The sequence below is a fragment of the Lepisma saccharinum genome, chromosome 15 (assembly GCF_977018435.1).
Source record: "Lepisma saccharinum chromosome 15, izLepSacc3.1, whole genome shotgun sequence".
Taxonomy (NCBI): domain Eukaryota; kingdom Metazoa; phylum Arthropoda; class Insecta; order Zygentoma; family Lepismatidae; genus Lepisma; species Lepisma saccharinum.
Genome location: NC_139243.1, coordinates 65,252,067 through 65,324,155, shown reverse-complemented (window position 1 = coordinate 65,324,155; position 72,089 = coordinate 65,252,067). Strand labels below are relative to the sequence as shown.

General features: G+C 35.9%; 1 protein-coding gene across 1 annotated transcript; it reads right to left on the bottom strand.

The window, feature by feature from the left end:
* Positions 1 to 14,048: 14,048 nt before the first annotated feature.
* On the bottom strand, positions 14,049 to 51,977 carry LOC145999305 (uncharacterized). Its single transcript, XM_083136245.1, has 4 exons — positions 51,820 to 51,977; positions 40,076 to 40,830; positions 21,865 to 22,202; positions 14,049 to 14,092 (listed from the first exon to the last, which is right to left on the bottom strand). The coding sequence occupies exons 1-4, from the start codon at positions 51,898 to 51,900 to the stop codon at positions 14,049 to 14,051; spliced, it is 1,218 nt and encodes a 405-aa protein (XP_082992371.1). The 5' UTR covers positions 51,901 to 51,977.
* Between the last annotated feature and the right edge of the window lie 20,112 nt (positions 51,978 to 72,089).

Sequence of the window (72,089 nt, the reverse complement as noted above, 5' to 3'; positions counted from 1 at the left end):
AAGTGTACACCTCCAGACAAAACATCTTAGCAAATTCAACAACGGAAAAGCTTCTCTGCACTGTGAATGTTCACATGCACATTAAGTCGATCCTTAGGACCAAAACCTTTGTTGAAAATTCAACAATTAAAACGCTACCCTTTTCGTGAACATTTATATGTATACACTAAGATCTCTTCCACTTGCAAAATATTTATTGAAAATTGAACAATTGGTAATTGGTAATTTTTTTTTCTTAAGCTCCTCTCGCTTGTTCGTCGTTTTTGTGATGGCTGAAAAGTTTGAATAACACTACTTTGAAATTCTGTTTTCTGTTAGGGAAAACATTTCTAATACTTAAAACAGCTTTCAAGGAAGCTGCTGTGGGTAAAAACACAAATTTACAAGTGGTTTTGCTGCTTCAGGAATGGTGATTTGTCACTTGCAGACCAAAGTCGCTCATGACCACCCTAGACCTCCCGAATGGATGAAGTCATCTTGGAAGACCATCGCAGAACAATCAATGAACTTGTTGATTTGTCGGAAACGTTTGCATGACACGGTGAAATGAAAACGCCCCGAGTTGTGGCAAAGTGGGGAGTCCTGGTGCCAGCACACAAAGCCTCGAGTGCGAAACAATTTTTAACCAAAAACAGCATGACCCAGTTTATCCACCCACCATATTCACCTGATCTCGCTCTGTGAGACTTCTTTTTATTCCCCTGAATGAAAAAAGGCTCAAAGGAAAAAGTTTTGCAGACGTGGAAGAAGTGAAGAAAAAAACGACGGAGGCATTACTTTTAAGATTGCTTTGAAAAGTGAAAATCCCATATAGACCAGTGCATTGCATCAAATAGACAGTACTTTGAAGGAGATTAAATTTGTAACACCTTAAAATAAATACACAGTTTTTTTATTACAAAATTCCAGTTTCTTGTGGGTTCCCTCCTCGTAGTATGGGTATGGCCTTAGCCAACCCTCACTCCCCCGATGGCAAGCAAGCAAGCATATGCTTACTCTGATCCCAAGACCTCAGAAAGTAACAATAAATCATCAATTAATGTTAGATAAAATTAGCAACACCCTTTCTTCTCTCCTCACCATAAAATCTAAAGCTGACAATAAGTCTTTGATTAAGGTAACAAGGGTCAGTTATGATTTATTGAGCCTGTGGGTAAGACCCATGATTGATTGATTGATTTAGTTTATTTTACTTCGCGTTTTGTGCCTCTTAGCTAATTTGCAAAGATGGGGATGAGTGATGAAATGATGAAATTGATGAATGGACAATCACAAACAACCAAGCCCGACCGGGATTCGAACGCGGGACCCTTGGCATCGCAGCGCGATGTGATAACCACTCGGCCACAGGGTCGGGCGTGGGTAAGACCCAGTTGGCTTCATACAAGTGGAATGTCTGTGTCGTGGAAGTGAAACTTATTTGGACCCTTAGATTGCAAGGCAGAGAGATTTTACATCAAAGCGATGAGTGTCACTTTACCACAAGTGCATACACTTAAATAAAGCACTTTTCCCTTCAGACTATAAACGCTATCTGATCAAAAGTATCCTCAAACTAAAGTCAAACTTTCCCTGTGACATAATTCCCAGTACAGTGATTGCCATTAACAGGGCAGAGATAGTTATGCATATTGCATGAATCATATATATGAAAAACTTGCATATTTTAGAGCAAACAACAACTACTAAAATTGTATTTTACGTCTGTGCGTTGGACATATTGTCTTCTTAATAAAAATACTTCTTCCTACTTCCTTTTGTCACTGCTACTTATTCTCCTCTTTCTTTCACAAACCAAGGAGATAAAACTTTTGTTATTCTCGAGGGAACACAGAACAACTATTCTTTTGAGAACGCAATGGACAGTCTATATATGATCTTGAACTTGACATGTTGGATACTATTGCCTTAAAATATTGTCCAGTTGTATCTTGTGAAGTCAAACTTCTTTGGTGCCTCTTTGGACACACTGTACAAAGATTTCGTGCATTACCCAAACCCACCATTATGCAAGTTTTGAAAATTTTTCAAGGCTGTCTAATTTGTTTGTGTTTGTCTTGTGTAGTAGTTGTGGTGTGTAGTGTGTTTGTGTTTATATTGTGTAATAGTTGTGGTGTGTTTGCGTTTATATTGTGTTATAGTTATGGTGCGTTTGCAGATTGGTCGATACGGGGAACTGCGTATGTTTACACATCTTTTTTATGGGGAACCAAATCGTTTCTGGGAAACTGACTGCGGTTCCCCGCAAAAAAAAAAATGGCCCAAAAACCATTGCAAAATGACGTTATAATACCCTGGGAGGAGTTTTACATGAATATTTGATGTTCCCCAGAAAATCGATTTTCAGTAAGTTACCTGTGTTAACCGTGTGTAACTTTTAGTTCATATTCTGCTATCCAGAGGTCTCTGGAAATGCTGCTTGCCATGTGTCTCGGTATCAGAAGTGTTTCGCTCCGCAGCACGGCCAGCTCCGTGTTAGCAGACGATGGATAGAGGGAATTTCCCTTGATGGAGGGATTTTTTTCCGGACGGAAGAAAACTTGAAGGGGCAATGAAACAGTGCGAAAGGAAGTAATATTCCTCAAAATTCTGCTCTGCAACATCTGAGATGTTGATTTCGCTTCGTTACAGCTTTATCTGCAAATGTTCTGGCAATCCAGATGATTTTAAAATGCTTCAAATTGAGGGATTTTTTCGAATTTTGTGTGGGATTTCGTGGTTGCCACTTCGTCTGCTCATGCCACGTAGTTAATCAGCTAAAAATGGACACGAGATCGAAGAAAAGAAGAATAAAAGAAGGTAAGTTTTCTTTATTAATTTAGGTTTGTTCTAATTAACATTTGGTCACCTGTGTCTTTACATGTTTAGTGCAGCTGAACTTGAGTTGTTCGACAAGACTGAAAGCAAGTAAAAAATATTGACAAACGTTACTAAATTTGTGTATGCCGTGCACATGTGTTGGAAGGAATATTCAATTTTAATAATATGGGTTTAACATTCACAGATGGCACATTTTTTACAGCTGATGTTGATTTAGAGAAAGACACTTTCTCTTCAGCAATACAGATTACAAGGTAACTTAAACAAATAACGTGTTCGTGGATGAAAATTCCAGTAAAATTATTTGCTTTCTCAATATTGTAAGCAAACGCATGATGTGAACATTGGATAAGAGACAAAATTTCTTGGGGAAACTTTACGGATATTATATAGAGTAGAAGGGCAATTAATATTTTAAAATAAAAACATAGTTAAATCATCAGGGCCGTTTACCCACCGTACTCCCTCGAGAATTATGTTGAAATTTGTATTAATCGACAGATTTTTATGTTTTATGTAATATAAAATGAGTTCCAGCATGTGGACAACACAAATAAAGGAGATATTCGATCAAAAAGTATGACCCGCGTAAGCAAAAACCTACCATTTCGGAGTGCTTTCACCGCTTTTTATTATTAAAACCCTTTGTATGCACACTCAAATAGCGAAAGAACACGTCGATAATAAGTAAATAACTATTGGCACCAAACTAAACAATCCTAAGTTAACTATGTAAAATTATAAATGCTGTTTTGAAATGTTGTTTTGGTTGCTAGATTCACTTGCACGAAACCTTCGAGCTGTTCTTCACGGTAAAGTAACACGCTAAGGTAACAGACGCACTTTGATTCACCATAACACATTTCCGCGAGCTAAAATCAAACTAAAACGTTCATAAACAACAAAATCTTCATATAGCTACCATGCGAAATATCACTTTCTCTATGGGATACAGAGGGTCAAGGGCACCAAATCATCTTTCACTTTTGCTTATAATTACTGGTAACTATGTATGTTTATGAAGTTCAGAAAGCCAATAGACGATATACATACAGTTGTTTGCTAGTTGTTACAATGGATATAATCATAACTGAAAAATTGCTTAAAAATGATTTTCGAGTTTCTTTCTAAATAGCTTCTGGCACTGGGTTGCTGTTACAGAGGTTAGAAGGAAATTTCTTACATGATTTTTTGCCGCGTTACATGTTGATGCCGGCTTGAGTTTGTGTTCAGTGTCTCAAGAAGATATCGAACCAGCATAAAGTTGCTTGCTGGTTAGTACTTTATGTGGCACAAGTTCCAATTGTTTAATTCCGAATTTATCATGGTGACAGGTTTGTTTACACTGTTTGATTTCTAATTATGTCTGCTACCATATACTTGAGTGCCTTGCTTATAACTTACTGTGTGTTTTCTGGAGAATGGCCTTTTTTTTTCTTCCGCATGTGATTGTGAGCAACCATTCATTTACTGCCATTCAATTCATGTGTTTGTGGTGCTTTCCTTGTTAGGTTAGGAGGATCAGGTTTAAGGCTCTTAGCATTAAAATAATGCATCTAAATGCTTTGAACACCTGATAATGTAATATCTAGTCTGGAACACAAAAGCCCTTTAAGCCTCCTATGAAAAAAGAAAAAAAAAACTTGTTTGACTCGACCAGAAACCAAGAACTCCTGCTCGCACAAGCTACATTTCAATCATAATTTATCCAGCAAATAATACTTAGCAAAGCTTTTAACTTTGCTAATTAATTTGCCTAAGCTTCAAACTTGCTCCCACAATCATTTCTAGTATTCTAAAGCACTTCATAATGCTCCTATAAAAATTGCAAAAAGATCATTAGGCATCTGGAACTGTTACTCTGGTAACTGTTCCGATTATTTTATGATTTCTCCTAGCACAAAGACTAATTATCATAGAATTTTGAAAATCATTGTCACACGAAATTTGAACTTTCCGTAAAGTAATGAGCGCTGTTTGGACTCGAAAAAAGTTATTTATGTTGAAAAAAACAACTTGAAAATTACCTAACGCACTTCTCATGGACAAGATATTCTCCATCGACAAGCGACAGTAAATATCGTAGAAGCGTGGGAATGAATGTAGAAATAAATCAGAACCTTAGTAGAATGCATTTGAGGGACTTTATTTTAATGCTAAGGAAACCAAACCTAACCTGCCTAACTTAACCACGATAGCATATATTGAACAAAATATTAAGTGATCGCTAAAACTCCGCAGTATGTGTTAACAGACATAAATCGAAATTGAATCATGTAAAAATTGCATTTGTAGCATGATAAAATCGCAATAAAACAAAAGGAACTTGGGCCGCTATTTGTTTCGATGTGTGCTGTGTTTGATTGTTACGATCAGTCTTCCTTCGCAAATACTATACTTACGATTATTCCTTATGTCTGGCAAGCACTGGAATGCATGTATTCCATTAAAACTGATAGATTTCACTGAATTCTATTACAGATTTTGTTGTGTTGTGGAACATATTCAAATATATGATGTTACATAAAGACTTGTTCAGAGCGGTGTATCTGTCATGTGTCTATTCTTACATTCACACATTCAAAATCCTTTTAAGGAGACACTTGCAACTAGCACCCTGCATGAGCAAGCTTCAATCTGTTCATACCAGGAGATAAATATGTTCACTCTCCAATATGCTAGCTTTGAAAAGCAGAGTTTCTGCCCCCACAATGAAAAATGCTCAATCAGTTATGATTGTTACATTTATATTATCATGTGATGTATTAACAAATATTAAATAAATTTAAAAAGTGGTATTGTTTTTGAAGGAAGAATTTAAGTATATCACACAGAATATGGGCATTTACAATATTTTTGCACAAACATTGTTAATGTTTTCTATTATCAGTAGGATTTTGTGATCTTTTATTCACCATCAATGATAGCACACTTACTTATTTTTTATTAATTTTTAGAAGAGTGCATTTTCTTTCATTCTAAATGCAATACAAAATGCTTAGTATGAAAGTTTTTATTCACAATACTAAGCACATTTATTTGCTTTTGGTTGAGGATTGCAACATCATGTTGTTACATCCCACTTGATTCTGTATAGCAGGAAACACTTCGTATTACTTTGCCATCTTACTCAGGAAGGTCATACACCTCCATAAATAAGGAAATAAGTGCCAATATTTGGCAAATTGAACATTTCTTTGACCACCCTGCCATATTATATGTTGGATGTGCATGTGAATCATGAATCATTTAAAAAGCAGACTGTCTTATTTTGATATGAAATTACATTTTTATCTTACAGATTGCTGGACTCTAGTCCAGTACATGGAAGATAACATTTTACAAATGTGTCCCATAGACTTGGAAAAAGACTGTATAGATGAATATAAACCAGGATTAACAAAATTGATAAAATGGCGAGACGGAAGAAAATATCCAGCAAAGATTTTAATGGTTGGATGTAAGTAACTTGATGATAAGCAATTTTAAAACATCCTGCAGTAGGAATAAATATGGTATATATTTAATATCCATTAAGAAGATCACAATGGAAATTGCCATCTTGTACATGTTGTATAAGTTTATGTGCCTAGTCATGTTGTTTAGAACAATGTTTATAATTTTTGTAGATATTATCATTTCCATTATTATCAAATGACCATTTACATTGACTTAAAAAAACATTTCAGTGCTAGACTTTTGTGAAATCTCCTGATATAAGTATGCTTTCCTCATAGGTACCTACATAAATTTGATTTAGCACACAAATGATCTGTACATGCATGGGTGTCCGGAATGGGGGGGGGCAAGGGGGGCCGTGGCTCCCCCGTGGAAAAAAAAGTCAACCAAAAATTACATATAATTTAATTTCAGCCACAATAATGTGTGTTAATTATTGCACGAACATGATAAATTCAAATTCAATCAATGTTTATTGAGAGATGAACACTATTATTGGGGAAAACATGCCATATTAGCCCCCCTGGAAAAAAAATACCTTTCTTGCCCCTCCCTGGAGAAAATCCTGCGGACGTCCATGTGTACATGCACATGAAAGCTGTATATGTCACTACCTAGGTGCAATGTTCTCGGTAATGAATGAAATGAAACTGGAGAAATAAAAAGAAATGTTCACATTTATTAAAGGATTTGGAACTAAAAATTCTTCCATCATAGTTCAGTGTGGTAACCACTGAATCATGATACCAGCAAGCAGCACTTGACATTGATTTATTGAGTCCTGCATCTAACGGGGGGGATTCTTCTAAGGTTTAACATGGTGACAGTCTGGGTTATGCTTTGTGAACATTTTGTTAGCTGAGGAGATAACATCCCCACCTCCACATACCCTCTCACTTTGAGCAATGCAGCAAGAAGAACATAGAAGAGCATACTTGGTCTCAGTGGATGTGTTTTAAGAAATTGCTTACAGTTGGGTAGAATTATATTTTTCGTGGAAAATTAGTCCGAGAGACATAACTCTTTCTAATAGAGGAATGAGAAGTTTTTGAAAACATCCTCCGCAACCACATTCTTTACCATATATACAGACTGTGTAATTATTACCATGCTCCAGTTTACTTTATCACTTAGGACAGTGGTTCCCAAAGTGTGTGCTTCTGTGCCCTGGTGGCTGAGGCTAGCTTACAATGGCACCATTCCAAAATGTTCCAATATTTTCACTGAAATGATATATGATTGTTCCAAATATGTGCTTAATTACTGTAGTACTTTTTACACATAAAATCTTTCTGACTTTAAAATATATGTTTATTTCTTAACTTAAGTCAAGTGTTAGATGGGGCTACATTTTGACTTTGGCACGGTGGAAATATTCTGAAACACTAAGGGCACCATGAAGCAAAGGAGTTTGAGAACCCCTGCCTTAGGATTAAACTTCATGCACTGGAATAATTTTGGTATTTATCATAATCAGCCATTAGTAGAAACAACTATTCCTTATTATGTGAATGCCAAATTCCATCATGTGTGAATAATCACAAAAATTATAAATGATTCTACAACATTAAATGCATTAATTTAAGAATAGTTTTAAATTGTAATTAGAATTTTCTAAAACATAAATCTTGAATCCATGCCATTTGAGCAATAATCCCAATATTAATTTAGTTGCAAATTTTTGCTTGTTAACATTTTTCACATGGTAATAAACGTCTTTTATTATTTACATATATATATATATATTTTTATATTGCAGCTAAGGAAGAAGTGGATCTTGCTGCAGGGAACCCAAACATAAAGGGACACACTTGACCAGAAAGAAAATGGTAACGTTTCAGGTGACTGTGCAAAGAGTAAAAGTACTCCTAGTGATAACAATGTGAGAAAAGTTATCGCAGAAAATTCTTGCCAGAGTGAACTTTCTGCTTCAGAATTTGCATCTACTGGAGAGCAAGTAGAAGAGAATCCATCCAAGTTCAAAGAGAAAGAAAATGGTTTTGTTCCGAGTGACTGTTCAAACACAAAATATACTCCTAGTAGTTTAGTGTTAGTAAATGATAGCAAGGTGAGTGAAGGTAACACAGGAAATTCTTGTCGGAATGGACTTTCTGCTTCAGAATTTGCATCTACTGGAGAGCAGGTAGAAGAGAATCCATCCAAGTTCAAAGAGGAAGAAAATATTGTTTTGTTCCGAGTGACTGTTCAAACACAAAATATACTCCTAGTAGTTTAGTGTTAGTAAATGATAGCAAGGTGAGTGAAGGTAACACAGGAAATTCTTGTCGGAATGGACTTTCTGCTTCAGAATTTGCATCTACTGGAGAGCAGGTAGAAGAGAATCCATCCAAGTTCAAAGAGAAAGAAAATGGTTTTGTTCCGAGTGACTGTTCAAACACAAAATATACTCCTAGTAGTTTAGTGTTAGTAAATGATAGCAAGGTGAGTGAAGGTAACACAGGAAATTCTTGTCGGAATGGACTTTCTGCTTCAGAATTTGCATCTACTGGAGAGCAGGTAGAAGAGAATCCATCCAAGTTCAAAGAGGAAGAAAATGGTTTTGTTCCAAGTGACTGTTCAAACACCAAAATTACTCCTACTGGTTTAACCTGCGATCGCTCGCGCTATTAGATAAAATCTAACAATTGCAAAACTTTTGTTATTTCTAGATTGTTACTGGAGGTAACAATGCGTTAAGGCTAAAATGCCTCCTTCCATGTCTCTACTTGTCAACACTGTAGCAAATGTTATTGAAATTGAAAGCAAAACATTCTACTAGTGGCTTTGATCCTAGCCGAGTGCATTGTTAGATTTTTTCTAACATGCGAGTTATCGCGTCACATTTCCAGAGAATGATTGTACAACAGTTTTCCTTTGGGAAATACTGCTTTCATTTATTATTCCGTCTGTGTACAGTGTAGTGGAAAGCTGCATTGGTTCTTCCAATCTGATGATTGTTGTTTTTGGCATTGTGTTATTGAAGAGAATAGCAGTAAAATGTCTCACAAACAAACTAAACAGTACATGATGTGGCTGGAAGAAGAAGACACAGATGAAGTGGACATTGGACCTCAAGACACAGGTTGGGAAACCGATACAGACGGTACATCAGAACATGAGGAAGTGCATACCGAGACAGAACAGTCAGTTAGTGATTCTGATGATTCTGTGACAGTTTCAAGACATGTGAATCGTGATACTTATCGAGGCAAAGATGGTTCAACAATATGGTTCAAGCAAAAAGCCCCACCAAGTAAAATCGCCAGAGAGAATATTGTCACACAGTTACCAGGTGTGATAGGTGGGGCCGAGAATTTGAAGTCAATTCTAGACTGTTGGAAACTGTTCTTTCCGGATTCTCTAATCACATGTATTGTCCAATACACAAACGTAAAGCTCAAGGAAATGGCACCTTCCTACTCACGTAATACACGGCACTGCCTCTAACTGATTTTGAAGAAATTTCAGCATTCCTAGGAGTACTATATCTTGCTGGAGTAAAGAAGTCACAGCACATAAATACAGATGAGTTGTGGGCCACAGATGGAACTGCACCAGACTTTTTCATCGCGTCAATGAGCAAACGAAGATTTCACACTCTTCTCCAAGCTGTTAGGTTTCATGATATCACTACACGAGCACAAAGGAAGCAAGAAGACAACCTATCTCCAATTAGAGAAATATTCGATGACTTTGTTAGTGTCTGCATGAATAGTTACAGGCCAAGTGCTTACACTACCATTGATGAGATGTTAGAAGCATTCAAAGGACGATGCAAGTTCAGACAATACATTGCAAATAAACCTGCAAAATATGGCATAAAAATATATGCACTCTGTGATGCTAGAACATTCTACACTCTAAATATGGAAATTTATGCAGGAAAACAACCATCTGGGCCTTACCAAGTTCCCAATGATGCACAAAACGTGGTCTTGCGATTAATACGTCCAATTGACAACAGCGGAAGGAATGTGACCATGGACAATTATTTTACCTCCATACCTCTAGCTAATGAACGGTACACCAACCACAGGTTGACACTAGTAGAAACTCTTCGATTAAATAAAATAGAAATTCCACCGGAATTTTTATCTGTCAAGGAAAGGCTTGGAAACAGCAGCATGTTTGCGTTTGGAGAGAAACCATCTAATAATTGTCTCCTCTGCTCTTATGTGCCAAAGAAGAAACAGAAAAAAAATGTTATGATGATTTCCACCATGCATAATGATGACGGCATTGATCCTGACTTTGGAGAGGCAAAAAAGCCAGAAGTGATTACTTTCTACAATCTCACAAAAGGAGGAATGGATGTTGTAGATCATATGAAATCTGAATATTCTGTTTCAAGAATAAGCAATTGCTGGCCTCTCACAATATTTTTCAGCCTTCTCAACATTGGAGTAATAAATGCTCAGATAATTTACAAAACAAATACAGGCGACTTGTTGGCTCATAGAAAATTTGTTACGCAACTTAGTATGATGCTTACAAAACCACATATGATGAGACGGATGTCAGTTCCAAATGTATCACTTCGTCTGAAGGAGAAAATAAAAAGTATTGCAAGCATTGAAAGTCTGCCGAAAACTGAGAGAACTCTTGAATCAGAGGAAAAGTCCCGATGTGCCTATTGTCCCAAAAGAAAGAATCGATTCACATATCATTCATGTAGTAAGTGTTCCTCCCCAATATGTAAAGAACATACAGAAACAACTGTTTATGTTTGCCGTGAATGTGATGCAAAAGAATTTGACTCTGATTCTGATTAGAAACATCTTCAATTATAAAACATTTTGAATTTGAATTTATATCAATAATAAATTGTATTTTAATGTGCTTATTTGCATTAATGTTTTAAATATTCATAAAGAAGAATGCTGTAACAATGTAAAATGATTTCAATGTTTAATAAAACATGTTTGATAAAATATATTTTGCTAATATTAAGTGATAACTGAAAAAAAAAACTTGTTAGAAAAAATCTAACACGGGAGTTATCGCATGACAAATGAAGGTGCGAGCGATCGCAGGTTAATGTTAGTAAATGATAACAATCAGGATCCAGTGTATGTATTGCGTTTTCCTCAGAATTGTTTTCCAACTTCTGAAATTATGTATCGTACTGAAAATGCATCAGAATTGGGGTATAATTTTTCTCAAAATGAAGAGAGTCAAGTTTTAGTATTGAATTCTCTTCAGAATACACATCCAGTTTCAATAATGACAACATTAGTACATGATATGAACATTCCTGAACCTAAATGTAAGGAAGAACAAAAGTCAAATTTTAATTTTAATGAGGATCAAACAAATGCTTCAATTTTAAAATCTGTAGACTCAAATGAAAATAAGAATCTGTTAAAATGCTACCAAACTTTACCAGAAATGTTTTCAGCAAAGGTAAATTTACCAAGAAATAACACATTCCCTTCTGATGTTAGCACTAAAACAAAAATCCAGAATTCAACAAACACTGCATATGTCCAATCAATGGAATTTGATAGTGATGCTTCAGAAGATATGTCTGATTCTGTACTTGACCCGGATTACAAACCATCAGAAACTGACAGTTCCATCAGTGATGTAGACATGGGTGATTTGGATATTGTAGCAGGCAGTCAAATCAATTGTGTTACAGATGTTGTTCCTTGTTCTTCATGTTCAGACTCGGATCATGGATGAGAAGTATTTGATCTCAGGGAAACTGCTTTAAAATATGTATCTAATGAAGGGCCCAATTGCATAGCTGTTGCAACATCAAGTAACACATTGGACAAAAGAAAATATGACAGAAAAGCAGCCTGCTTTTATTGCTCAAAGTTGGTTTCTAAGCTAAGCAAACATCTCATAGATGTGCATGGCACAGAATCAGAAGTAGTGGAAATTTTATCATTTGACAAAGGCTCAAAGAAGAGAAGAGAGGCACTTCAAAATCTTAGAAATGCAGGCAATTTTCAACATAATCAGTTAGCTCTTGAAAATAATAAAGGAACAATTATACCTAGCAGACGCTCTGCAAAACCTGTTTCACCAACAAAATATGTTCCATGTGAAAAGTGTCTAGGTTTTTTTTTAGGAGATCTCACATTTGGTTGCATGTTAAGAAATGTTTAGGAACAAAGAAACTAGGAAGAACACATGTAAGGAGAGTGGCAGCTGCAGATATGTTAATGAATCCTTCGCGTAACAGCACAGGTTTAAAGGAAAAAGTTTTACAAAATATGAAAAAGGACATCATATCCCTTGTTAAAAACGATAAACTAATTTTAGCATATGGTTCATGGCTATTTCAAAAACATGGTTCTGAATCTCATTTAAATACATACATAAGCCAAAAAATGAGAGAACTAGGATGGCTGGTTTGGAGATGAGGGAGATAGATAGTAAAGTTGTTACTTTAAATGACTGTTTATCAGTTGATTACTTTCCAACCATAGTTAATGCTGTAAGAATAATATGTGATTATGAGGAGGAAACACAGACATACAAAAAACCTAGTTTGGCTTTAAAAATTGGTCATTCCATTAAAAGTTGTGCTATAATAATGAAAGCAAATGTATTAAAATCAAGAGATTCACAATTACGGATGCAAGCAGAGGAATTTGTGGAGCTCTTTACTATGGAATGGACTAATGAGATTTCTTCTCATGCATTAAAAACGTTAGACCGAAAAAAATGGAATAGACCTGAGCTGTTACCAATTGCAGAAGATTTGCTGAAACTGAAGAAATATTTATCCAATGAAATGTTGAATGCTACCAAATCTTTGACGATGGCTGCTAATAGGAAGGATTGGGGAAAAAACTTTCTCAAGCCACTTTAGCTACAATAATACTCTTTAACAGAAGGAGAAGTGGCGAAGCTCAGAGACTGGAATTAGCAAGCTTTTCACAAAGGCAAAATTGTACTCAAAATACTGAGATTCTACAAATGCTTTCAAGTTTTGAAAAGCATTTAATACAATCTCTGACAATTTTGCACATAAGAGGAAAGAAGGGCAAAAAAGTACCCATATTACTCACTGATGACATGAAACAAACAATTGAGTTACTCATAGGAACAAGAGACAAAATAGGAGTATCACCAACAAATAAATACATTTTTGCAAGAACTCAATATGGTTCAGAGGATTGTGTACGAGGAAGTGACGTACTTCATAAATATGCACGAGACTCTGGTGCAAACTATCCACAATATATAACACCTACAAAGCTTCGTAAACACATTGCAACAATGGCACAGTGTGAAATGCAAAAGATTGCCTCTTTTTTGGGACATGATCTCGATGTGCATAGAGAATTCTACAGACTTCCCGATTCAGCTCTAACAGTAGCCAAAACAAACAAATTATTTTTGGCTGCAGATAAGGGGACCTTACAAAAGTATTATGGAAAATCACTTAATGATACTGAAGACCTCTCTGTTGAGGAAGACACTGATGGTGAAGAAGTGGACAAAGAATCCATGATTGAAGCAGTTCCCGGAACAAGTTTTGACAATGAAGAAGATAATTCTGGCGAATTATCTAACAAAATAACTCAGGTTAGGAAGGCTAGGAAATTAAATGCATGAAGTAGGATGCAGTGGTCTGATCTGGAGAAGGAAACAGTGAAACGATTTTTCTCTAAATTTTTGTTGTTGAAAAAAGTTCCAGGGAAAACTGATTGTTTGGATTGCATTAAGGTGTCAGGTGATATACTAAAGGAACGATCTTGGAAACAGGTCAAAGATCTTGTCTATAATATTGTGAAGAAGAACAGACATTCTTAAGTTACCTTTCCATCCTTCATAAAATCACCATTTACAAAGGCTGTACATGAGTGAGTGTATTGATTCACATGAACCATCTATATTAGGTTATTATTTCGCATAACTGATTTTAGGTATCAATATTTGTGAAAAAACAAAGATTGAATCTTATTGGTTCAAAGTGTATTGTTATTACATTTTAGTGCTCTCGTCTCCATAATTCAACCTGAATTGTGTTAAAAACTTTCATTCTTGAGTGAATTTACACAAAATCAACATTTTCAATTTGTTTTCTTACCCTTTTTGTGCTTTAATGCCATTTTTCCTATAATTTCATATGTTAATCACTTTATATCAATGCTGAAGGTTCAAGGTTTCACACAGAAAGTAACTTATTTCAAACTACCAATGTTTGCTCAATAATGTTAAAAGTACAATTTTTATAATACGAAATTTAAATGGCCTAAATACTTTACTTTTGTACTTTGAATGTTCCATTTTTTCTTAATTTTATATATTTGATCCACTGTGAAATTTAGTAATACAGATTTTAACTTTTCTGACACTGTACTAACATATATGTGTTCCCATATTGTTCTTCCACTTTTGCATGCATCTATCTTATTGTACACATATATGATGTACCGGAAAGTACTGATTTCTTTAAGATTTCACCAAAAATATCCGTATTTTCTAATTGTATTTTGGCGCAATCGCAACACTACTGATATTTATTATTTCAGATGAAAATTAGAAATGGAACAGAATTTGTATGTTCGGAAGCAGTAGGAGCGATTTTCATGCACATAACCTGCATTGTCATAACATTCAAAATAATAATTAGTACACTTTTTATTCATATCCAAAAATCATATCAGATATATAAATACAGGATCCCTGAGAATGAAAGGTCATTTTTGTGATTTAGAATGAAATATCGTTACACAGTGTACATTGTTTTATTAGGTTCGGCAACACAAACAGTTTCTATAGTAAGTAAGAACTGAAACTAATTTTGCATTAACTGAAACACATGCTGGACTTTTCGCTATGAGCTTTCAATATGCACACCACACAAAACACAACAGATCGTAACAAAACTCACTAGTTAGTCTGATGTCCTTGGTCTACCTGATGATTTTATTTTCTCCACACTATCCATCTTCCATAACTGTGCGAACCATCAATCGATACTGTTCTTGTGCAGTGAACGCATTTGAAATTTGTGTCTAAATTACCTCTGCACTAGCTACAGATTACAAGCATTTTTCTCTTGCATGATGTACATTGCTTTACAACCCACTAATTTATACTGCAAGTTCTTCCCTGATAGTGCACAAAGCAAATTGCAGTTCTTGCAGTTTTGATTCCTCATTCTCCAAACTTCAGCATGGTGAATATCACGATTTTGTGTTATGTTATTGTGTTAGCTGAGTTCAGGTGTTTCAGTGTATGAAGAAGACATTCAGTGAATGTGCAATTAAAATTTACTCTCTGTATTGAGATCTTTAAAGGACTGAGTTTGTAAATCATTTTATCTAGCAAAGTATGAAACTATTATTTACATTATCACAATTTTCATGTTTTCATCTTCTGATCATGATGCTTTTTGTTTTTAATAAAACTTGTAAAATTATTACCAACTTACTGGAATAAAAAATGTTTCTTAATGTAGAATTTGATTTGAACTTACAGGTAATCCATTTAATAATATTTAGCATACATGAGGTAAATTAATAATAATATTTGTTGGAATGTGCGTGTATTGTATATGCACATTACTAAGAGTTGACTGGTTCGTAATTAAATGAACATTTCTGGTACCATTAGGTTAACCGAGACACTTGAGATCATGATTGAAGGAATTGTACAAATAAGTGTACATGGCTATCATTAAAAGTTTTCCAGCATTTTGTCTCTGTTAACTGACGAAAACATTGGTAAAATCTCATGTAGACGCTTCAAACCGATTTTGACTTCCAACTTCCCAAATGTAAGTTCAAGTGAGATCTTAACCTATAAGACTAAAGGATGAGCAAGAAGAAATTTGAACCAAGGAAGAGCTCATAAATTTCTCAATGCTCAAATGTGTGATGAATTTTTTGACAAATATACAACAAACTCAAATTGACCGATTTTTCATCATATTAATGACAATCGACATATGTTCTTTATGGTTTGGGAGACTTGATCATCATTGTAGATTATGTTTCCTTCAAACATAAGTATCACTGACAACAATTGGAATATTACGTAAACTACTTTTGTTTATTCAACAAATCCTGTACCATTAAAATGACTGTTTAGTCGTTGAACAGCTAAAAAATTCTGAAAACTTCAGCTTGAGTACAGATGGGTAGCATTTTGTCTCTTTCATCATGCTATGCACTCTCCTTTACCTAAATTATCTAGTGTTAACAGTGATGCATATGTAAAAGTAAACAACATTCTACTTGTAACTTACTTAATTTCTTCTAGTATTTCAGTTGTAATAGACTAGTACTCTGAACTAGTGTTAGGTGAATACAAGGAAACAATTTGGATCAAATGATTCGCGGGGTACTGTTGCACCTTCCAAAAATTTAGAATTATACAGTAGACCCCTGTTCCTGCGTCACGGCTGGCATATCTAAATGCACATTTATCTATATTGTATATGTTTATCTCTGAAGAAAAAAAAATTTAGCTCCAGAATCTTGTGGTTTCATTGCCACATTGATGTAAATGCTTTTTTCACTTATGGCAAAACCCTAACGCAAATAACTCAAGAATGCTGCTATCATAATATGACATACATATTCCCCACTTAGCTGTTTGACTTAGCTCACACAAGAGTTCAAAATCCACCTGTTAATGTAGTGTAAGCACATTGGATATACTCATGGGCATCCGGAAGGGGGACAAGGGGGGGGGGGGCTATTGTCTCCCCTCTGGAAAATGAAATTCGACCAAAAATTTTGTATCTCACACACATAATTGTATTCTAGCCACAATAATATATGTTAATTATTGCATGAACACCATAAATTCAAAATTAAGCAATGTTTTTTTAGGGGACAACACTATTTTTGGGGAAAATGTGCCTTGTTTGCCCCCCCCCCTTGGAAAAAAATACCTTCCTTGCCCCTCCCTGGAAAAAATCCTGTGGACGTCCAAGGATATACTTATTAAATAACAAAAAGTTCCCCAATTAAAATGTTTGTCACACAGTTCCCCACATAAGAAGAAGTTCCCCGGTTAATGGATTCTCACCACATTGAATACACATATGAAAATCACACAAATTCCCCAGTTGGACTTCAAAAGTTCCCCACTTTAAATGTTTACAAAGACACAGTTCCCCGTTTGACAGAAAGTTCCCCTCTTGGTGGAAATGAACCTCATTAATTACACTCATCATCATAGTTCCCCATTGGATAGGTTTTAAGCTTGTAAGTTCTCCAGTACACTGGTTTAAAAACAGTTCTTGATTTCTCGTGAAAATGACATTTTTCATTCATATTTTAAAATTTGAAGTATCAATTTGACCTCAAGAATGTCAAATATCATAGTAAGATATCAATATTTGATGGTCCCCACAACGAGGTTTTCCAATAGCTTCCCCACATTGACCTCCCTGCAAACCGTGATGTGTTTGTGTGTGTCTTGTGTAGTAGTTGTGCTGTCTAATGTGTTTCTGTTTGTCTTGTGTAGTAGTTCCTCCATTCATATTGGGGGTTAGGCGTAGAGCTGACAACTCTGCACTGTAAAAAGACATGTCAAGAAACAGCAATATAAGGCCATGGATCCTCCCAAGGTAAAATATTCCGGAGGTAAAATAGTCCCCCATTCGGATCTCCAGGTGGGTACTACTTTGGGAGGTCCCTGGACTAAGGATAAGATCTACATTAGGAATAGGGATATTAAATTAGGCACCTGGAATGTTCTGAGCCTTTACCAGCCTGGGGCATTTCAGTGTACAGTTAATGAGATAGTTAAGTATAAATTAGATGGAGTAGCTGTCCAGGAAGTTAGGTGGCCAGGAGAAGGGAATTGTAAAACTAAAAATTATACTTTTTTCTATGGTGGTACTGAAAATCATAATTTTGGAACAGGCTTTTTCATAAATAATATAATTATCTCGGCTCTTAAAACAGTAGAATTTATTAATGATAGGATATCATATGCAGTTTTACAGGGTAGGTGGTGTAAAATTACTTTAATAAACATACATGCACCAACGGAAGATAAAGATGATAATACTAAAGATGACTTTTATACAGAGTTAGAAAAGGTATTTGATAAATTTTCTCAGTATGATATGAAAATTCTGTTAGGTGACTGTAATGCACAGATTGGCAAAGAGACATTTAAACCCACGATTGGTAAAGAAAGTCTTCATGAATTAAGTAATGATAATAGTATAAGATTGATTGCTTTTGCAACCTCAAAGAATTTAATTGTGAAAAGTACAACTTTTAAACATAAAGATATCCATAAATATACCTGTTCTTCTCCAGATGGTAAAAGTCATAATCAGATAGATCATATTCTCATTGATAAGATAAGGCATACTAGTATAATTGACGTTCATTCGCATAGAGGTGCTGACTGTGCCAGTGACCACTATTTAGTAATTGCTAAATTAAGAGAAAGACTCTGTGATAAATCATAAGCAACCATATCTAGAAGTTATAAAATTTGATAGAGGAAAGTTTGCTGATGAAAGAATTAAGAAAGATTGCCAAATTAAACTGTCAAATAGATTTCATGTTTTGCAGGATTTAAATGATGATGAAAATATAAATGAGACAGACGTAAATAAGAATTGGGAGCACATACGTAATGCAATAGAATCAGCAGCTAAAGAAAGTATAGGATACCATAAACCAAGAAAAAGTAAGCCATGGTTTGATATTGAATGTCATAATCTAATAGAAATAAGAAATCAGGCTAGACTTAGGTGGTTAAATAATTCTGATGATACAAATCTAAGCAAATATAATAGAATAAAGTGAGAAGTTAACTTACTTTTAGAAGTAAAAAGAGAGATTACTTGAAAAGCAAAATTAACGAAATTGAAACAAACAGCAAAAATAAAAATATCAGAGATTTATATAAAGGTGTAAATGAATTTAGAAAGGGGTAGCAACCTAAAGTAAACTTGATAAAAGATAAAGACTGTGATTTTCTAGCTAAATAGATGGAAGAACTACTTTAATGACCTTTTAAATGTCAATGTAGGACATAAACCAGAAGTAAATGAAGTACACACAGCAGAACCTTTAGTTCCAGAACTTAACTTGACTGAAGTTAAAGATGCTATTAAAAGGCTAAAGAATAACAAAGCACCTGGTATTGATTTAATACCAGCTGAGTTAATTAAATATGGTGGAAATTCATTTATATGTCAAATTCATAAATTAATTTATTTAATATGGAATAAAGAAGAAATCCCTCAACAGTGGAAAGAATCCATAATTGTTCCTGTGTTTAAAAAAGGTGATAAAATGAACTGCAATAATTACTGTGGAATTTCTCTACTCTCAACAACATACAAAATATTGTCTAACATTCTTTTAACAAGCCTAACCACATATGCTAATGAAATTATAGGTGATTATCAATGTGGATTTAAACGTAACAGATCAAATTTTTCACATCAGACAGATACTTGAAAAAAAGTGGGAATATAATCAAAATGTCCATCAGCTATTCATTGATTTCAAAAAAAGCATATGATTCGGTCAAAAGAGATCAATTATATAATTTATTAGTAGAGTTTGGAATACCTAAGAAGCTTGTTAGTATGATAAAAGTATGCACCAGTGAAACAGAAAGTAAATTTCGTGTGGGTATTAATGTGTCTGACAAATTTACAATTCATGATGGGTTAAAACAAGGAGATGCATTATCTCCATTGTTCTTTAATTTTGCCTTAGAATATGCTGTTAGGAAGGTAAAAGAAACTAAAGAAGGACTAACATTAAATGGTATGTACACTAAGATGATCTTTACGGGCAAAACCTTTGTTTCAAATTCAACAATTGAAAGGTTTCTCTTTTGAGTGAATATTCATATGTACACTAAGATCTCTTTTACGGACAAAATTTTTATTGCAAATTGAACAATTGAAAGGCTTCTCTCCAGTGTGAAGCCTCACATGCTCAGTAAGATGAGACTTATATGCAAAATCTTTCTTGCAAATTGAACAATTGAAAGACTTCTCTCCAGTGTGAAGCCTCACATGCATATTAAGATAAACTTTACGGGCAAAATCTTTGTTGCAAATTGAACAATTGAAAGGCTTCTCTCCAGTGTGAAGCCTCACATGTGCATTAAGATTAACTTTACGGGCAAAACCTTTGTTGCAAATTGAACAATTGAAAGGTTTCTCTTTTGAGTGAACATTCATATGTACACGAAGATATTTCTTACAGACAAAATTTTTATTGCAAATTGAACAATTGAAAGGCTTCTCTCCAGTGTGACCTCCCACATGCTCCCTAAGATTAACCTTAGAGGCAAAACCTTTGTGGCAAATTGAACAATTCAAAGATTTCTCTTTCAAGTGAACATTCATATGTAAACTAAGATGGCTTTTAAGGACAAAATTTTTATTGCAAATTGAACAATTGAAAGGCTTCTCTCGAGTGTGACCCCTCAAATGCTCCCTAAGATTAACCTTAGAGACAAAACCTTCGTTGCAAATTGAACAATTGAAAGGCTTCTCTCCAGTGTGAACCCTCACATGCTCAGTAAGATGATACTTATATGCAAAATCTTTGTTGCAAATTGAACAATTGTAAGGCTTCTCTCCAGTGTGAAGCCTCATATGCACATTAAGATATCCTTTACAGGCAAAATCTTTGTTGCAAATTGAACAATTGAAAGGCTTCTCTCCAGTGTGAAGCCTCACATGTTCATTAAGATTAACTTTACGGGCAAAACCTTTGTTGCAAATTGAACAATTGAAAGGTTTCTCTTTTGAGTGAACATTCATATGTACACGAAGACATTTCTTACGGACAAAATTTTTATTGCAAATTGAACAACTGAATAGCTTATCTTCAGTGTGACATCTCACATGCTCATTAAAATTACCTTTACGGGCAAAATCCTTGTTGCAAATTGAACAATTGAAAGGCTTCTCTTTAGTGTGGACTCTCAAATGTTCATTAAGACGATCTTCACGGGAAAAATATTTATTGCAAATTGAACAATTAAAAGGATTCTCTTTTGAGTGAACTTCCATATGTCTCCGAAGTTCTCCTTTACGGGCAAAATATTTATTGCAAATTGAACAATTGAAAGGCTTTTCTCCAGTGTGACCCCTCAAATGCATACTAAGATAAACTTTAAGGGTAAAATTTTTGTTGCAAATTGAACAATTGAAAGGCTTCTCTCCAGTGTGACCCCTCACATGCACAGTAAGATTAACTTTAGAGGCAAAACCTTTGTTGCAAATTGAACAATTGAAAGGCTTCTCTTTAGTGTGGACAGTCATATGTACACTAAGTCCTCCTCTACGGGCAAATTTTTTATTGCAAATTGAACAATTGAAAGGCTTCTCTTTAGTGTGGACTCTCACATGCTCATTAAGATGACCTTCACAGGAAAAATATTTATTGCAAATTGAACAATTAAAAGGATTCTCTTTTGAGTGAACTTTCATATGTTTCCGAATATCTCCTTTACGGGCAAAATATTTATCGCAAATTGAACAATTGAAAGGCTTCTCTTTCGTGTGAATTCTCACATGCTCATTAAGATAAATTTCGTGGGCAAAATCCTTGTTGCAAATTGAACAACTAAAATGTCTCTCTTGTGTGGGAACACTCATAAATGTATTACGCTCAGCTTCATGGTCAAAAGTTTTCTTCGAAACTGGACAATTAAAAAGCATCTGGGGTTCATGGGCTATCAAATCTCCTTTGTCAGGGAAAGTGTTTTTGGAAATGGGTGCTATACATTCCTTTCTCCTGTTATTAGGCTTAGAGCCATCAAGATGTGCCTTGCTTGCAAGGGTTTTTGTTGCAGGTTCAGCCTCGAATTTTTCTTCTCTACTGATACATTCTGTAATTTCTTTTGACTGCTCTTGTTCTCTCAAGTTTCCTGCGGACACTGGCAAATGTAGAACTGACCTTGGGACATCTTGTGCCTGTTCTTCCACACAGTTCTCGATCAGGTAGCTGAAAAAAAATATGATAGTAACGTAGTTTCACACTCTAAGTAAATAATGAGAATGACTTACATGTACAAATGAATGAAAAGAAAGGGGAGAAGAATACACTGTTGACTGGGATGTACTCATGAAAATGTTCATACATGTATATTATTATGTAGAATGTTCAGCGAAAAATGTATCCTCAACCAGGACTCGAACCCACGTCTCTGGCGTTCCATGCCATTGCTCTACCACTGAGCTACCGAGCTGGCCTGACTTCGCCTGGTTATTTGCATCCACTGTTTTATCTGTGTGGAATCCTGTCGACGCTGCATTTTTTACTTAAAGTTCTACATAGTACATCTCCTATGTGTGCCTAATTTAATGTGTACTATTCCTGCAAGAATGAATACATAATATTTTTTTACCATTTACTCAAAAAGTATTCATATTTTTGATGTAATTTTCATTAGGCTGGCCATAAAACTTGGTGCAGATCAAAAGTGTGACAATATATTGTCATTGCCTCTCAAAAAGGTAAAGGTAAAGTGTTCCCCTGTGCATAGCACCACGCCATGAAGGCGTATAGGGGGTGTGGGGGTAACGCCCCACACTTTCTTGATCTGATCGTAAGTGGGGGTGATGTGATCAGCATCACGCCCCTGACTGCCTTTACCCCCCAGGGTTTCCCCAAGGTACCCATGTTATTCGACGCTGGGTGGGCGCCGGGGCCGCTTCCACCGTTAGAAAAGTTCTCGGATTTGAACCGGCCGGGGATCGAACCCGGGACCTTGAGCATGGTAGTCAGACGCATTACCGACTGAGCCACCGTGGCCACTAAGTCAGGGAAAGTGTCATTGCCTCTCACATTTACATTCAGTCATTATTTTTTTTTCTGTTCCAGGGTAAACAAGAGTTACTACATCCAAATCTACTTTTGACCAGAGATGCCCATTTGACTAAAGTCTGCCACTGCACAGTGTTAAAGCTCAAGTTCAACCTCCAGCCTCACATGGCCTCAGCCTCTGAGGCCTCACCTTCACTCTCAGTGCTCAAGGTCGACTCCCGGTCTTACATGACCTCACACTCATAAGTCTCTTGCAGGCTGGGAACCAGTCTGGGGGTTGAACATTTGGAAGAGTCATTCATTCACAGTAGTCGGAAATGCCTCAAATAATTCAGAAAATAATTAAGGTGCTTTATTTGCCTCACATTTTCAGCCACACTATGTCCATTGATTGAATTGCTATTTTAAGTCCACTTTATGCACAGTAAGGCTACTTGGGACTGGACGTACAGTTTAAAGTGGGATCTGAACCACTATGTGCCTCCAGCGGGTACCGAACCTGGGACACCTTGATTACAAGGCAAGGACGCAACCACTGCGCCATCGGGGAGGCCCACACTATGTTCACTCCAATAAAAATTATTAGGCACAAACACATGTTTATGTCTCTTTCGTTACAATGCTTTCAAGATTGTAATTCCTTGTAAAGATGAATTTAATGTGTATAAATATTCTCTACATATGTGGATTAAGACATAAGTCATGGGAATTATTATTTTTTTATTTTTTTCGTGAACTGGGGACAACACAAAAAATCTAAGATATACGTTTGAAAGTGTATGGAATGTACTTTTGAAGAAGCCACCAGATGAAGTCTGGATGCAGGAGACTCTTGTAGGGAAGAGGCAGAACACATGACTTTGGACAACAGTGTTTTATTTAGGCAGTTAACACTCTGCTCCATATGAAGGCCTCCACCAACCTCACCACTGTTTGATAGGGCACAACATGAACACCCAGTGCTTCCTGTAGCTCTGTATGGCATTCCCGTAAATTTCTATCATGGAGAACTGCTATTTTAACATACGAATGTTGCTCCTGCTTCATGTGACGTTTTTCCTACGCTTTGCGTTCAAGAAAGTATTACGTAATAATTCCGCATGGAATAACGTCACACTTCCTCATTCTTCGTACACCTTGCGTCTCGTTTGTCTTTGGTTGATTATACTAGTCCCCGCTAGAGGCCTCCACTGACCTCTCGCTCGGCGCTCGCTTCTCGAGCAGACACAAAAAACGGCAGTATCAGTTCCGACTTGGAAGACCATCGCGAAACTTCAGCGTGACTTGGGTCACGGGAGGAAGGCAGGCAGAGAGTATGGTGCTGCTTTAAGTGTGCAAGTCGTCTCGCGGGCGAGACTTAAACTTTTTTCTGGTTGTGTTTGCACGCTATGTTACTGCTACTCTCTCTGAAATTCGGCACGTCAACGCGAGACACAACCATCTTTTTTGGACGGACCTTATACGCTTGCAAGGAAGTTGCATTTGATTGGAGTGAGAACTTTAACGACGTCCTATTAGATTTCGTCAGTTTCCAGCAACGCGGACCTGTATCCAGAGTTATAGCTGAGGGACGAATTTCATGGACGTTTCCAGGCATTACCCCATGTTCTGAGACCAGAACGAGAAGGAAGACAGATTTCCGTTTGACTGACCGGCCTTTGCAGTGTCGAATTGGAGGTTGGAACATTATGGATGAGTTTAATGGAGGTATGTACAGTGACGATACGTTCTTTTAGCTCTGCGAAGTCCAAGTCGTGAACTGTGTTAGAATCCCGTGTCTTTATCACGATTGAGTCAAAACTTAAATGAGTAAAAGAAGGAAGAACGGGCGACGAAAGTTTAAATTATTCTAAATTGCAACTAGCACACTCTGGCTAATTAATGTGACACGATTTGTTGAATATATTGTGATACGACAATGAAAATGATGGAACTTGCGACGTTCGCGAAACATTGAAATTTAGTGAGGCGTACGCGTGACAATTCCCATCCATTGCCGCGAATTCTTAAATGTTGAAGTAATTAATATTAGGGTGGCACATATATCAAATTAACGTAGTGGGAGCATGAAATGTAAAAAAAAAAAAAAAAAAAAAAAAGGGAGAATTGTAAAATTTATTGTGACAAAAGGATAACAGACTAAAGCGAGTCATTTGTTAATTAATGGTAAATCTTCGGTTTGATGCCCAAGTGGATTTTACAATGCGTACAAGTGAATGGATTTAATTGTGATTGTAATTCATGTTGCTGTTAACATTTAAATTTATAATACATATTCCTGATACGTCAAATGACGGGTGGTAGATCGAAAGCAAGATTTGTTAAAGTTACAATTGGAGAGATTTTCTAATGCAATTAAACTGGGTTTGTTCATGATGAAATGTTTCTCGTGTTGTTGATAATTGAGATATTGATCGTTTCTTGTTCGAGATTGAATCTAATAAATTTTTGACTCAAGTCTTTAAAATCTGCATACTGTTCTATACATTTTGTTCACGAACCTTCCACATAAGAGAGTGAAGCTGCGAAGTTGCTATTGGTAAGAAAGGAAGTTATGAACTTCATTGAGTAGTATTGACCCTGCGGATTTTTGTGAATAGTTAGTGTGTATTTTTTTGGTATTGCAGGATACTTTAAAGGATTGCCAAACCTGAGTGAAATTTTCCACGATATTTTGTGAATGCCGTTGCCTCTAAATTTATTTTGATTGATTTAAAGGTGAGGCTTGAACGGAGGGTTATATTTTTCCTTGTTCTTTGGACACAGTCCTATCATTGGTTCTCCTTTGAGACTGAGGTGGCGGTGTAAACACTGGCCAATAACCTCAACAATTTGCGACTTGTAACTGTTGGTTGATGCTTAATTTAAAGCGCGTACATTAATTGATCCCGGACCTGTTTCTTCACGCTTCCCATAAGGCTTTATTGCCCCTTTTTCTAGTACGCGACCAACACGTTACAAAGTTCCTGGTACCAGAGCAGGTTTTATTCCTGGTACCAGAGCAGGTTTTATTAATTTATATACAAGAAATATCACAATTTTTTTTCCCTTCCTCACACTACTATTTTTTTTGGTAGTATTGGTGATACCAACATTCCGATTTATAACTTTTTCTTGTGCAATAAATTCCCTTGTGGCCATACATTGTTGGTGCTTAACAATTTTTTTTGTTAACTTTGGAGCCCCCTTTTTTTAGAGACATTCCCATGCAATTTTTTTTTGTACAGATTAATACATAAGAACTTTTGTTTATTGATTCAAATTATTTTACAGTATATCTTGATGTTGCATTATTGCAATTGCCTTGTATTTTGGATATCGTTGGTCTTTTTTTTGTTTTGGCTATTTTTTTTTTTTGCACATTTTGGATATCCTCGTCGAGGAACAAATATAATGTCGCTTCCCTTTCAAGGCCATTTGCCACGGGTTGGGTCGACCTCTTTTCCCTTCCCACCCGTTAATATACAACCTTCACCTTTTTACAGACCCCAAACTTACACACACCCAGAGACCTTTTGTTGCCTCCCGATTATTCATATATCACAAATTATATTAGATATACAACTGTTCTCGATCTTTTACAGGTATTACAACCGACCGATGGTTCGGATTCCGACCAGTTGTTCTATTTTTTGTTGAACCTTCATAAAATTTTCAAGCTAAACCTAATAGATTTAGAATCTTTACTGTTGATGGCATTTGTGTCCACACAAGGACCTCTCCGAGACACTTGGTATGATGCTCTTCACGAGAAATTCCCATGGCCAATGTTTATACGTGTTATGTGGTATCGCTTCGTTCCTTATTCCACAATGCAAATGTTGCTAGATAAATAACTCCTTCGTCCTCAGCGAAGTGGGGAATTTCTCTCTACTTATTTGAATGAAATTTATGAGGCTTATCACGTGTTACCTACAAATCGGCCTGAATCTAGCCTATTGGAATTTGACTCAGGTTTGGACTTTTCATTGTATATTTTGTATTAGAATTTTAAGAATTATTGAAGAAGTATTTATCATGTAAAATTAATTGATGTGTACAAGTTTTTCAATGAGTACTTTATACACATGCTTAATATTACGTATATTTTTTTTTTGTGTAATATTTTTGGGCCTTTTTGCCTCTCGTTTCATATCAAGTTGAATCATCAATTCTTTGACAATAATGTGTTACAGTATATCATCTCCTGTACTATTTTGCTATATATATATATGACGGATGTTTGCCTAAATCTTTAACAATTCAATATTGTAATTGATGCTCCTAATTCTTATATTCCCCTCCCTTAGGTTTCCTCGCCTCTTTCCTATCCCTTTTTTTTATCTTCCTTTTCTTCTTCTCTTCTAATTCTCTTTTTTTTGTTTATTTTTCATGTTTCTCGAGGGAACTTATGTGTTGAGTGTGTCACCTTGGAAATCATCGTTTTGTGCGTCAACCAATGCCAAAATAAATAAAGCCAACATATTGTTATTTAGGACTACCCATTGGATAGTGCATCGTTTCTGGTATTATTTCTCAGAATTCTTTCGCCACACAATTTTATATGGACATCTCTTATGTATCTGGTATCTTTACTGTCACTGTATGATCAAACTAGTATTCGAATTTATGTAAATGTTCCCCCCCTTTTTTTTTCTTCCACATAATGTTTATACCCATTGTACGAGGGTAATCAAAATTGTCATATTAACATTTTACCTCATGGAGTCATTTCGATTGCAATCAATTCTTTTCATGATTATCACGGTATCATATTTACTATGTACATTAATTGGTGTGTGTATGATTTTGGTTACTACCACCATCATTAACTCTACTATTGTCAGGAAGAGTTGTAGAAAGTGGTGCAGGAACTGGATGAACAGGATATCCCCCCCTATCTGCAGGAATTGCACATGCCGGGGCCTCCGTAGACTTATCAATTTTTTCATTACATTTAGTGGGAGTCTCCTCTATTCTAGGAGCAGTAAACTTTATTACAACAGTAATTAATATACGAACTATAGGAATATCTATAGAACGAGTGCCATTATTTGTATGATCAGTAGTAATTACTGCAGTTCTCCTGTTATTATCACTACCAGTTCTAGCAGGAGCAATCACCATTTTATTAACAGATCGAAATTTAAACACCTCATTTTTTGACCCATCTGGTGGTGGAGACCCTATCTTATATCAACATTTATTTTGATTCTTTGGACACCCAGAAGTATATATTCTAATTTTACCAGGATTTGGAATAATTTCACACATTGTAAGTCAAGAAAGAGGTAAAAAAGAAACGTTTGGAGTTCTTGGAATAATTTATGCAATAATGGCAATTGGATTTCTAGGATTTATTGTATGGGCACATCATATATTTACTATAGGAATAGATGTCGATACACGAGCATACTTTACTGCAGCTACAATAATTATTGCCGTACCAACAGGAATTAAAGTATTTAGATGAATTGCTACACTCCACGGAACACAAATTAACTACTCTCCATCAATATTATGAGCATTAGGATTTATCTTCTTATTTACAATAGGGGGATTAACAGGGTTAGTACTAGCAAACTCATCATTAGATATTGTATTGCATGATACATATTATGTTGTAGCACATTCTCATTATGTGGTGTTTAAATTTCGATCTGTTAATAAAATGGTGATTGCTCCTGCTAGAACTGGTAGTGATAATAACAGGAGAACTGCAGTAATTACTACTGATCATACAAATAATGGCACTCGTTCTATAGATATTCCTATAGTTTGTATATTAATTACTGTTGTAATAAAGTTTACTGCTCCTAGAATAGAGGAGACTCCCGCTAAATGTAATGAAAATATTGATAAGTCTACGGAGGCCCCGGCATGTGCAATTCCTGCAGATAGGGGGGGATATACTGTTCATCCAGTTCCTGCACCACTTTCTACAACTCTTCCTGACAATAGTAGAGTTAATGATGGTGGTAGTAACCAAAATTTTATGTTATTTAATCGTGGGAAGGCTATGTCGGGGGCTCCAATTATTAGAGGCACTAATCAATTTCCAAACCCCCCAATTATAATAGGTATTACTATAAAAAAAATCATAATAAATGCATGTGCAGTTACAATTACATTGTAGATTTGATCATCTCCAATCAAACTTCCTGGTTGACCTAATTCTATACAGATTAAGATACTTAATGATGTTCCAACTATTCCTGATCATACCCCAAAAATTAAATATATTGTACCAATATCTTTATGGTTAGTAGAAAATAATCGTCGTTGCAAGAATGAGATGACTGAAGTCATAGGTGATAAACTGTAAATTTATTTATGAGTTTTAAACTCTTATAGTTAAGAATATAATTTTGAACTGCAATTTCAAGGTGATACATTGTAGTATTAAGGCCTAAAAGAATATCCTTTATTTATGACTTTGAAGGTCATTAGTTTAAAATTAACTTAAGACCTTATAAAGATATATAAATTGGTTGAATCATAGGCATTCCACAAATTGATATAAAAATTGTAATTACTGATAATACTTGTTCTTTTAAATTTAATGGTTTATTATTAATAATACTTCATATATTAGTTTTATAATTTATTAAAATTGATGTGAGGGAGGTTTGTAAGTAATAGTATAGAGTTAATAGTGATATACTAATTAGGATTATAATTATGATTAATTGCTTAAAGTTGGTTATTTCGATAATAACTATTCATTTTGGTAGAAATCCTAGTAGTGGCGGGAGACCTCCGAGAGATAATATTGATATAAATAAGGACATTTTTTTAATAGGAGCAAGTTTTAATATAAACAGTTGATGGACGTAATATGTCTTGTTTATTGAAAATAGTAAAATGGTGGAGGCGGTTATAAGAATGTATAGTAATAAGTATATTAGCCAAGTATTATCTTCTGATGTTATTCTTAGAATAATTCATGATATGTGGTTAATTGATGAAAAGGCTATAATTTTTCGTAATGAGGTTTGATTTAGCCCTCCAATTGCTCCAATAATTGCTGATGTTCTGATGCTTACAATTAGAATTATTCTTAAATTGTTGGTTACATATCTAAGTAATGTTGATGGAGCGACTTTTTGAATAGTTGTTATTATTAGACAGTTAATTCATGTTATTCCTTCTATAACTTTGGGTATTCAGATATGGAATGGGGCTGCTCCTATTTTTATTAATAAAGCTATGGTTAGAAGATGGGTGTGTATATTTAAATTTACTGAATTAATTATAATTAATGCTGCAGTCAAAATTATTGATGATGCTAGCGCTTGAATTAAGAAGTACTTAAGTGATGCTTCTGTATTTCATTGATTATTTGGTGTAGAAATTAATGGAATAAAAGATATTAAATTAATTTCTAAGCCCATTCAGGCTCCATATCATGAGGTGGAAGAAATAGAAAGTAGGGTTCCTATTGTGAGGGTCAATAGGAATATTATTTTTTGGGGGGCTGTGAGCATTAAAAAGGGAAGGATTAATTATAAAACTTCATATGTGGGGTATGAGCCCTCTAGCTTAATTAGCTTACCTTTTTATTATATTTTGGTGTATGACGCACTATGGGGTTTGATACCATTAGAGAAAGTTTAATTCTTTCAACTATAAAAATAATTTTATTACAAATAATAAGAACATGTTAAATTTCATGTATACTTTACCCTATCATGGTAATCCTTTTTCAGACATCTTATTTATAAATAAATTATAATAGTGGGCTAATAAAATTATTAATCAGATTTTTATTTTTATGATTAATAAGTAGAACCCATTTATTAAATAATATAAAATACTTCAGTATTGTTTTTAATTTTATTTAATGTTTTTAAGTTTTTGTATCTAACTTAAAGTAATTGACTTACTTAATATGTCATTTCAATACTTATCGAATCTAGAGAAAGAAGAAGTTAATATATCTATATAGAACACAATTTTGAGGGGAAAAAAATTGTGTTCTATATAGCATGGGAAAGTGAGTATAATTAAAAATGGGGGAAATTTTCGTGAGATAATTCCTAATTATAGTTTAATTTAATATAATACATATTATATAATAACAAGAACCTCACTTTATATTTTAAAATAAAAGTTTTATTCTGGCTTAAATCTCCTTAATTAAATTTCACATATGTATTTGTTAAAGACAGGTAACTTCCGCCAATTTTTTATGGGTTGAGACGGCATGTTTGAGTTTGATGGTTCGCAGTGTGTGGGTTTGTTTAGTTTTAATGTAAATTAGATCACAGGATTTTAAATTTTAATGTTTATTTGTCCGGCTAAATTCGTGCCAGCTGATACACTATTATTATCATTGTAAATTTGGTCTGAGTAATATTAGTTATGATCTTGAAACTCAAAGAATTTGGCGGTGCTTTATTCTATTTAGAGGAACCTGTTCCGTGATCGATATTCCGCGTTTTATTTGACCTATTATTGTAAATTGTCAGTTTGTATACCGCCGTAATTTGAATATTTAAATATATATGTTCTTTTTTTCTATTAAGATATATTTCAGGTCAAGGTGCAGCTTATTAGTAGGTGGAGATGGGTTACACTATATTGTATTGATTTGGATAATATGGTAAAGGTAAAAAGGTAAAGTGTTCCCCTGTGCATAGCACCACGCCATGAAGGCGTATAGGGGGTGTGGGGGTAACGCCCCACACTTTCTTGATCCGGTCATGAGTGGGGGTGATGTGATCAGCATCACGCCCCTGACCGCCTTTACCCCCCAGGGTTTCCCCAGGTACCCATGTTATTCGACGCTGGGTAGGCGCCGGGGCCGCTTCCACCGTTAGAAAAGTTCCCGGATTTGAACCGGCCGGGGATCGAACCCGGGACCTTTAGCATGGTAGTCAGACGCGTTACCGACTGAGCCACCGCGGCCACTTGGATAATATATTAGTAATATAATATGTTGAAAATATATTTGAAATTGGATTTAATTGTAATTTTGTTTTAGAATAGCATTTTGGTTTATTAGCCCTAGGGTATGCACACATCGCCCGTCGCTCTCATTTATATAGGTGAGATAAGTCGTAACATAGTAGGCGTACCGGAAGGTGTGCCTGGTTTGATTATTATCAAAATATTTCTATTAGGTAGAATATTCATTTACATTGAATAGTTAGTCATGCGATTCGACATATTTTGATAGAAATTTTATTACTATTTAAATTTTGTTTATAAATTGGTTGTGTATGAAAAGGAATTTTATTGATTTTGGTTATATATTTAGTATATAAAAATTAAGTTTGTTATAGATTATTAGTACAGTGTTGGGATTTATTAAATATATGAAATATTGATTTTTATTATAGGAGATGTTAATAATCGTACCTTTTGTATCAGGGAGGATTAAATTTTAATTGAATATTCTATTTTCTCGAAAGGTAAGGAGCTAGTAGGTTAAATTTTAAGGTAAAACTGTTATATTTTTCTGTTAAAATTGTTATTTGTAATAAAATGTTATTCGACTTATCTTATATCTAGTTGTTAGGGAATTATATTTAATATAGTTTTACATTTTAATATTTTTTATATTGATTTATATTGTAATGTTAGTGTTTAGTTATGACTTGGGGGATGTGCTTCCGGTTAATATATTGGTTATAACTTTATAATAAACTATTATATTTGTTGGTTTGGAGATTGCTACTTTTTGTAATTTTGTTATAATTTATTTGAGGTTATTATTAAAAATTTAATTTAGTTTTACTTGTTTACCTAATTATATGTTTTAATTAATTTTATTTGGAAATTATGATTCTATTAGTATATTTATTTAATTAGTTAGAGGAATTAGGCAAAATTTATTCTCGCCTGTTTATCAAAAACATTTTTTCATGATTTTATATGAAGTATAACCTGCCCAATGACATTTGTTTAATGGCCGCGGTATTTTGACCGTGCGAAGGTAGCATAATCATTAGTCTTTTAATTGGGGGCTAGAATGAATGGTTGGACGAGGAATAGACTGTCTTTAATTAATTAATATATAATTTTACTTCAAAGTGAAAAGGCTTTATTTTTTTAAGGGGATGATAAGACCCTATAGATCTTTATATTATTTTAGTAATATTTTGATTAGTAATATAATTGTATATATTATTAAATAATATTTTGTTGGGATGATGGGAAGATAATATTTAACTCTTCTTTATTTAATATTCAATAATTTTTGTTATTTGGATCCATTTTTAGTGATTTAAAGAATAAGTTACCTTAGGGATAACAGCGTAATCTTTCTTGAGAGATCATATCGACAGGAGGGGTTGCGACCTCGATGTTGGATTAAGATATCATTTGGGGATAGTATTTCAAATTTGATGGTCTGTTCGACCTTTAATTTCTTACATGATCTGAGTTCAAACCGGCGTGAGCCATGTTGGTTTCTATCTCTTAATATTTAAGGTGTTTTAGTACGAAAGGACCAAATACTTATATTACATATAATATATATTGATTAATAATAATTACTATTATGGCAGAGAAGTGCATTGAATTTAGGATTCAAAAATGAAGATATATTTATTTTTATAGTAGATGATATTAGATCTATTTATTGGGGTTATTTCTTTTATTATTTTGGTTGTATGTGTTTTAATTAGAGTTGCTTTTTTTACTTTATTTGAACGTAGGGTTTTAGGCTATATTCAAATTCGTAGGACTTAATAGGGTTGGAATTTGTGGTATTTTTCAACCTTTTGCTGATGCGGTTAAGCTGTTTACTAAGGAGCAAACATTACCTACTTTGAGAAATTATTACCCTTATTATATATCTCCAACATGCAATCCGGGGCTGTCCAGTCCCCGGTGATCAAGGTGGAAACCTAACGGTCCCACACGAAGCCTTGATCGTGACCTTGACGTGGTCATTTTAAGAAGTGGAGCCTGGCCACTGATTATCCTATCTGGCAACTTTTTATATACTAGAGGTCCTTGTGACCGACGGACGCGGTGGAGCCTAGGCCACCTAGAATAATCCTCCAAGGCAACCATTTAGACACGCTACCCTGAAGACGGAGGCAGATGCAGCCTCCGAAACGTTGGTAATCTCTTTTAAATAACAGTGGTTAAAAGTAAAAAAAAAACTAGAATAATTTTTCCTTGTAAACAAGGCTTAGCATTAAGAGGTCATAATGCAGATCAAAAAGTGGGTGGGAGGGGGGGGGGCAACTTCCCCACCATGCTCCCCTAGTTGCCCCCTCCCTACTGATCAGTAGTTCTGAAGTATTCCACCTCTCTGCATTTTCTTCAATTTGAACACTGCATTTCAAAGAAAAACCACAAATCCTGTATTTTGCACCAAAATTGGAAATCCTGAGTGGATCGAATGCAACTCTTGCTACACTACTGGACCAGTAACACATGACTGCATTTAACACACCATATTTTCAAAACTGTTAATGATACTTCTAGATCTGCTTCCATTTCATTAATATACTATTGATTTTATGACATGCTCGAATAATGAAATACATTGTAAAAATGATTTTTCTGAAAGGTTTGTGTTATAGAAGTCAGGCTCTGGCATCGGCTTTGTGAATGCACATAGTTTGAAATTTGCAGGTAATCATGACAAAATACCACTTTTGAACATGTCACCATCATATTTAAAAAGTGCCTGCCTGGAATGTCCAGTTCTCAAAATGTTCATTGGAAAAGCACGTGTGCATTCTTAGAGAATTTTCTGTCCTTAAACTTGTATGCAAGAGTTCGTTTGAGTTTTTTTGTTTTAAATCCACTTTATGCATATTTGGGCTAATTGAGATTGGACCTACACAACCCGGGTGCCAAATGGAAAAGCTTGACTTGAGGTATGAATAAAATGTTTTGACTGATTTTGAAAGCTTATGTTATGTACATCGGTGGCCGCGGTGGCTCAGTCGGTAACGCGTCTGACTACCATGCTAAAGGTCCCGGGTTCAATCCCCGGCCGGTTCAAATCCGGGAACTTTTCTAATGATGGAAGCGGCCCCGGTGCCCACCCAGTGTCGAATAACATGGGTACCTGGGGGAAACCCTGGGGGGTAAAGGTGGTCAGGGGCGTGATGCTGATCACATCACCCCCACTCACGACCGGATCAAGAAAGTGTGGGGCGTTACCCCCACACCCCCTCTCGGAAGAAGGTACTCAGTAGGATCAGGTGGAAGTGAGGCCAACAGTTGGTGGTAGACCTGGGCCTTCAATGGACTGTTGCGCCATGTTTTATATAAATATATGGTCAATGTTAGGCACATGATGTTTGTGTATGTTGACAAAACTTCGGCTAAGTAGTGTTGTCTATAAGCTCTAATACTGAGTCTTGATTCCCGAATTGGTCAAAGAAACATTTTTCCTCCCTGCCGACTTGGTGTATTGTCAATTATTTCACGGTCATCTCAATACTGTGGCCTTATGCATTGTTTGTGTTCATTATCAATGTAAATACACATTCATTGCTTGTAACAGTTACTCAATTTACAATTTTGAGTCTGGACAGTATGTTTCTTTATTGTGTTACTGCTAAAATTCAGTGGTTACAACAATCAGTGCTATAAGAACATGGCAATAAAATGTACTGGAAGATTAAATATTAATATTATTAAAAATAGCCACTGAAGTGTGAAAACGAAAATTATGGATGATATTGGTCAGTGTGCTCTTTCATTCATGCAGTACTTCCTTTGTTTAACACACACACACACACACACACACACACATATGTAAATGACTGGATCCATACTTGCTTCAGTAATTTTTGGATGGAGGGGAAAATACTGGTCAAAATTGTAAAGTCAAGTTATATGCTTCAGTCTGGTTGCAGAAGTTATTACTAAAAACAAGTTTCATATTTCATTTGCACAAATGCAAAATTTCAGTTTGTATAAATAAATCAAAATGAAGTGCACAAATTGTGAGTCCTATAGTTAAGGTGGTTTGAGTTATCTGATGAGATTTTGGTTATAACCATCACATGAAGAGAGAAGAAAACAGGTTAGTTTCATGAGGTAAAATTATAATCTAGAAAGTACAGTGGGATCCATAAGTATTACCGAGCAAATTGTCCATGACTTATTTTCACTAATATTTCTCTTTCAGCCTGTGTGATTTTAGGCGATGGATTTTTATGTATGCTGGTGCAGAAGTTGTCAGCAGCTTGTTTTGAGTTTTCATTTCATTCTTGAAGCTATTGGGTCAAATAGAATGCACGAACATGGTGATGAACAATTTGCACGGTAATACTCATGGATCCTACTCTACATATAGGCATAATGTCCACAAAATGAAACTTGCTAGAATGCACAAGACTACACCAGCAACGCCGTTTCTGCATTCAAAACTAAGCATGTAATGTCACAATGTGGTATCTCATCTCGAGTGTGCACAGTTTTGCTTAAAACTTTGATAACAACATTTATGTTGTTTGGCATGGTGTTATGCATGCTGCGTCAAACTTAATTTTTTAACAAATTTAAATAGTATAAGGGAAAATGCCACATCACATCTCATCTTGCAAGTGTATAATTCCACTGTCAGGCAACCAAAATATGGTAAAGGTTCCAACTGTTTCATGATTTTTTTTAAAATTCTCCAAGCAGAAAGACTAATTATCGTAGAATTTTGGAAATCATTGTCACACAAAATTTGAAACTTTCTTAAAGAAGCATGCTTTGATTCTAAAAAAAAAAAAGTTATTTATGCTGATTGATTGAATTGTTGTTTTAAATTCACTTTATGCACAGTAAGCTAATCGGGACTGAACCTACAGTTTAAAGTGGGATCTGAACCACTATGTGTCTCCACCGGGTATTGAACCCAGGACACCTTGATTACAAGTTGATGATTTTACCACTACGCCACAGGGGAGGTGCTTTATTTATGTTGAAAAATAAAAACATAAAAATTACCTTACGGAAGCATGCGTGCTTCCCATGAAGAAGGTATTCTTCGACAAGCGACAGTTACTATGGTAGACTAGTGGGAATGAATGTAGAACAGCCATTCCGGGTAAAGAGGGAATTATAAAAAAAATTAATAATCAAAAATATGTTCTATTTACATGCACTGAATAGATAAAACTTGTCATTTAAGCATTCTGCTGAGATATTTTGAAAAATAATATAATTGATATGTTTTATTGTTACAAGAAATAGCTGCTGTTAGTTGGCAATACATGGCTAGTTTCATTCACTAAAGTTGGCAGCTCCCTTGACATTCAGTTCAACTGTTAACTCCATTCTCAGGAAGTTTACTGCTGAGTTTATGTTTTGAGAGTCTACACACTGAATTTCAGAGACCAAGGTGAGTAAATTTATGAATTAATTGTAAAACAGTAATCAGATGTACATGGTGTAACATCCGTGACAAAAAAGAAGATACTTTTTAAAAATACAGAATTGAACTAAATTTGTTTTTGTCAAAAGTAGATAATGTTGACATTCTAGTAAAATACTTGCACCCTACCATCTTAAAGATATTATCTGAGTTTAAATAAGAATAAAATAGATGTCACGGATGTTACAAGTCACGGATGTTACATTTCTATCACCACTGATACTTTTAGGTTTGGGTTGTCTAACTTTATGAACTATAGTCCATGTTACATACCCTATTACTGGTATAATTCAGAGAGATTTAAAATATATTATTGATGTGTAGAACTTGATTATATTAAGTCATAGAGTAAAATGAAATTATTTTTCTTCGTTCCATCTAGAATTTATTTTTTTATGTTATAATGAAATGTCCTTAAAATCAGTGGTAGGTAAACAGAAACATAAAATAACCTATAATTTGCTCCAAGCTTATGTTTTCTCTTGTTGCAGATAATGCCACCTAATAATTACGTAATCTGATGATATTTTCAGATAATTGTTCTTCCCAATTTAAGAGCAAGTATACAGCTTTCAATATGTGCCACTTGCCTGATGATCTCAGTGTGGAAACTGTAGAGTGGAACTACTTTGCAGCTGGCCATGGTAAAGGAGCAGTTGATGCCATTGGCGGGCAAGTTAAACGAATGGTCTGGACAGCAGTAAAATCACGACATTGTACTGTTCAAAATGCTGAAGAATTCTTCAAAGTTGCTGAAGCTCAATGTAAGTCAACTGAGGTTCTTTTTGTAACCAAGAAAGAGACAGAAGAAACTTCAGTATTTTTGAACAAACGATGGGAGTATGTGCGAACGGCACCAGGAATACTAGAAATACATCACATCAAGAAAATTGATGATGTACATGTAGCTGTTGGATTGACTTCAAAATCTGTCAAACAGAAAGTACAAGTTGCCTTTCCAGAAATAGTGCCACACAGTATGAACAGTAAATTGCGGTGGCGTGATGTGTATTCATCTGATTCTGGCAGTGGATCTGAATCATATTCTGATGACGATGATGATGCATCTGTTGAAAACAACATAAATGAACTTGGACATACCTCGAAAACAGAAGAATTAGACCTATCTGAACTCAATGTGAATATTGTACCTGGAGTATATGTTGAAGTCTGCATCACTGGTCATGGAAAGACTCAGGTTAGCCATAACTATGTTGCAGTGTGTCAGACAAGTGTTTTGCAAAACAGTGGTGGTGATTTACGTGTGATCTTCTTGAAGCAGTATGGAAAAACTGGCAATTTATTCGTACCTAATGAAGAGGATGAAAAAGAAATAAACATTAAGCAGGTGGTCTGCATTCTACCTAATCCAACTATAACGAAAATTGGAAGTAGAGTTATCTATGATTTCAAAAACAAAATCTGCTTGTAGGAGTTTTATTTTTAAGAAAAGTCTTTAAAATCCTATTTATGTTATAATAATTACAAATTGGATAATGACCACACAGACTTTTCTTCAATCCATGGTTTCTTCCAAATAAAATTATTTGCTCTGATTTCTAATTAAGAGACCTAATTATGAATCACTGCATAATTGTGTTAATTATACCATGTAATCTTATTAATTTAAGAAAGGTAGAACAGTACAAATCTACTGTTTGTCATACATCATGTCAGATGTAACATCCGTGACAAATTCCATGTAACATCTGTGACATGAATAAAGCAATTATAAAATAAATTACTTTTTGTTTTTGCGAATTAATAGATCAGAACTAGAACCTGTAAAGCTTGCAGATCAACACAATGAGTATAAAATGAATTTTGTCTCAGGCAGTAACCTGAATTTTTAAATCTTAGTTCACAAATTCTGTGACATCCGTGACTGAACATTTTTTTTCAGTTTCCGGAATAGTAATACATTTTACTCAACATAGTTTCTTCTGTAGGGAGGTCATCACCATTTACTCTGTTTCATGTTAAAAAAGTTTACAAAATACATTTAAATTTTAATGTTAAGAGCTTGAAATTAGTAAAACTGTAACGTCCGTGACAACTGGAATGGCTGAGAAGCAAATCAGAACCTTAGTAGAATGCATTTGGGGACTTTATTTTAATGCTAAAACTTCCCAGTATGTGTTAACAAACATAAATCGAAAACGAACAAGTAAATATTGCATTCGTAGCATGATGAAATCACAATAAAAGAAAAGGAACTTGGGCCCAAAATATGCGCATGCTGTGTAACCTCAAGGGGATGGCGAAGGGCAGGGGACATTACTCCCGTTTGGCCCTTTATTCCTAAAAAGAAAATAAAGGCAGGAAAGGATGACAAAATGAGGGCTGACTATCAAAAAAGTATATCCAAAAATTCTGGATATACAACTCTACACATGGCTTGATCCCATAAAAAAAGAGGGCATGAAATGGCAGGAAATTTCAGAGGACTATAAATTCCAAACTAGAATTGATATTCCAAAAGCAAAAATAAATCCTATGGGTTCTTATATATGTCTAAGGATATAATGTAACAAATTTTACCCCAATCTGACATGGTGGGGTGGACACTTCTGGAGAATCTTGTATTGAATGACCAGTAACCCTGCAGCACTGCTGGCACAATACAGAAATTACATGAATCATAATCTACAAGCAATAAGGTCCAATTTTGAACCTTAGTACTGCCATGTTCATTTTCAATCCTTGTACTAAAATTTTCTTCACCTACCTTTCTGCCATTTCGCCTTCCTCCTCATCAGGATTCTCTACAGAATACTTCATGTCTTTATCTTCACTTAAAATTAATTCACCATTGTCACTGTCCTCAGATGGCATTTTTTTAACAAGTTGTCCATGATAACATGGATAAAATCCTTCACTTTTATGTACATTTTGCCCACTAGCAACTTCCTGATTTCTGCCTTCAAATTGAATCCAACTATCACCACTTACACTTTCCACTTTACAATCTGAAGTTTCTTTCATGTACTTACTTGATAGTTTGATGTCAACAGAAGCATCCTGTATGCACTGGTTAGATGGTTTGATGTCAACAGAAACATCCTGTATGCACTGATTAGATGGTTTGAAATCAATGGAAGCATCCTGTATGCACTGATTAAATGGTTTGATGTCAACAGAAGCATCCTGTATGCTCTGCTTAGATTCTTTGATATCGACAGAAGCATTCTGTATGCATTGCTTAGATTGTTTGATATCGATAGAAACATCCTGTATGCACTGATCAGATGGTTTGATGTCAACAGACAAATCAACATTAGGAGGCTCCTTGAATGATTCAGTTTCAGTCTTGACACATGACTCATCCGGAAGCCACACATTCTCCAGAGATGTTTGTTCACAATCTAATGGATCTGCACTTTCTGATTCAGACTTTATGAGCACTTCCACAGGAGAGAAACCTGTGTCAGCCACTTGAACAGCCAAATTTTCTTCACAATCATCAGACCAGGATGCAGAAGCCTTCTGAAAGACAATCACAAACAGTGTGGATTAAAAATTATGATCTTTAATTTAAATGTCTTTTTTACTTCTTATAAAAAAAATAATCAGATTTTTTTTATTTATGAGGCTCAGTCCATAAATAACGAGGCAGAGGATATTTCACAGTACTTACGTAACGTCCCTCAGAAGTATTGTCTGCCACTGTTAGGCATTTATCCCATTGTGACACAAGTTGCAAAATGGCATGCTCGTAGATCTCCTTTGGCTGCTGTTGGAAACAACTGGACACGTACTCCTTGACGTCGTCGTCCAATTTAAACTGTTGTCTCCACAGTGTTTTTTTGAGCTCACCGAAGATGTGGAAGTCACACGGGGACAGATCTGGACTATAGAGAGAGGACTTCCCACTTGAATGTTTTCACATTCCTTTGTTGTGTTGGCTGTGTGTGGTTTAGCATTGTCGTGCAATAGGCAGGGTTGGCAACCCAGGTAGGTTTCTTTCTTCAGATAAAACCTGGGTTTTATTGGGATTTTCAAGGTTATATTTAAAAATATATATATCTTAAGAATGAAATACATTATTCCTCTAGTAGTAATGTTTCATAACATTTAATTTGTATTGCTTTATAACCTGTCCCAAATCTCTCTGGAGCAAGCGAACAAGAACAAGTCTCTGCACAAATAGTAAAGTGAGATGGCTCCATCAATGAACACTGGAGAGAGAAATGGATTGCCTGGAGAGGAGTAAGCGACTGCAGTTACCAGCCTTCACAGCAGAATGTACTGCTTTGCTCAGACCACTCTATTTCCTTTTCTGATGCTATGCGCACCTTTGCTCCAGAGACAATTGTCACAAGGAATAGTAGTTATTTAATATTTCTGTTCTAAAATATTTGTCCAACAACTTGATTCAACTCTTCCTGGATGGTGTAATAGTTAATGCTGTTGCCTTGTGTGATCAGTTTCCAGGGTTGCATTCCCTGAGGAGGCACATACTTTGGTGTATCCAATAATCAAATTAACAGGGAGGGGGAGTACAGAATATGTCGTTACCAGTATTTTGTTTCTTTCTGGTAGTCAACAACGGTACTCTACACTGCCACCTGATTATAGGGGAGGACTAATAACATTTTATTCTAACAAGAGAAATGCCTACAATGCCAGAGGTCCTGGGTTTGAATCCCAGCCTGGGCATGGATGTTTGTGAGTGTCCATTCATCAATTTCATCACATCATCACTCATCCCCATCTTCGCAAATTAGCCAAAAGTGGCACAAAAAGAAAAGTAAAATAAAATAAATCAATCAATCAAATCCATTCTGAACTTCAGTTTATGAAACAAATTATTTTGTGAATGCAGTGTTGTAAATATGTTGGAATGAATTAGGTTACAAACACATTTTTTTCTAATTTATTTATAGACCATTGAATAATCCAAAAATACTATGTAACACAATGTTTAAATCTGCTTCAATAGTTTGTTCACAGTTGTTTTTTCCCATTATTTTTCTGGACTTTTCAAGCATAAATACCTCCCCCATGTATTAACCATGCCAAATTATAAGTTTGTAAATTTTAATTGTCTGGCTGATTTCATCCAAATGGAATACCTTATACATCTTCCAAAATATCTGGCTAGCATTAACCTTATGCTGCCCAAGGCCTTTTTCACATAAGCCTCTCTGGCCCAAGCCGATTTTGAGCAAAATGCAGAGTTTCAATTAAATGAGTGTAGATCGGAGGCTAATTGCCCTAGAGAGATGAGTGATATACCGTTGTACGCGGAATGAACCAGAGATTCAGACTATTTGAAATTTAAGCAAATTCGGCGTATATGTGGTGGGGGAAGGGGGTTAACTCCCAAAATTTCGGAAAAAAAATTTGGTTCCCCCACCCTCCCCCCAAGAAAAAGTACATGACAGTGTCAACATGCACATGGAAATGATCGCTGACATGTAAGGAACACAAAAATATTTGCATTATTATCATATGACCAATGTAACTTGACTTGTACCCCCAAAAGGAATGATTCAAGCTTCAAAATGCAGCGGTAACTTGAAATGACTTTAGCTCAGAGACTATTTGCCCTGGAGATATGAATTATATACCCTTGTACGCAGAATGAATCACAGATTCAGACGATATATAATTTATGCACATTCGGCGTACATATGGAGGGGGAAAGGGGGTAAATCCCCTGAAAATACTTTTTTTAAAAAATGGGGTTTTGCTTCCCCCCCCCCCCCCGCCCCAAAAAAAAGGATATGAAAAGTTCAAAATGCACATAGAAGTTATCGCTGGCATGTAAGAAACAGAAAAATATTTGCATCATTGTCGTATGACCAATGTAACTTGAGTTGTACCCCCAAAAGCAATGGTCGGGACGCCACTGATTCAAGCTTCAAAATGCAGCGGTACCTTCAAATGACTATAGCTCAGAAACTAAATGCCCTAGAGATATGAAAGATATACCGTTGTACACAGAATGAATCACAGATTTAGACGATATATAATTTATGCACATTCGGCGTATATATGGAGGGGGAAAGGGGGGAAATCCCCTTAAAATACTTTTTTTTTTAAAAAAATGGGGTTTCGCATCCCCCCCCGAAAAAACGATATGAAAAGTTCAAAATGCACATAGAAATTATCGCTGGCATGTAAGAAACAGAAAAATATTTGCATCATTGTCGTATGACCAATGTAACTTGAGTTGTACCCCCAAAAGGAATGGTCGGCACGCCACTGATTCAAGCTTCAAAATGCAGCGGTACCTTGAAATGACTATAGCTCAGAAACTAAATGCCCTACAGATATGAAAGATATATTGTTGTACGCAGAATGAATCACAGATTCAGACGATATATAATTTATGCACATTCGGCGTACATATGGAGGGGGAAAGGGGGGAAATCTCCTCAAAAACACTTTTCTTAAAAAAAATGGTGTTCCCCCCCCCCCGAAAAAATGTCAAAATGCACAAAATGCAAAATTTATGCAAATTTGGTGTATATATGGAGGGGGAAGGGAGAAAATCCCCAAAAATTATTTTAAAAAATTGTCACTTCACCCAAAAAATGTCCTCGCACTTGGGCACAAAACGACACCTATGCACAACATTCACGGACGAAAAGCTAGAACGTAGTGAAAAATGAGCGCCAATTCTTGCATCTGCTTGAAATTCTATTTTTTGACAATGCTGGGTAAACCCTGTTGCCACTTGTGGACACTTGTGCTAAAAAAAACAAAGGTTTCCTTCAGCGCGCTTCGAAATTCCATTCTCACAACGCAGATTCAACAACCAGTCTTCCCCCTCCCCCTCCCCCCACCCTCTGCTTGCGCCCTCATGGAAAACTTTCATTTTGACATCGGATACTGATAAACAAGCTTCCTTCGAATGCACTTAGCAGGAGGGAGTGAAAAGCATTGCTTTAGAACAACAAAGCCAGTCTTCCTTTGTCGGCAAAAATCTGACCTTGAAAAGAGACGCAAAAGAGAAGTCCCTTTTCCCATCTTTCCCCCCTCCATTTTCATGAAGACAAAAAAAAATGCAAAAAACCATTTCAGTTAAATACATGTGTTAGGAACAATATAAAAAAATAAAATCGAAATTCTAGCCAAAAATAGAAAAGTTATAACGTAAAAACTACGACCTTGACACAGCGTCTCGATCGAGATGCTTGGGCCCGTGAGGGTTACATTTGGGTATTTCGTTCGAGATGCTTGGGCAGCAAAAGGTTAATGCTGAATAAGAAACGGAATGAGTAATTACTCCTGCTTGATCAAGAAAACTTGCAAATGCAATCATACCAAAAGGCGAACACCTTCCACAAGTTGGCATTATTCTAACTACTCCACAATAACTTCCAAATGCTATGAGAATTCTCATGGTCAAAACATTGGTGACCTCCAATTTGGTCACAACACTCCCAAAACATGCATTATATTTCAAAACATTTATTGTCAAGTTATAGCTTAATAAAAGCCCTAAAATTCTTAAGACTTTTCTTAATCTCCAAAAATGTAGTTTAGGCTGAGATTTGAAAGTGTCATCAGAATTTGGAATCTACCTCAGCATAAGAAAAATCCATTTTTTTCTACACTCTTGAAATACTTTGAACAAATGCAAATGCAAAACAGAGCCATTCCCTAGGTGTATGTAGTTGGACTAATTTAAACTAAGAACCTCTAAATTTGCTGCAGTTATTGTGGTCTCAAAATTGGTGACTTAACCCTACCTTCCTAAAACACACACACTACATGACACAGTTTTTATTACAAACTTAAAACTCAAGTGATGCTGTAAACAAGGCTCGAAATATCCCAGTCGCCAGGTCGACTAAAAATTTCAGGATGGCGACTGTGATCTTTGCTGTAATATTGCCATTCTTTTAAGTTTGCATGTACGAAATTTTGAAGATTCTAAGTTCAAATTGCAGTACAGGGTCAGTTAACAAATGAGTTTTTTTTAAAAACTCAATATGCTGACCAAGGCAGAAATTTATTTTATTTTAAAACAAACTAAACTTAACGTTTCAACCTTCTAGCAAGGTCTTCTTCAGACTCTGTACTCTTGCTAGAAGGTTGAAACGTTAAGTTTAGTTTTTTTTTAAATAAAATAAATTTCTGCCTTGGTCAGCATATTGAGTTTTTCACATATCATGGAAACAAGGCTTAATGGTGTTGTGATTTTTTTATCAATGTTGTGAACATTTCATAGAAGCAGTAACTATTCCTTACTCTTTGTCCCCCACCCCCTCATTTTCTGCTTTCTCACATGATTTAGCAATGTTTTCCATACAGTGATGCTCAACTTCTTATAGTATGCACAATTGCCAGCAGCTGGTTTCCTGGCGCCTGAATTTCAGAGCTGGCGCCTAGCTCTGATGAAGATTTTTCGAGCACTGGCTGTAACATTGCTGAGACTTGTGTTTCTTAATGTACGAAAATATAAAATAGTCAAATATGAGCATAATTTAAAGTTCTCGCAAGACATGTTAAATCAGTCTGTTGTCTACTATCTTTAAACATGATGACCAATTTTTCTCAGATACAATGTGAGACCAATCCTTTAAGTTATATTGCAACTATAAAAAGCGCAACTCAAAAGCTTTGCATTTATGGTGGTCATCAAAAATAGCATGTGTGTGATCTTACATTTTACCGCCATTCCTCTCATAAGCTAAGAAATATTATGAGTCCCTGGCAATAGGACGACATTGCGGGACTCATTGAGCACTCACTTTATGGAACATCAACGTGTCCTTGATGATTGTGTGGGCCCTAACATGACTAAGCCCCACTCACTGATGCTGAAATGTCGTCCACTGATATATGACAGTCTGTCTGCATGAGCTCATCCACCTGCATAACATGCTGGTCTGTGACACACTTTGGTGCCCCACTCTTCGTGTCCTTCGCGAAAGTGTTTGTTTCACTCCTGCACCCTTGACTGGGACATACAGTGCATCCCATATATCCTTTCCATTTGTCGATGGATTTCACCACAGCCTACACTTTCCACTGCTCCTCTTTGGATGTCTCTATTACGCGTTGCAGTCAAACACGGAATGACTGAACATGACCACTACTCATTTAGCAGCATACCTTGGCAGACACATAACACCATCTAGCGGGAAAACATGCGTGAAGTAGTTCTGCCACACCTGCACCTCTATTTCGGGCCCGTCGACCCATTTCTAACTACCATAGTTTTGGTGTAATATCCTCTGCCTCATTATTTATTGACTGAGCCTAATAAATCACAGGTCGTTAAAGAAAAACACCACACAAACTTCTGCACACTGCATGCCTTAGACTTTCTAAAAGAAAGGGGATGTGAGGTTTGATACACCCTAGTGGATACAGGGGGCAAAAAAATTGGCTATAACCACATGTAGCACCTCTTTTGAATGTCAATTGTGGCGTGCACTATAGTAAAGTCCCCCATGCATATTGCACATGCAATTAAGGCACATTTAGGGGAAGAAGATGTGGGGGATAGAGCTACACATTCTCGATCTTGGTTCATTATGGAGGTGATGTGATCAGTACCATTCTCCAGCTGCCTTTACCCCCAGGTACCTATCCAGGGTGGCTACAAACAAGCAGAAATTAAATTCCCTGACTTTTCCAGGTTTTCCAGGACAAAATTTACATTTTTCCCTGACAATTATAAACCAAATCCATGTTTTTGCAAATGGAAATTAGAAATTCATACAGATCCAGGTATGTATTGTATTAAGTACCCATATTAGCTTTCAAGAAATTGACTTCATTTCTCTATAATTTGCATTCAAACTGCAAAATAGTGAGTTTGGAAAATTATTACAATTCACAAGCTAGGGAGGGATTACGTGATTTTTTTTATATGCAGACAGTTTTCAATAAAATATTTGATTATTTTTAAAGTTACGGCTAAATGAGATTAGAGTGAATAGTAATGGATAAAACAAGAAATTTTGTAATGTTGATATCTCCACTGAGGTTTGGAAACCTCTGATTGCAAGATCCATGAATGCGGACTTATTCTTTGATGCATAAACCTACTTCTCTTTTATTTATAAAGCAAACAACTTAACTCTTGCACATAAGATAAACAACTGAGTCGCACAAAATGAAGTGTCATATTTCCTTCATTATCAATGGGATGTCTCCTTCAGTACAAACATTCACAGTATATCCAAGTGAAATACTGTGAAACTGGCTACACGCAGTTATCCCATTATTGCTAGTGAAAATAGTATATAGGGAAACTACTGCACTGTACAGGTGCCTGATTTAGCTAATCAAATATTAAAACAGGAACATGCTATTGATAACAACTTCCAAAAGTTTATACATCAGGGCATCCAGGAAAAGTTCCAATGGCGTTTGTAAGTGACGCTAGTGATTGGAGTGCGACCTGCATATGTAGGCAGGAAAAGTGGTTGTAATCTGGTGGAGTCGCAGCACAGCCTTTTAGGACAGTTCTAGGTTAAAGATGACAATTCTCATACAGTCTCCCACCGACTGCGAGGTACATGTGGTAATCAGATTGTTGCATGCTCAGAATCCGTCATATAGCCACCAGCAATTGTGTGAGGTGTACAGGCCGGTCATCGTGAGCGAAGTATGGTCAGACAATGGTGCAGACAATTCACGTAAGGCCAATCCAATGTGCACAACCCCATACAGCTGAGTACAGAGTACATTTGGGGTATTTTGCATCACATCATGAGAGATCTTGGACCACAGTTCCAGCTTTGACTGTACAGACTTTCATTTTTTTGTTCAGCTGAAGAGGTTTCTGGCAGGACAAGGTTTTGACAGTTACACTACTGTAGTACAAATAGTTCCAGTTTTTGCTGTGAGACACACATATAAAATTTAGTGCCATGCTACAACAAATGCCAGAACATGGGTAGTGATTATGCCAAAATTAGGTTAGGAGTCACTAAATAATACAATAAATTACTACTGATATTCTTCCTTATTTATGCCTAAACAGTATGGACCTTGATTTTTTTGTTATCTTTGGTGTTATTATTATTATTATTTGTTTACTATTTGATGTTATTTTTCCCAAATTCACATTTTATCGCATTTTCTGGACAATATACCTAAAATTATACCTTCATGGTGTTTTAACCTATTGTTTTCAATTGTAAGTCACATGGCCTATGCCTGTTTGTGAGAGTTTGATACCTTGGAAGTTATTTTCCATACCTCCCTCTTTCATTTTAAGGTAAAGGGATTTTTTCCCTGTATATACTAAAGAGTGCAAAATGGCCACATACGGCGACGCACCCAAAAATTTTAAATCAATCTCATGTGACAGATACCAATATATTATGGCACCAAAAATTGGCATTATCTTCGTTTGACTTTCTTAGTGTTAAGTTTCCAAAATTTGCGTTTTTATTATAGAACATTTTTCTGCCAAATATACCAAAACTTATAAAGGTTTTTCCAATAATGATTGATTTTGATTGATTTGGTGTTTTAAGTACACTTTATGCAGAGTAAGGCTAATCAGGACTGGACCTACAGTTTATAGTGGGATCCGGAACATGGACCACTATGTGCCTCCACCGGGTATCAAACCTGGGACCTCTGTGTTACAAGGCAACAACGCTACCACTGCGCCATCGGGGAGGCTGGTTTTCCAATACGAATGATATGATTTTGAAATAAACTGGCAACTATGCTTCAAATATTATAACTGTCACTAGTTGTCATTTGTTTTTAGTATACTATGACAATTCATCATGGCTAAATACATGCTTCAAGAATGTTTGGTTATTATCCAAAAAGGACCATCTTAAGTGCTGTGACTTTGCTGCTTGGGCTTTAGAGCAACTTAAAACGGATCATAATTTTGGACAAAAAATTATATTAGATGAAGCTCATTTATGGTTAAGTGGATACATTAACAAACAAAATTGTAATTTTTGGTGTGAAAACAATCCACAAGAGATTCACGAGTCACCCCTGCATCCGCAAAAGGTCACTTTATGGTGTGTTTTATGGCATGGTGTTATCATCGGACCATATTTTTTTCCAGAACGAGGTAGGAGATGTAGTTACAGTGACTAGTGAGCAGTACCGATTGATGTTAACAGATTTTTTGTGGCCTAATTTATATGAAATTGATTTGGAGGACATGTGGTTATAACAAGACGGTGCCACATGTCAAACTGCTAATGCCACTATCAATGTATTGCAAGAACAGTTTGGTGAAAGGATAATTTCAAGGAATGCAATTGTCAGTTGGCCTCCAAGAAGTTGTGATTTAACTCCTTTAGATTGCTTTTTGTGGGGTTATTTGAAATCTATAGTCTATGCAAACAGACCACGGACCCTTGATGCATGAAGATTGATAACACTGTTAAGCCTTGTTTCCATGTTAATAAAACATTAAAATGCTGACCAAGGCAAACTTTTATAGTATAAAAATATACATAAAAATGTAACGTTGTTCACAACAAACTGTTGTGAAGTTTCGTCTGAAGAAGACCATGTTAGAGGGTGGAAACGTTAAGCTTTTATGTATATTTTTATACTATAAAAGTTTGCCTTCGTCAGCATTTTAATGTTTTTTAAGATTGAACATCGAACATTGCATTCGTGACATTAGGCCGGAGTTATTGCACAAAGTCATCGAAAATTGGATTCATCGAATTCACTCATGTGCACGAAGTCGAGGTGCACACTTAAAAGATGTGTTATAAAGTAAAAAAAAAAGTGCTCCCCTGTGCATAGCACCATGCCATGAAGGCGTATAGGGGGTGTGGGGGTAAAGCACCACACTTTCTTGATCCGGTCGCGAGTGGGGGTGATGTGATCAGCATCACGCCCCTGACTGCCTTTACCCCCCAGGGTTTCCCCAAGGTACCCATGTTATTCGACGCTGGGTGGGTGCCGGGGCCGCTTCCATCGTTAGAAAAGTTCCCGGATTTGAACCGGCCGGGGATCGAACCCGGGACCTTGAGCATGGTAGTCAGACGCGTTACCGACTGAGCCACCGCGGCCACAAAAAGATGTGTTATTCAAAACATAATGTAATAAACTATGCTTCAAAATAATATAAAAGATTTGGTTGTATCTGAAGTAGTTTTTATTTTATTCCATTGTAAAATCATATTGTTCTTATTGAAGAACCCTATACTTCCATTCTGCTTTTAAACTATCACTTTAAATTGTAGGTCACATGGTCTGCGTATTTCCGTGATAGTTTGATATGTTGTAACTGATTTTTGAGGAAGTTACTTTCCATTATTTCTCGCTCAACAAATACCAATGTTATGACTCCCCTGTGGTGGTAGGTGAGCACTCTATCTCTGCCAAAATCACACCACTTATCGCGACAAATACTAATGATGTGGCTCCCATGTTACGGTAGATACAAATATCGTGGGAAAGATGTGATTTAATGTGGCTGTCGGAATTATTCCATGTATAACATGCATTACAGTTTTCTCTTGGCTAAAATGTTGGAAAACTTGTGTGTTCTATATACACACATGGCAAATTTTGTTTCTTTAAGCCTAAAAAAGTAAAAATGTTGGCTTTCACTGTATTTTTCGTCATTGAAGCACATTTTTTAAAATTCGTGAGAAATGCCAACAATTCACATTTTATGCCAAATTTGCACTATTTCGCAAATTTGAACAGGTGAAAAATGTGTCCAGACATCACTGCACATTCATAAACACTACTTTGCAGCAAATAATATTTTTCACTGTTATCGTGTTTGCGAAAAATCAAGGTCATTACCAAGTGGAACTTACTTTCTGGATGCCCCTCGTATAAATCAGTAGATGAAAAGTGAAAGTTCAGCAGGGCTGGCAGAGAAAAATCGGTTACTAAAGATAGTGATACGCTTTTAGGATTTAATGATTAGAGTAATTATGATATTAAAATATTTACGAATTTATTATTAGTATTTTATTTCATAACATTGGACATAAACATCATTCAGTGACAGATTAATAACCATCTCTCACAACAGGACAAAGTGGGTCGTGATAGCACTTGTCAAGTTTTTATAACATTTACCAATGCATATTTCTGTTTCACTTTTTCGTGATATTGTTCAACATATATGTCCCGATTTGCTGGTTTCTTTTTGACATCAAAGAATAGTGCAATGCCATTGTAAACGTACTTGTGTAAACCCAGTATTACACCTGGATGATGAAACAAAGCCTTCGTATGCATTGCTACACTAAATAAGGTTAAATGAGCCAGAAGAGTAATAAAATTCCAGCAGCATATTTGCAGTGGTAAAGCAGACGAAGGCTTCCATTTATACATGAAAATTTTGTTGGATGCCCTGATACTAACATATCCCTTTCACAGTGGTTCTTCAAGAAAGTATACATGATTCCATTATTAGTAACAGCAGGTGTAAAAATAATACTCTTCATTTCTTAGAAATACATCTATTACCACCCCATAAGCAAATAAGGGTTGCCTGTATTTTTTAGTACATCACAACTCCTTCAAGAAAAAAAATAGCTTTACCTCAAAGCCCATCTCTCTTCTCTGCTTCTCTTCTGCAGATGATGGGTTTTCATTCAGAAGGTTTTCCAATTCAGAAGACATGTTATGGAAGTCCTGCAAGATTGTCTGGCTTGTCTATGCATGGATAGCACACAAACTTTGGAAAAACTGTCATCCTCTGAAACCTAGAATGAAGAAAACTAAAGTCATAAGTAGGGTAGGGTTGGGACATTGGTATTTAAACACTGAGTAGCTAAATAAAATTTGGGTAAATACAGGGTATTTATGAAAATTATAGTCATCTACCAAGAACAGCCATAGCTCAGTTCGTAGAGCATCTGGCTATCACTCGGAAGACCTAAGCTCATCCTGGGGCAGGTGATCTGCACAAGGGAAAATTTTCCCTGTTTCTGCATGGCTCTGAGGTTCACCCAGACTCATATAAATCAGTACCTAAAGGGTAAAGGCAGGATAATAATCAACATCACAACTATGGCTATGATCAAGAATATGTGGAGCTCTATACCTCCACACAACCCATGTGCCTTCACAGCATGTGCACAACAAAGAGAAAGAGGGATACATTTGCCTTTCTTTTTTCTTTAGTTATATACCTCAAAAGTAGATATTCATTACAAATTAAATGTTCCCTTTATATTTTGTCTTGAGACAAAAATATAAACATTCCTCTTTGCAATTGCTACAGTTGAACATCTGGATTCCCTACCAAACTTGTAAAATTTATTGTAAACTGCATTTTTAAATTATACAAAGCTTTCTATATTTCTATTCCTATTATATTTTGGTCATTCCAGTTGAATGGCTTATTGCAGAAAGGGACCTGAGTCACATTTTTGAGGTATCGGAGTTAATGGTATTTTTGATTTTCCTAATTACAGACACATCTTTCAGTGCAGAAAGGACGTCAGTCACACGAGGCTATAGCCAAGAAAATGCACAGTGAAAAGTGTACTTTAATGCAGAAAGGTACCTGAGTCACTGACTCGGGTCCTTTTCTGCAATAAACTTAGCCGTATTTATACGTTGTGCAAACTGTGTACGCTAATCTGTAATGCAGCTCGGGGCGGTAAAAATACTGTCAAACTTATCGACACCAGTAACATTAATGGTTTCACAACATGGTGGCCTCATGTCTACAAAAAAAATGTGGCATCTGTGAAAACTACCATGCGTTCCTACAAGAATAGGCAGTATTTTCAGATTTCCAAGTACCATTACTTTGAATACTGTGTTGAACATAAGGGTACTGTCAAAGTTTCCGAATTCATCAAAGGTTTGACGTCTTACACCTTCTATCTGTCCAAAGGTGCAAGAATTGTAATTCCTACGCCACGTATGTTTCCAGTTGCACTAAATTGAAGGACATACAAACTGCCTTGTCGTATGTACCAGATGACGTCAAAGGATTTTAGGAAGATATTCTTCAGTGGCCCACTACACGCGGCAATGCAACAGACTCAGATGTAGAATAACACATTCGTGTATGAGCTCGTACATTATTGTACTTCAAACACCGACAATAAAGTCCAGAAAGTGCAGTACACTGTCATTTATTGATGAATCTATAATTTTCTGTGGCATATATAACACAACCTAACCTAACCTAGCTTATGTGGCAACGACAAACGGGCGTTTGTAGGATATTTCTCATCTTTAGGCAGCGGTACATTTCTTTCTTACACTATCAATATTATATGATTTTTCTTGTTTTTCTCAGAATTGTGCAACTGTGACTCAGGTCCCTTTCTGCAATAAGCCATTCAGATATATATATTGCATGTCCTCACTTTCCTAACTACATTCTCATCTCTTACTTAGTATGGCCACTATTGGACCATGATATAATTCAAGCATAATTCCTGGTTTAAGGCGAACTTTCCAAAAATTCAAGGGTATAAACAGATGTTTTCTCTATTTCAACCTTACATATCACCACCTCTCACCTTCCCACAAATATAATTAACAATCTAAAGGGTCTGTGTGATTAAAGGCCGACACACACATCTCTGCCGTGGTGCAGATCACAATTTTCGTTTCATCTCCCTGCATCTTAGCATTACATGTTCTACACTGCTCGCCATTGTTGCCAATTGTCATTCCATTCCAGGACACACTAATGCAAACATAATTGAAAACAATAGAATAGCGCTCCAGCTTATGGCTCACACTGTTCAACAGGGAGATTAATTTGGAAATATAGAATGACGTAATGGTTGCTTCTTCTAGGCAGTGCATTTTCATTGGCTAGTTAGTAACTAGTGTGGCCAACTGTATTAATGAAGCACTTTTATATCATGGAAGGACAAAGACAAAGTGACTGTGAGTTTTGTTGGATTGGAAGCACCATATTATTTTAAGTACTTGACCGGTTTGATGTTGTGTGTGTGTATTGCATGTGTATGTGAGTGTTTGGTTAGTGAACATTGAATTCCATAATGCCTTTAGTACTATTGTTCATACTTCATCATTTTTGAATTGCTCAAAAGAAATAAATTATGTGGATGCATGAGCATTTCTGTGTTTCAACTCTCAGCTCCATCACATATTCTTGTAGGAATTGTACGAAGGAAGGAAGCTGGTATTTTTGCTGCTTAATGCGATGCATATTGTTTTCTGTGTTAAAATTGGCATGCTTTGATGGCAAGTTCATAACAAAAGAAAAATCTATGAGGCTTATTGTCTGGTGGCAATATATGTACTTGTTATTCTTTTCTTATTCTTGTTATTGTTGGGGAAGCCAGCATTGTTTGTAAATGTACAACAAAGCCAGCCGACTGTTGCCCATCATATAGAGGCAATAATACTGCTTAAGGAGAAGAGTTTGTGGTCCAATTGTCGAGGTTTAACAAGTTCGCAGCACAGGTTATTAGTTCTCAAACCAGTGGTAGTGTCAGTCGTATATCACATGTCCTTGCAGTTCCAGTACCAGTGTGGACGGGCTTATTGGGAGTGAACAGTTAAAATGCCACCAGGCCAATTAATGCAATGGAAAAATAATACATTGTTTACTTTATTTGAAATCACACAAATAATGAATCACTATGAAGAAGTCTTCTTTGCATCATTTTGGGAAATTTTAGGCATGTGCTAGTCCAAATTTAGCGAAGTTTTAGTCCATATGTATGTACATATAAAGCCACTTGTTAGCACATATTAATCCTAGCCCTCGTTATAAAGCATGGCGTTTAAAACTCAATGTTTAAATAGAGCTGTGTTCTCTAATTTCCTTGTTCTATGAACAGATGTGCCTCAGTGCACTGTAGCGATTTTTCTATCGAACAGATTAGCAACACTGGTTCTTGCGTTACGCTGCACCGATCACGGCAGAGATATGTGTGGTGGCCTATACAACGTATCCACAAAATACAAATTCAATTAAATGGCATACGTATACACACACACACATACACACACATATATATATATATATATATATATATATATATATATATATATATATATATATATATATATATATATATATATATAAAATATTTAATTTCAGGTGCGGAGTAGTTTACATTTGCCATTTCACTTGTTCATGCCCGAATTACATACATCTACAAACACAAGTCACAAATGTTAAGGAATACATTAATCAACAAAAAAAAATGTTAATTGTATAAGAATTTAAAATTCATATTTTAATTTTTTGAAATTAATTTGTTGTATTTCCAGTGGTACTCTAAAAGTTGGTAGAGTGTGCTGCAGGCCAATATTTTAAATATTAATAAAATAACACTTTATTAAATTGTGAGTGTGGCATCATGCACCCATGACTGATCACAGGATAATATACGGACAATATTATGGGTGTGTTCCGAAAGTCTTAACAAAACAAACACATTCAACTAAAATAACTGGGCTTGTGAATCTAGTAAAACCAGTTATTTTACAGGCTTATGGGATGTTCTAGGCAAAAGTGCAGGCACAGCATTTTGTTTAGAGAAGGTTTCCACATGGTGTCCAGTGGAAGGAATGTTCTTAATGGCAAAAATAAACACTACTGCAGACACTGTTACTCATTTTAATCACATTCTAAGAACAGTTCAGGCACACTTATCTTGTGCATGTTACTTCATATCGCTATCTGTTAAAATTATACTACATTTTTGAACTAGATCAGTTTGAATCCATCAAGCACACATGTTGTCTGCAAGCAGCAGACGATTCTCATCAAACAAACCAGCCTCCTGGCCTGTGCGTTTGGTGAATCTCGTTCTTGCACGAAATGCACAGAATCAGACTTTTGGAACAGCACAATGAATCTCAAGAAATGCACTGGGATGGCCAGTTACCAGAACTCGTTCAACGCGTTAAACTCGTGCGACTTTCGGCACGGGCCCTATACTCTTGAAAAAGCAAAGATGGAGCATATGAAAGTTTCAAGCAATCAGGGAGCATTTATCTTAAGTGATCAAATGTATCAATGACCTAGTCAACGGAATGAAGACTTTATGACAGAACAGGGGTTCCCAAACTGTTTCGTTTCACGACACCCTTAGTGTTTCAAGATACTTCTGCAGCTCCCAAGTCAGAATGTAAGCCTATATAGCACTTGTAAGGCTCAGTTAGTGTAGTTTGATTGTGTGCCTTAAGTTAAAAAAATAAACACATATTTCAAATTCAGAAACATTTTACATGTAAAAGGTACTAAATAAGCACATATTTGGAAGTGTCATTTCAGTGAAAATATTGGAACATTTTGCGACACCTCTGTAAGCCACTTTGATAGAATATTTTCGAAAGTATTTTTCTGAACATATACATGTAGTCAATTTGCAACCACGTGAGTAGTGAAACTTTTAGTTTGCTTTTGTTTACATGGTTAATATGGGTCCATTTCTGCATCAGAAGAATGAAATGTACACTACATAATTACAAGCAAAATTGCACTAAATGTAGACAGGAATGGTATTTTTGGGAGTCATACTAGCAACACCACTGTTTTGGATGTAATACAGAATTTGTGAAGTAGTACGGAATGTAGTTTCTCTTTCCCCCTGCTGAACTTTCATCAATTATTTGCAGATTATCATGTGAGGCTCCTAGGAAGTTCTGTGCTCAAGACCAGATCAAGATGTGATCAGGTGTTTAAAGAATTTAGGGGCATTATTCTACTGCTAGGAGACCTAAAGGTGACCCACTTAATCTAACAATGAAAGGATTTCAGAATATTTTATAAATACCAAGAGCCCTAAACCTAACCTGATTAACATAATAACAAAAATATTTAGGAGTGAAATAATACTCCTTCACATCCCACGCATGTGAAATAAGATGGTAGCAGCAGTCTGTATCTAAGACAACAGTAAATGAATGACTGCTTGCAAACAATCAGATAGAAGTGCATGGGGGGGAAAAAATTGTTCTCCAGAAAAAGTGTAGTAAGTAGTCACGAAACCTCTGAAGTATGTGTTAACAGACATAATCAGAAATCAAACCATGTAATAAACCACAGTGATCTAGTCGGTAAGGACCAGCCCCCGTGACGGAGTGATTAGAACATCGTGCTACAATGCCAGGGGTCCCGGCATTGAATCCAGGTCTGGGCATGAATGTTTGTGAGTGTTCATTCATCAATTTCATCATATCATCACTCATCCCCATCTTCGGAAATTAGCCAAAAATGGCACAAAAAGCAAATCTCTCACACTCTAGTTGGTACGGCATTTGGGAGACCCAGGTTCAGTTTCCAAGGTGGGTGACCTAAGGTTGGAATTTTTCTGTCCTTGTCCCTGCAAAAAGTGGTTCCGGGCATTGCCTGGGGTACCTGGGGGCAACCTTCGGAGATAAAGGCAGATGAAGGATAGTGCTGGTCACATCACCTCCAAAAGAGCAGAGATCGAAAATGTGTCGGGTCCTACCCCCACATCTACTAAATGTGCCTTCATGGCATAGTGCTACACAAGGGGGCTTTACCTTTTACCTCACTACGTAAAAGTGCAGTGGGCATGAAAGAATTGGAATTAAACAATAGGCACTTGGACAGGCAGATGCTGATAATGATAAAGATCTTGCTGCAACTGAAATTCAGTTGCTGGTGCTGAAAATAATTATACTTTTTTTTTGTCAGGTTACACATGTTGCTTTAATTCTGTTAGAATTTCGACAATTTCTTGGTTGTATCACTCTTGATTTTCTGCCGCTCTTTACTAATCATGATAATGAGGATGAGTGATGATCAGATGTGATTGATAACGGTACAGACCATGTTTCGTACCTGAAAATTTTGTTGATGGGATTAAAAGCCAACCAATTGATATGCTTGGCCACAGAGCCAGCAAAATTGACCTTCGATACAAATTGGAAACATGCTTGTCATGAGGATGCTGATATATTCAGATATATCATTCAGCATATCATTGCCATATATCATATAGGCCCCTACATGGGGTGTGTTTGTAGTTCATACGTGATCCATGTACATTTACACAATGCACAATTGCAAACATAAACTTTCATATTTTTGCATTTCTTAGCATTTACACATGGTTCTACACACTTTGAATGTGCATGCAACTGGTTCAGACACATAAAAATTGTGGAAGTATTTCACGATAGAAGTACGCGGGCCAAATATCATGACTAAATACATCAGATATTCAAGATTCTGCAAACAAATTCTGTGAACAAATTTTATGTTATGTAAAACATGAACATATATTAATTGAAAAAAAAATCAACATAAATTTAGAGGGGTACATTTGGTCACCACCCCAAAATGGGTAACGGTTTCGAATGTTGAATGATTTTTTTCAATGTTTTTACACGTTGTACAACATGTATGTATAATATGAGATGTAGTTTCATTATTTATGAAATGGGAACTTATTATGTGCAGACAAAAATGTTATGCTTTCTTTTCTACATAATGATTAAATAACAAATATTTGCTCATGCTCTATCTCTCTCACTCTAGTTATGCAGCATTTTATTTACATATAGTAGCTCTTGGCTTCCAATGAAAACAACTGAGTAAACATGTATTTATTTGGGCAAGAGAATGAGTGTTCATATTGTTGTTGTTGATTAGGTTTATTTTACTTCGCTTTTCTGCCACTCTTGGTTATCGCAAAAATGAGGATGAGAGTGATATATGATGGAATTGATGAAGGCCGGGATTCGAACAGGTGACGAGCTCGCATTCCTGTTCCTGTGTGTTGTACTCTGCAGTGAATAATGAAATTAAAAAATTATTCCAAAACTCAAAAACCTAAATGAATATATTGAAGAAAATACAAAAAGGTGTGTATTGTTACCTGTTTTTTCCCTTAAATATATTTAAATTTTGCCACCTCCCATCACTTTTTCTAGCTGTATAGATTTAATCACAATAAGTAGCTAATGAACTTAAGTCATGAGGGCAATCATAAACAGAGGACTCTGGACTCCAGATTTCACAGTGCCCTGCAGATGCACTTGGAGAAAATTATTTTTATATTCTTATTGTTAGCATTGCTCTGCCATCACTTTAATTAACTTCTGTCATGACAATGAATGTTGATTAAATTAAATGGGTGAAGGGTGGATACAAAGAGATGCACATGCACAGGTCAGGGCTTGAACTCTGATCCTAAAGTAACGAGATCATGAGATGGAGAAATAAGGGAAATCAAGCAATGCAAAATTTTTGAAAAAAAGTTAATCATACACAAAGATGGTGTTTCAAAAAGCAATTGAACATTATCACTGGGGGAAAATGCAGTTTGCTTTACGGATGCCCACATATCCGAATGGTTAGCCCTTTCCTCTAGGGAATGCAAGCCAGTGGATTTTTTATTTGCTTTATTTTACTTCACTTCTTGTGCCACTTTTGACTAATTTGTGAAGATGGGGATGAGTGATGACATGACGAAATTGATGAATGGACACTCACAAACATCCATGCCCATGCCGGGATTTGAATCTGGGGCCCCTGGTGTCTTAGCATGATTGATGTGCTACGAGGACCAGCGTTACCCAGTGGAGGCACATAGTGGTTCAGTTCCCACTTTAAACTGTAGGGCCAGTCCCAATTAGCCTTTCTGTACATAAAGTGGGCTTAATACACCAAATCAACCAACCGTGGGGGAGTGGTTATCACAGTGCACTATGAAACCAGGAGTTCCGGGTTTGAACCCCCACCTGGGGATGGGTGTTCTTTGTGTTTGTCTTTTCCTTAATTATATCGTATCATCTTCGCGATTAACCAAATGTGACAGATGATAAATTGATGAAGGCGCACACACACAAAGAACACCCATGGCAAGCCGGGATCTCTGGCTTAGTAGTCAAATGAAATTGTTTCCTATTTTCAAAAGGTGGTGGGAGTTACGTGTACTTCCATTAGAAATACTGGGTGTTAAAGTGCGTGTGTGTGTGTGGGGGGGGGGGTTATCACCCACAACAACCACCCTTTGGCACCCCTCGGATTGCTACACCAAGTGTCAAGGTCACTGCAATCGAATCAAACCATGTAAAAATTGCTGGTATGAATTAAGAATATAGAGAATGTCTCCAATTTCGTTAATATTTGGTATACTAACTACATTTGGCTTGCTAATCACGAATCTGTTGTTAAAATGCCATGGTCATGAGTAAAAATTGTTTAATTACGTCTATATATGACGCAAAATTACATTCTTCATTACCGCATTCATTCTCCATACTTGAACATAACAGCCATCTTTGATGATATGAAAATGTGATGTTCAACATTTGTTGCGCTGCCACACTGTTCCTTCCTTACTTGCAGAGCATTAGTTGTTGTGTTGCACTCGAAGAACTTTATTGTTTGAAGCATGGAGGAGCAGAGGGGTGATAAAATTGTTAGTGTGCAAGATTGACTTAAGTGGAGTGCGGAGGAGGATGGACGTGGGCTAATTACGAAATTCATAGATTTCGGTGTTTTACCAAATGAGGGGGTTTACATACGTTTGGCAATGGTGTTCGAGCGTTCGTCTAGAAAAATGGCATTTTGCGCAGTGAGGAAGTAGTGCTACACAACTTATATTTTGTAACAACATGTGCACATTGGAAAAAGATTTAACTGATATCTCCAGGAATCTTTTCCCGGTAAGCTTAGAGTAAATAAGTATCTTGAATTTTGTTAATATTTGCTATATTAACTAATTTTTGCCTTCTGATCAGTACATTATGCATGGTTAGCCCAACAAACTATTGACGGATAGCCCCAAAAACCATTGACGAAAAGCCCCACGAACCATTTCCGGCAAGGTTAGGTTAGGCAAGATCAGTTATAATTTTGTTCGTAAAACAATGCATTACAGATTTTAAAGGAAAAAGGTACCAGTTTCATAGATCGGAGACATATTAAAATAGCATACTTTCTGTTTCGCATGGTTCGTACTTACCAAGTGTGTATTGCAGAACATTGTTCAAGGTGCCATTATGCTATTTACATGAAAACCAACGTAATTTTTAACATTCTGAGTGTTTTTTTTTATTATTATTCCTCCTTTCTATGCTTCTGGAACACACAATATGGCAGGCACATCTTGACTCACGTTTCAACCTTCTTCACTGAAAAATACCTACTATCGTGTTCGTCAACATTGGAAATTATACATTATGCACGGTAGCTGACCGATAGCTTCACGAACCATTCACGAATAGCCCCACGGACCATTTCCGATAAGGTTAGGTTAGGCAAGCATAGTAAAAAAAATGGGGGTTGAAACACTGACATGGACTTACATCATCAAACGTACGCTAGCATCTGGTTGGGTAACACTTTACTATACCTGAGATGGATTCCTTCAAATTTACAGGAGAAAGTACTTACGGAATTCATTTTCTGGAGTGTTGTTGATGTTCCGGAATGTAGTTTTGGTCCATTTTAATGCGAATCCATGTGGTTTTATACAAAAATCTCTCTCCAACGTGCTATTTCTACTCCCGCCATTTGCAAGGAGTGCTAATGGAACCTAACCTAACAGGCCTAACCTAACCTAGTAGGCATACCTTGTCCCCGTAAGTAAGTTATAATTTTGTAAGTAAGTAAGTAAAAAAGTCAATTTAAAATTCCTCAAGTGTTTTTAATTTTTAAAAAATTATTTCCGGACGCGCTATTGCTGCTGCCGCAAGCTATCGCCATGTTGTGTGTGGAATAAACAAGAACAGTAAGTACTCGTAAATGTAAGAAATATACATTATTTTCGTTACAAATTCCATTATTTCACCTAAATAAGTGTTCCGGAATGCAGAATAGCACGTTAGCAATGTAAAAAAGTGCGAAAGAAATCATTCCCAGGTGTCTCAGGTATAGTAAAGTAGTACCTCTGGTTGTCGTAGGGCAAGCAAATGAAAGTCAATGGCAATTGTGCATCGGTGAGATATTTCTCTTGAAAAATACATGATTTCCCGGCAAATATATTCCACGATGAACGTTGTAAAATTTGGAGAAACTCATTTCCGTAAGTAGTTTCTTGTGTAAAATTGAAGAAATGTGTATCCGATGTATGAAACTGTTACCAAAAAAAAAAAATTCGGTAAAAAATCTGATATTCCCCGGACACCTATAACTTCTTCATTTTGTCAATTTTTAACATTTGTACTTACCTATCTTCTTTGCGGAACATTCTTTAATGTGTATTTAAGTTTTTTTGATCAAAGTAATTGCATTTTTTTTTTTAAAAAAAAAAGAAGTGTTTTTGTAACTAAAGAACGTACGTTTCCGCAAATGGTTTGTGGGGCTATGCGAGAATGGTGTGTGGGGCGATGCATAATTTTTTCGAAACCAATTTTTAACTATTGTAACCTATACGTGACCCTACCTAACCTAACCTTACCGGAAACGGTTCATGGGGCTATGTATGAATGGTTCGTGGGGCTATGCATGAATGGTTGAATTTCCGGTATGAAACATTCCCACATCACACAAAACACCTTCCATATGTTAGACAATGCTACAGGAACGTATTAACGTAAGTAGTTTATTCTGTAAAAATGAAGAAATCTGTCCGGGGAATATCAGATTAGTACCAAAAATTCAAATTATATCAGCTTTATTTACGATTTCCAGCCGTGACAACAACAGATTCTGGTAATACCCAGATTCGTGATTAGAAGGCAAAATTTAGTTACTATACCAAATATTAACGAAATTGGAGACATTCTCTACATTCTTCATTCGCTCCAAATTGCATTCGTAGCAATTAAATCGCAATAAAACAAAAGGAAATTGGGTCCTTTTGGTTTTAGGCTTCGCTCTCTTCCAGCTTGAATTCAATGTTAATTCACCACTCTAAAGAACACACATATATGAAAAATTCTGCATAAACCCCTGGCACTGATACGCTGTGGAATTACATTACACCCAAAGTATATACCACTGAAGGTACTAATTTTCTTACACGGAAACAAAATAACCAGCCTTACACAACTCCATGTTCGAGGTGAACATAAACAAGAGAGATGAAGAAACAAAACAGTAACCAAAGCGCCAAAATTGCCGCAGAGTTGCCAAATCAAAATTAGAAAAGTGCTTCCTTCTAAAGTAGAATGGCCAAATCCGGAATCCTAATAGTAAAAAAAAAAAACCGGAGAATCCGAATTTCGGAGTCAATCCGGAATTCAGATGCAATCCGGATTTCGAATTCCTAAGGGCCGGTTTATCAATGTCCAGTTATTGTTTCTGTTAACTATCTGCCAGCTGCAGAGGGGTGTGCGGGACATAATATTTTTCCGACTTTGTCGGGAATTCGCGAATTTTTCCCGTCCCGATTGTTCCTGATTTCGTGCCTAATGTTCGACCAAGGACAGGCAGCAGCAAGAATGAGGCTCAAATTTGCTGCTACCACGTAATTCGTCTGCTAACCAATGACAGAGGATGTTACAAATCTTAAGAACAAATGAAGACAATACAAACCTGTGCCCAAAATGAGTTTCAGTTAACACGTGTAACAATAATGCGTGTACCAATATTTTTGTTTTCTTAAGCCCCTATCACACGGAACTGGATTTCTAGTTGGAATGCTCTAGTTGACGCTGGACTGGCTACCCATTTGCTAGTTTTCGCCTCACACGGTACTTGTTAAACCGTACATGTCGATAGTCTTTCGTTCCCATAATGGCGGCCGCGCGAGATGTAAACAACGTATCACTTCACACTTTTAAAATACGATAATTATCCAACCGAGAGGAATATCGCATCGCATTAAATGGTTTGAGGTAGAGAAGAACGGCGCTGATAAAATACATACTTTACAACGTTTACTGTACACGTATGGAAGAATATTTTAGCTTTTTCAATCGTAAACATGCCTTTCGTGTTGTATGCACTCCGAAGCCACAGACAAAAAAAGGCAACTTTACAAACTCACAGATTATCTTCACATGGCCAAACTTTGCTCTGATTGGCTGTTCCACAGAATCTAGTCGAAGAAGTTAGTAGCAATTAGAACATGTCCCATTCCTCAAAACCAGTCAAGCAGTCAGCCAGGCGGCCATGATTTCCAAATAGAAAGTCAGTTCATCGCCAACTAGGCCATTCCTACTAGAAATCTAGTTCCGTGTGATAGGGGCATTACATTAAAGCCCCTATCACACGGAACTGGATTTCTAGTTGGAATGCCCTAGTTGGCGATGAACTGACTTTCTGGGTAGGAATCATGGCCGCTTGGCTGACTGCTTGACTGGTTTTGAGGAATGGGACATGTTCTAATTGCTACTAACTTTTTCGACTAGATTCTGTGGAACAGCCAATCAGAGCAATGTTTGGCCATGTGAAGATAATCTGTGAGTTTGTAAAGTAGCCTTTTTTTTGGGCCGAGTCTGCTGCCACGCGCGTGGCAGCAGCAGGTATGAGGCTCAAATTTGCTGCTGCCACGTAATTCGTCTGCTAACCAATGACAGAGGATGTTACAAATCTTAAGAACAAATTAAGACGAGTGACCGAACTGTCACAAATTGACGATACAATACAAACCTGTGCCGAAGATGAGTTTGAGTTAACACGTGTAACAATAATGCGTGTACCAATATTTTTGTTTTCTTACATTAATTGAAGTGAAAATTTTGCCCCCAAAAATGCAAGCTTATTATGTATTTAGAACACGGAGTATCGTAGACTAGTTGGAATGAATGTACAGGTAATTTAGAACTTTTTTTAGAAAGCATTTAGCGATATTGCTTTAGGTAATTCTAACAGATCGTAACCTACTAGGGACCTAAACTTGACTCGCGTAACAGAACTACTAGATTTTGAACAAAATGTTAAAACATTTTTGTCTAAGTAATCGCTAAAACTTCACAGTATGTGTTACAGACGTAATTGCATACATAGCATGATAAAATCGCTATAAATCAAAAATAAATTGGTTTGTAAAAAACGTCTGTATGCACACTAAAGTAGTGAAAGAACACGTCGACAAATGCTAGCAACTCCAAACTTAATGATGTAAAATTATAGTTGCTGTTGTAGAATATCATGTTTGGTGCTATGTTCCCTTTCGGAAGTCTTCAGACTGTTCTGCGTCACAGAAAGGTAACAAACGTGGTATCGGTTCCGATTGTTTTATGATTTCTCCCAGCACAAATACTAATTATTGTTGAATTTTGGAAATCATTGTCACACGAAATTTGAACCTTCCTTAAAGTAATGATCAATGTTTGGACTCGAAAAAAGTTATTTATGTTGAAAAAAACAACTTGAAAATTACTGTACGGGTAACACTTTACTATACCGAGACGGAGTTCTTCAAATTTACAGGAGAAAGTACTTACGCAAAATATTTTCTGTAGCGTAGTAAAGTAGAACTAACAGAACTATAGTAAAGTAGTACCACCTTACGCACTTCTCATGGACAAGATATTCTCCGTCGACAAGCGACAGTAAATAACGTAGAAGCGTGGGAATGAATGTAGAAGTAAATCGGAACCTTATTATAATGCATTTAGGGACTTTATGTTAATGCTAAGGGAACCAAACCTAAGCTGCCTAACCTAAACACGAAAGCATATATTGAACAAAATCCTAAGTAATCACTAAAAGTCCGCAGTATGTGTTAACAGACAAACATTGAAATCGAACCATGTAAAAATTGCATGATAAATGGCAACAAAACAAAAGGAACTTGGGCCAAAATGTTTGCTGGTGAAATCCTTTTACTTTATTAAGTTCTAAATCAAAGCTCTCAATTACATTGCAAGCTTGGGATTGTTTATTGTTTTTCGATCTCAAACTTCAGTTTGGTTCCTTTTTTTTTTGGCCCTTAATTTTCAAGTAAAAGTATCTACATCCTTGTATTTAAGTGCCCATAAAATGTAATTTAAGTGGTTAGGTTATTATAATGTTGTCATAATTGACACTTCAACCCTCTTGACTAGAAAACTGACAATATTTGGTCTTGGGTTCTGGATTCGAATCTTGGCCTGGGCATGTGTGTTGTTTCACATAGAAGAATAAAGTAGGTTTTCCTGTCTGCTAACGAATTTTAAAAAATACTGGAGTTGATGATCTAGCCTGAATGCATGAAAAGTATTAATGAAAATGTGATATGTAGCAACGTTTGACTTCAGAAGCTAATATTTTTTTGTTTGTGAAATACGTATTCACAAACAATAATGCAATTAAAAACAACAATAATTTCCAGATTAGTTCATGTTGTTATTTACATGGAGTAAGGGCACTTCATGAAATGCCTCACTATCATCACTCATCCCCATCTTTCAATTAGCCAGAAATGGAAGGAAAGTGAAGTAAAAATAAACCAAATAATAAAAAAAATGTCTTCATACAGTAGTAACAGCATGCAGGGGTAATTTTAATGCCATACTTCAATTTAATTCTTTTTTTATGTTTTGCACTTATGACCAAGTGTTTGTTGTTATAATGTAGTTTGAATAGATAAATAAAACTAAAAAAAAATGTTTTCTAATTGTCACATCTGACAGTAATTTTGCACCAAAAATACATTGGGGAACTTTGTGCTTGTAAATTTTAGCACCTAGAAGCACATATGGGATGCTTTTAACAAATATTATACACATAAATTACAATAAAAGGTTTAAACATTCTAAACCAATCTAACACAACCTACCTAACCCACTCACATTCTGTTATGAGAGGAAATTTTTTCATCTGCTTAATTAGCTTCCCTCAGATCTCCATGAGTGTGATTTGGATAGTCAGATTTTTGAAGAATACCTAATCGGTTTCATAATTGTAAGTCACCCATTTCTACCCGTAATTAAATGCTTTTTGTGCATATACATTTTGCAGGGTGAGTTCTTTCTCCTACCTAACCTAGTTTCTTCTTATACCAGATATGTAAATGAGCATGTGCCTTTCCTGTAAAAGAATAAATAGGTATCTTATGTTGTCCATGTATTCATAAATTTTGTCAGTAGTGACGGTTTCTATGCATTTTGAAAAATATAAAACAAAATAAGCAAATTGGTTCATGTAGTGCATATTGACAGAATTTATGAGGATTGTTACTACTTTTGGTGCAAGTAATTGTTCCGTGATAAATGTCTCAAGAATGTAAATAGAAGCAAATTTATTTTTCCCATATTACATAATTGTAAACTATTGATATTTCTATTGGCCAAATAGGTTTTCCATGGCGGAGTGGTTAGCACATCATGCTACGATGCCAGGGGTCCCGGTTTCGAATACCGGCCTGGGCATGAATGTTTGTGAGTGTCCATTCATCAGTTTCATCATATCACCACCCATCCCCATCTTCGCAAATTAGCCAAAAGTGGCACACAAGCGAAGTAAAATAAAGCAAATCAATCTATTGGTTTTCCAGATTGGAACATTTCACGAAAAGAGGTGCTTCTTCATGTAAAGTAAATCATTCTGGAAATTATTGTTGTATTTAATTACATTAAAGTTTAAATGTTTGCAAGTGTTTATAATTTGTATATTTTGCAAACAAAAATAATTATAATCTATAGCCTAAATGCATCACAAATAATTGAAACCAAATTTTACTACATTTGTAAAGATCATACACATATTGTATATTTTTTAATGCATTTTTAAAATTCTTGTAGTTTAGGTTATGTTTGCTAAATATTTTGGAATGCTCTCTTGTCCAATACTGTGGTTTTTGATACCTTGTAACATGTAATGGTAAGAATTTACAATATAGAGAAAGTCTCCAATTTCGTTAATTTTCGGTATACTAACTAATTTTGGCCTCCTAATCATGAATCTGTTGTAAAAAACCGGGGGTCACGTCTGGAAATTGTACAAAAATTGTTCGTTAGGGCCAAAAGCCATCCACGGGTAGCCCCACAAACCATTGACGTTAGCCCCAAAAACCATCCACGGGTAGCCCCACAAACCATCCATGGGTAGCTCCACAAACCATTGACGTTAGCCCCAAAAACCATCCATGGGTAGCCCCACGAACCATTCACACGAGGTTCATGGCCGTATTTAGAGGGGGGGTTTCTAGGGTTCAAACCCCCCCGAAACTTCTGACATGTTGGATTAATGGAAGTTCAGAAACCAAAATCTGTAACAAATTTTCAATTTTTTTTTCGAAGCATCACAAAAATACATGGAGACCATGTTGAAACGATCGAGCTAGAATTTTCATACATTTGGAATTCTGAAACTTGAGTGAAACCGGATTTGTTCTTAGAATCGTAGCCCACCCGCGACCCCTCCATTTTCACTTCTGTTGTCATCTTTCCAGTGTTGCTCCTGCGTCACAAGGAATATAGACTGAAGATTCCCTTATGATTGTCCCAAAAATCCCTTTCCAGCTTTTAAATTCCCTGTCCGATAAAGTCGAAAATCCCCATTGATTGGAGTTCAAACCTAGGATCTCCAGTTTTGTAGCGCATTACGTTCGCGATTGAGGTTACAATCCATGCACCAGGCTAAGTTTTTAAAAAGAATAACTGGTTCCACACTTTTCAAAATTCCAAAAATTTAATTTTAAAGTCAAACAACAAAAGCTTTACGACTAAAATTTCCATCTAACTTTTAAAGCTTTTCTCTTGAAGGTATCTAAAGTTTAATGACGAAGTATAATAATTGTGCATTTCAGTACACACTGTATGAAACGTAAAAAAAAAAAAAGAAACTTGTGCTGGATATTCACTCATCTGCTGGATTGAGTAAGCCCCCTCAAGGATATAACAATAATATAATTATTATTATTATTAGTATTATTATTATGTAATAAAACTGTTTTATTATTATGAAATTTTAATTATTATTGTACAATTATTGTTATATTTCTATTATTCAAATTTCTGGCGACGCCCATGGGAACAATTATGGATGAACCCCCCCCCGAAATTTTTTCTTGCCTACGGCCATGACGAGGTTAGGTTAGGCCTGTTAGGTTAGGTTCCATTAGCACTCATTTCACCCCTAAATTCATCGAAAAAAATAGGGATCGTACTAGAATTGAACATCATAAATGATTTTCTTGTAAAACTACTCATATACACCTATATATAAAAAAAATCAATCTTTTTTTTTCAAACTTTCAGACGTGACCCCCGGTTATTTTCAACAGATTTGTGATTAGGAGGTCAAAATTAGTTAGTATACCGAAAATTAACAAAATTGGAGACTTTCTCTATATTGTAAATTCGCTCCAAATAAATAAATAATACATTTTCCTTAATCCATTCAGGCTATGTCATATACAAGTTGTTTTCATTTGTTAGCAAACACCACAAAGTAATTCTATTATGTATGTTTTAATTTAGTTATATGTCTAGAAGCTTTTATCTTATGTGTGAAATGTCACACACTGTATCTATTGCAAACTTGTGATTGTACCAAAATGTGACTCCACTCCATTGCATTATCTCGTGAGATTATTTGCTTTTCTGGTGAAACAAGCTTATCTTTCCTACATATATTAAATGTATACATTTATTCCATATCATAATACAATCATTTACATTTTTCAAAGACTGAATTAGTTCTTGTCTTCAGTACGACACAACTGTTGTACGTGTCTAGTCACCTTTGATGCGCACACATTCTTGATAAAGACATCCACTAAATAAGCTGGTGAGGGGAGTTAGAAACTGGTTTTTACAGAAGTTTTTTATTGTGTGCCTGTTTATTAGTCTGGCGACTGTGAAGTTTTTGGATACTTGTTACATATTGTGAGTTTTATCTCTACCCCCATGACTCAACAACCCTCAAAGGGCTTGGCCTATCTCCTGACTGCCAGTCTCCCTCCCACAATCATATGTGGAGGTGTGGAGATCTTCAACTGGTAATGGGATGATGTGGGATCAGCACGTCGAACCCTCAGCAGTTATAGTAGATTTCCGAGACCAGGTTACGCTACTCACTCGTAGCTCCCCAATTTCCTCACAAAGGTGACTTGCCACCGGTCCTATACACAGGTCGAGAACCCAGGAGAACTCGAACCCATGTCATCCCGCAGTCAGAGTCCAAAGCACAGCCTTTTATACCACACGGCCATGGAGGAGTATTTTATCTCTGGAGTAGATTAAAAAAATGCTGTATACAAGTCATATCCGCACATGTTGAAAGAACTGAAACGTGACATTCACAAGAAATTACCAACATTAATCAATGCAAAGTGCAGCGAGTTTTGGGTAACTTCATCAAAAGCCGTCAAAAATGTGTGGGCAAGGAAGGCTCCCAACACCTTCTTACATAAATTATAAGTAAATAAATTACTCTTTAAACTAGTTACGTAAACTTGCGCACTTGATTCACAGACAGTCTACAGTGCCGACATACGGCTGCGAGCACCTTGTTGTCTACACTTGAATGGATTGCTCTGTAGCTCTGCATATTATTTTCTTTAAAAGCAGATCTGTTTCTAAATTGGCACTCGAACACTGTGTTTCCGTATTTACTAATTTGGGACTTAGAGTGGCCCAAGTTCCTTTGGTTTTATTGCGATTTAATCATGCTACAAATGCAATTTTTACATGGTTCGATTTCGATGTGTATCTGTTAACACATACTGCAGAGTTTTAGCAATTACTTAAGATTTTGTTCAATATATGCTTTCGTGGTTAGGTTAGGCAGGTAGGTTTGGTTCCCTTAGCATTAACATAAAGTCCCTAAATGCATTATACTAAGGTTCCGATTTACTTCTACATTCATTCCCATGGTTCTACGATTATTTACTGTCGCTTGTCGACTGAGACTATTTTGTCCATGAGAAGTGCGTAAGGTAATTTTCAAGTTGTTTTTTTTCAACATAAATAACTTTTTTCGAGTCCAAACAGTGCTCATTACTTTAAGGAAGGTTCAAATTTCATGTGACAATGATTTCCAGAATTCTATAATAATTAGTCTTTGTGCTAGGAGAAATCATAAAACATTCGGAATCGTTACCGTCATTCAATATTGGAGTTGTTAATTTCTCTTGGCTATTGATTGGTATTGTCCCTAATACACATATAAAATAATTCCTAATGAAGATTTAGATCTTGTTACATGTGTATATTCTTCACCTTCTGTAACTTTGGACATGGTAGGTACCAGGAAAAAATTTTCTCTGATATTCTGTGAAATTCATATGGAGCCGTCAAAGGCATTATGCAACACCAAGTGTGATAGTTTGAAAAAAATAATTATTTTTGTCTCCACATTGTAAGATTCACTAAAATTTGAGAATTGTGTGTGTGTGTGATGGAGGAAGCTCCTTCTCTTTCCTCTTTCTGCTCATTCCCCTGTCTGTCTTCCATTTACAAGAGCCATTCACGCAATTAATAAAATCGTTAAGGAACACTTCCTTCGCACATACTTGGGCAAAGAAAACAAATCTAAACTTCTGAAACCAATAATGAAAGTTGAGCCTGAAAGGAGTGATTTTATTGTCAGCTGTACCTGTGAAAAGCTGAAGTGACATTACAGAAGGTAAAGTGACTCTGTGAAATACTTTTCTTAACTGCTGTAAAATTTCTTCCCAATGAACTTCCATAGTATTCCTGTATTCATGCAGTCACATGGTGGATCACATTTTGACATTTTTAATCACTTGCGAAACAATGGTTATTTGCCTTAACAATAAATATAAGTGGTGAAAGAAGGATGCCACTTTTTTTTAACTTAAAATTCAGACGGGACCTTGAGGCAAAATGTTCAAAACCGTAATGTGCTCTAAAATCAAATTACAGTTCAAAATTGAAAAAATGAAATGAGTATGCCATAAACAGTAACAATTACATAAAGTTATCACATTGTAGTTTCGATTTCTACTTACTTCGTTGCTATTTGTTTCAAATGTTTATTCAATAACTTTTGGTGTGCTTCATAGTCTGTTTTGGTGGTTCCCTGTTAAGTGAACAGG

Bases quoted from the DNA above. Each gene is read 5' to 3' on its own strand.
- LOC145999305 (XM_083136245.1), bottom strand. From the start codon at position 51,900: ATGTCTTCTGAATTGGAAAACCTTCTGAATGAAAACCCATCATCTGCA. The intron at 40,831-51,819 runs GTAAAGCTATTT...GTCTTTCAGAAG, and splicing joins GAAGAGAGATGGGCTTTGAG to GCTTCTGCATCCTGGTCTGA. The intron at 14,093-21,864 runs GTAATACATTTA...ACTCATGTACAG, and splicing joins TTTTGACCATGAAGCTGAGC to CCTTTGTAAATGGTGATTTT.